At 34.3% G+C, this 72,089-nt stretch overlaps 1 protein-coding gene across 5 annotated transcripts; it reads right to left on the reverse strand.

Moving 5' to 3' along the window:
* Positions 1-12,100: 12,100 nt before the first annotated feature.
* LOC131626073 (transcription factor SRM1-like) lies at positions 12,101-15,217 on the reverse strand. 5 transcript variants are annotated; one of them, XM_058896889.1, is made up of 3 exons: positions 15,144-15,217; positions 14,443-14,804; positions 12,101-13,082 (listed from the first exon to the last, which is right to left on the reverse strand). In XM_058896889.1, the coding sequence occupies exons 2-3, from the start codon at positions 14,787-14,789 to the stop codon at positions 12,416-12,418; spliced, it is 1,014 nt and encodes a 337-aa protein (XP_058752872.1). In that variant the 5' UTR covers positions 14,790-14,804; positions 15,144-15,217; the 3' UTR covers positions 12,101-12,415. The 5 variants fall into 5 exon arrangements, with proteins under 5 accessions (XP_058752872.1, XP_058752874.1, XP_058752876.1 ...); XM_058896891.1 differs by having other exon boundaries at positions 15,108-15,211; XM_058896893.1 differs by having other exon boundaries at positions 15,089-15,151.
* Between the last annotated feature and the right edge of the window lie 56,872 nt (positions 15,218-72,089).

The following is a 72,089-nucleotide window of genomic DNA, read 5'->3' on the forward strand; positions in this document are numbered from 1 at the left end:
ATAATTTGTTTTTTTTTTCTTTTAAAAAATATAAATTTATTTAATATCAAACTAATTAACCTTTGGCTTAAAAGTTTAAAGTTTGATCTTCAGTTCAACTTATAAAACATTCTATTTTATTAAAGAAAAAATTAAATAATTAAATTTTAATAAAAATAATTAGTATTAGAGAATAATATTCATACATTGTCATTTTTTACACACTCAACCAATAGAAAATTAACAATTTGTTATGTCATTAAAAAAATTTAAAATAAAAGCGGGATATAATTGAATACATGGTTATGATTGGTTGACAGTGTAAAGTTATTTTACAGTGTCCGTGCATCACTTCTTTTCTCTTAGTATTATACAAATAATTATCAAAAGAATTTTTTTTTTTACTAAAGGAGCTTAAATGGTTTAATTGATTTTTCTTACGATAAAAATAATATTACATTATATGATATAATAGTAATAATTAATTTACGAGTATTTGAAGAAGACATCATATATCTACTACGTATTTTAACTGATTTTGACATCAAATTTTATTTTAAATTAATTTAAATTTACCTATTAGATTTACAAGGAAAAATTAGACCCATGTTTTTCTAACAACTTAATTTTCAATCCAATCATATATTGATTTTTTTTTCTTCAAATTTTAAGATATTAAATTAAATTTTAAAAATTTTGACCGTGAAAATAAACGCTACTCACGGTTGCATTTGAACATTACTTAGTATATTTATTGTTATTAACATGGTGGCTGTTGTTACTAACGTGGCTAGAATATGTGAATTAATTAAACTCACCTATTTGCTTTTCAATCTTTTCATTTTTTTTAAAATTTGTCCAACTTATAATAATATACTAAAACTAATTATTTAGAATATACTAAAACTAATTAATATAAATTTATCTTCATCTTTATTATTTAAAATCACTTGCTATCTTAGTCAAATATTAATCAATTATTGTGAATATGAAAACTAGTATTGTATTTAGTAGTGTTTTCTGTTATTTGATTTAATATTTCTCAATTTTCCCACTCAGTAATTAGTGAAAAAATCATCCATTGACATACTCCCTCCGTTTTTTATTATAAGTCGTTTTGGAAAAAAAAATTGTGTTTTATTATAAGTCGTTTTACAATTTCAATGAATCATTATTACTATTTTTTCAATTATACCCTTAAGCATTTATTATTCTCTTTTTTAAAATTATTTTAATTTGTCTTTCCCATACAATTAATGAAGGACAATATAGTAAAATCTTTTATAATTTCTCTATTTCATACAACAATAATTATTTTTCTTAATATGTGTGAAAATGTCAAAACGACTTATAATAAAAGATGGATGGAGTATCACTTTTCATGACTATGAGTGAAGTGGATAATGAGGGAAGTGGATAATAGTTGTGAACTTGGGTTCTATCACATATCTATGCAATATAAATATGTTACCTCGTAAATGCCTAATCTAAGGATAATGAAGTTTGTTGGTTATAAAAAAAATGATGAATTAAACTAAAGATATATTATTATTATTTATTATTATTTTTATTATTATTATTATTATTATTATTATTATTATTATTATTATTAAAATTTGTTAAAGTTCATCAAATAAAGTAAAATTGATTTCTTCAAATTATTTTAGAAAGTTGTTACACAATAGTAGGGGGAGGGCATACAATTAAACATGCTACACAATGGCGCCTTCTTAGATGACTCGTACTCCTAAAGTTTATAGAATGGCGTCATCCCAAATGGCGTATACTTTTGGGTGTCCTACCAAACCTAAACATTTTGATAAATTCCCTAAAACATGATTTTTTTTTTAATAATTTTTTTATAATATGATTATTTTAATTTTGTTTTCGTGAATTGTCACGCAAGTTAAATGAATATGTTTACATCACTCATAAATTAAATATAACTGGAACAACTTTTAGATTATATAGTTTTAGAGTTGAAATACATATTCAATGATAAAAAAAATTGAAAAAACAAATATGGGTGTATGCAATTTTTTCAATAAAATTTGCATGCATAAAATCAAATATTATAATTTTGGATCTAAAAATAAGTTAATTATAAATAAAAAACAAGAATCAATAAATAAACATGAATACTTTCAAACATGCGAATCAAAGGAATATATAGAATGTAATTGGAACAACTTTTCAATCCTATAATTTTAATATCTAAATACATTTTTAACGATCAAAAATTTTCAAAAACCAAATATATGTGTATGCAATTTCTTTCATTAAAATTTGCAAGGACAAAATTAAATACTATAATCTATCCAAAATTAAGTTAATCATAAATAAGAAAACAAACATGAAACTCAATTGGACATATTTAGATAATTCATTAACTAAATAATATAGTTGGAACAACTTTTAAATCATCTGATTTTAGAGTTTAAAAACTGAATGGATATATCAACTATTACAATTTTTATCTAAAAATAAGTTAAATTGTAAAGAAAAAAAGAAGAAAAAATTTAGAGTAACAATAGTTGTAGACTTGTTGCACATGAGATTAACTAGAAGCAGAAGTAACATTTTAGTTTCAAAAAAGAAAATTACAATGTAAAAACAAAGTCATTGCATAAAAAACCTAAAGTTTTAAGTTTTTTAGATAAATTAGAATTTTTATAGAAATAGATTGAAATTTAATTTCATCAGTATAATAGTTATATTTTAGTATCTCTCATCTCCCAAAAAAAATCTAAATTTAAAAAACAAAATATCACTCTATAAGAAATATCAATCCCAACTTTTCTCTCACCAAAAATTGAACAAAATACTTTTCATTTAAAATATTTAATTTTCTCTGGCCAAAAACTCTCGGGCAATGAAAACACTTCAGGAATATTTTCACACATTTCAAAGGACTATATTTAGATCACTCATTAATGCAAGAATATAGTTGTAACTAGGGGTGGAAATAGGCTGGGCCGAGCTAGGCTTTGCCAAGCCTAAGCCTGGCCTGTCAAAAAAACTGAAGCCTAAGCCTGGCCTGTAGCCTGTCGTAGGCTTAATTTTTAGGCCTGAGTCTGGCCTTTTCGAAGGCCTGGTTAGCCTGTTAGCCTACATAAAAGCCTATTTGTTTTAGACATATGTAAATAAGCAATTAAAATAATATTTAAATAGACTAACTAACTAAAAGAACTTATGAGAACAATGTTCATAATGTGTTTTCATCTTATTTTCACAAGTTCTTCAACATAACCAAGTTTTATTTAATGTATTTTAATTCAAAGTACAGAACATAATATAATGATAATAAAAATAGTATTAATATTTATTTAAATAGGCCGGCCTGATAGGCTTAAAAGGCTTTTTTTAGGGCCTGAGGCCTAGCCTTTTTAACTAAATAGGCTTATAAAAAAGCCTAGGCCTTTACTATTTAAAAATAATGTATGGCCTGGCTTGAGCCTATATAGGCTAGCCTGTAGGCCCCTGTTATCGGCCTGGCCTACTTCCACCCCTAGTTGTAACAACTTTAAAATCATGTAATTTTAGAGTCAAATACATTTTTAATGACCAAAAATTTTGAAAAATCAAATATGTATGTATGCAATTTCTTGCAACGAAACTTGTGTGGAAAAAATTAAATATTATAATTTTTTTTTATAAATAAGTTAATTTTAAGTAAAAATAAACCTGAATAATTAAACATGCGTATTGTGACACATGCGAGTCAAATAAATATATTTAGATCACTCATAAATTATAGAATATAGTTGAAACAACTTTTAGATTATATAATTTTAGAGTCGAAATACATTTTTAATGATAAAAAATTTTGAAAAATCAAATATGTGTTAATGAAATTTCTTATGATAAAATTTGCATGGATAAAATCAAATATTATAGTTTTGATCTAAAATTAAGTTAATTGTAATTAAAAACAAGAATGAATAAATAAGCATGAATATTTTCAAACATACTAGTTAAATAAATACATTAAAATCATTTAGTAATTAGAGAATGTAATTGGAACAACTTTTCAATCATATAATTTTAAAATCTAAACACATTTTTGATCCAAAGTTTTCAAAAACCAAATATATGTGTATGCAATTTCATTCAATAAAATTTGCATGGAAAAAATCAAATATTATAATCTATCCAAAAAAAAGCTAATCATAAATAAAAAAACAAGCATGAAGATTTTCACATATACAATTTAATTGGAGCAACTTTTAAAACATTAAATTATAGAGTCTAAATACATTTTTAATGATTAAAAGTAGAGCTTTTAAAATGGGTTAGCTCATATGGGTCGGTCCATCAAGTTTGAAAAATCATAAGGTTTGGGTCTTAAAATGAGAGTCCGTATTTTTCAGGTTTTTTTAGCCCACCCCTAAAAAAATCTGCTATCCATTAGAGCCAGACCATATGAGCCAGACCCGCATAATTATAAATTTTTTAAATAAATATTAATATTTATATTGTGTTACTCGAAAATAGCACATTGATTCTTTTTACCTCACTTAATTTTATGTCTATTCTATTCAATCTTTCTCTTTTAAATATTATGCGTTAATATAATCAATATTCTTTAATTGTATTATATTAGTTTTTCTCTTATCTTAAATATTCAAGAATTATTTTATACAATTTTATATATTGTATTTAAAAATACATTATAGTATTTGTAAGAGATAATAAAGTACTTAAAAATGTATTATGTTGAAAATAATATAATTTTTAACTTTATTTATAATGAATTTATGGAATTTTTATTTTAATTATTTAAATAAAAAAACTCGTTTAGAGTCGAATAGTCCGAAATCCATCTAGAACCGGACTCAAATAGTGATTCTCAAGTCCATACTATGCAGGGTCTTTTTGACCCAACCCTAAAAAATTTAAAGCCAATCTATTTAGAGCGGGATAACTTATTTTAACAAATCTAATCAAAAATTTTGAAAAATCAAATATGTGTGGATGAATTTTCTTTCGATAAAAATTGAATGGATAAATCAAATATTACAATTTTTATTCAAAAATAAGTTGAATATATATATATATATATATATATATATATATATATATATATATATATATATATATATATATATATATATATATATATATATATATATATATATATATATATATATATATATATATATATATATATATATATATATATTATGTGTCATAATTGCGTTTTCATAAAGTGTTCTATTAGATTTTTTTATTGTCTAAATAGTATAATAGATAACTTAATCTAGAAGTAATTTTGCTTTTTTTTTTTGTAATTTAAAACAGTAAAGAAAGTGTGACGTAGAGCATATCAGTTTGAAGGGGATGTACAAAGAAAGACAAAAGAAACTACATCCCAATACCGTGCATCTAAAATTTCAGCTTTGTTTTAGGCAATATCTTTGATCTTCTTACTCTCCATATATGAGGATATTTCATTTTATACTATGTTTTGAAATTGGAACCGTTAGAGATGAGATTCTATGAAATTCGTTCTTAAAAAAAACATATTTTTTATGTATTGAATAAAACTAGATTACGAGTATGTTTGGTAAAGCCATAAAAAGAGTTTTTAACTTTTAGTTTTTAGCTTTTCAGTTTATATAAATAAAAAAATTCTGTTTAATAACTCTTTTTAACTTTTAGTTTTTTTTATTAGCTTCTGTCTTTTTCTTAAAAGCTATTTGAAGTAGCTTTTGAGCTTGTAACTTTTATCTTGTGACTTTTTCTTCCATTTATACGCTTATTATTTTAACAAAAATCTATTTTTACTCTTCAATATATATTATGATTCAATGTTTAATGTTTTTTTTAATCTTTAATGTTTTTAATAACATCTAAAGTATACAATAAATTTTGAAATAGAGTTGATAATTCTCAAGTTAGTGAAACGTAATCGAAGAATCAATGAGATTAACCGAGATGAAGAAAATTAAAATTTTTGTTATATTTTAATGGTATAATATTAAATAATAAACTTATTTTTATCATTAATTTTGACTAATTTAACTGAATTCAAATTTCATATATTTCGTTAAATTTATTTATATAATTTATATACAAATTTAAAATATTTTGATGTTTCTTAAATTTTTCACATATATTAAAATTGCTTTGTAAGTTTGTATTAATGTATTTATTTTTATCAAATATAAATTAATTTAATAATAATATAATAATATAATATGATAAGATAAATAAATCACAAATTTCTTAATCAGAATGTCCTTTTGTGTCATTTTGTATTTATCAGCTAGTATAACAGCTAATTTACCAAACACTCAAATTAACTTACCAGTAGGGATGGAAATAGGCCAGGCCGATAACAGGGGCCTACTGGCTAGCCTATATAGGCTCAGGCCAGGCCACACATTATTTTTAAATAGAAAAGGCCTAGGCTTTTTTATAAGCCTATTTAGTTAAAAAGGCTAGGCCTCAGGCCTTAAAAGAAGCCTTTTAAGCCTATCAGGCCGGCATATTTAAATAAATATGAATACCTTTTTTTATTATCATTATGTTATGTTTTATACTTTGAATTAAAATACATAAAAAAAATTTGGTTATCTTGAAGAACTTGTAAAAATAAGATGAAAACATCTGATGAACATTGTTTTCATAAGTTCTCTTAAACAAATAGTCTTGTAAAAATTATGCTAAGAGATAAGTTAAAATAAGTCAATGCAAACAAATTTTTAGTCTCTTGATCTTTTAGTTAGTTAATCTATTTAAAAATTATTTTAATTGCTTATATACATATGTCTAAAAAAATAGGCTTTTATATAGGCTAACCAGGCCTTCGAAAAGGCCAGGCTCAGGCCTAAAAAATAAGCCTACGACAGGCCATAGGCCAGGCTTAGGCTTCAGTTTTTTTGACAGGGCAGGCTTAGGCTTGGCAAAGCCTAGCTCGGCCCAGCCTATTTCCACCCCTACTTATCAGCTATCAGTCACCAACTATCAGCTATCAGTCATCAGCTACCAGTCACCAGCTATCAGCTACTAGCTACCAGCTAGTTTTACCAAACAGAGCCGAGTTACCGACTTACCATGATATTTTAGCTTGAAATGTACCCAAACCAAATTTTCTTTTCCCAAGAGTAATAAGGAACTTCTTCAGCTTCCACTTTAGAACTACAAAGATATAAGAATAATTTTCATATTAATCATTTATTATCTTTTTTACAACTTTTATTAATAACACAAGATGAATTAACTAATTTCATTTACCCCAAAAATAAGTTGTTCCGTTTATCCAAAAATATCAGGATTGAATTGAGTGACTTTATTATTTTGGTAACTTTGTGACTTTAGGAAAAATTGGAGGTGAATGAATGATTAAAATAGATTATTTATTGAGAGAGAAAAAATGATTTAGAGAGAGATAGAGAGAAAGTTACCAAAGTCACAAAGTCCAAAATTGTTCCATTTACCCAAAAAAAAAATCTAAAGCAACTGTAAGACGATCATACCCGATTTCATAAGTTGTTTCACGGTGGCCGGCCATTACTGTTGCTTTCTCTCTTACTGGTTCAGTTTTGATCGCAAGATAACCTTCAGTTTGGGAACCCGAAAGAAGAACAGTAAGTTTGTCTTTGGGAAGTAGAAGTACTTTTTGATGTTGATGTTTTTCCCAAAGCGAGCGGTTGAACTTCTTATATGGCCATTTAAGTTATTTAATTTAAATTGGGCCATATTGATGTAGGGTCTGATTTAACTTGGATTATATAATGTGATTTATATAATTTGATTTATATAATGTGATTCAATGATAGTATATCATATAATATGATTCATAGTGATTAACTTGGGTTAATTTAGGTGGTCCACTTCAATTAATAAAAAACGGACAGCTCATATCAACTTAGGTAAAAACGTTGATCTCATGCACAAATGTGATCATTTTGTCACTAAAGGTATCAACCACTGATTTATGTCAGACGGTTGATGGTATACTTCTTCAACGCATAGCCCTACACCTAATTCTACCCTTTCATTTTCTTGGTCACTTTATGAATTGATTTCCAGATTTTTTTTTGTTCTGAAACCCTATATTCCCAAATTTTCTCATTTCTTCTTCACAGTAACTTTCAAACTCTATTCGTTTCACTTATCCATTCAATTATGTCTTCTTCATCTATTGCAAACTCAAAGGCGTCCCAAATCCCTAAATGTAGTTGCAATAAACCAATGAGGTTGTTTATATCCAACTCAACAGATAACCATAAAAGGAGATATTGGAAATGTGCAAAAAGGGAGGTGAATTTGATTGGAAAATTTGTTATACGATTTAATTTTTTATGAGTTGTAATATACCATGGACTTGGTTAATTTATTATTAAATGAGGTTATGGTTAATTATATTGTTTTTTAGGCATGGTGATGTTGTGGTTTGTTCATTTAGGATGATGAGATTGATGGTCAACCTCCATATGATCGGAAAATAGGACATGAACCAAGTAATTTGATGTTGGATTTGAACGGCGCAGTAACACACAGTGGGACAATCTGTTGCAACTACTCAGAGCTTTTGAAGGATTTGCATTGCATTGTTAAAGAACTTCAATACAGTAAAGGAGAGTAGATGAAGATGAAACTGCAAAATGAAAGGAAAATCTCCAAGATTTTTAAGACTTTGTTTTTATTTTCTTGGATTATTGTCATTGCATTTTTTAAAAATCTAAAGTATTTTCTAGATTAAGGTTTATGTTACTAATGACCTAATTTATGGTTTTTAATTTCTGGGTTTATGTTACTAACGACCTAATTTATTGTTTTTTTAAGAAAAGAAAACTGATAATGCAAAAATGAATACATGTGATTGTTTTTAATAAATTTTGATTAAATAGAGAATGTTATATGCAGAAAAATCAAAGAGAAAGATCAAAAGGCATATTATGAAGCTTATTTTTGGACTGAGATTTCAAAACTTTAGTAAAATAACTATGAGCGCTGGTTAAAGATACTCCGCATACACAAGGGCGCAGGTTCGATCCATACTGAACCCCCTTTTGTGCATTTTTCAATCTTTTTAGTTGTTTTGCATTCATGCATTTTTACCAAGTTATTTTATCATTGATTTAATTGTTTGTGTTTAATAAACGAATTGGCATAACGCCCCAATGGAGATAGTGCTGGTTAAAGACACTCTACATACACAAGGGCGCGGGTTCGATCCATAATGAATCCCTTTTTTTTTTGCATTTTCCATCTTTTTTTTAGTTGTTTTGCATTCATGCATTATTACCAAGTTATATTATTATTTATTTAATTATTTGTGTTTAATAAACGAATTGGCATAGCGCCCCAGTAGAGAGAGCGCTGGTTAAAGTCACTAAGGATAAAACTTTGTTTTGCTTTCCATAATTAAATATCTAAATAGTCATTCAATAATTTAAAAATACAAATCCAAAAAATAATTGATTCATTTTATTATAGATTAAACAATTAAATAAAGCACAAAATTATAAAAATAATAAAATTTTCACGTGTAGACACTCCAACTCTAATGGAATACTATGGGACATAAAAATTTGTAAGAGAATGTGTAGGAACTTGGGATTTTGTAACCAACAGTAGTCCAAGTATCGGAGAAGTCAAAATATAAAAGCATGTTAATGTTACAGATCTCATCAAAGATTTTGCTACTTCTGTAATCTTACAGTTTTGAAACTTACAACAATAGTATATTATGAAACTCAAGATTTTATTCATTTCAACATCCATACATTTCACACTAACTGGAAATGGTCGGACTTTTTCAATATGGGCCTAAAGCCAACCCTAAACAGACAACAACAAAACATACTACCAACTACTTACCAAAACATCAAAGAAAATTACTTTCCAACTTCAACCAAGTTTCATTCTAAACATAAAATTAAACGTATTACTTCATAAAACGAACAAACATTCTTGTAGGAGGATCTGTCACGGTGCACTCAAGAGCATATATAGATGGAGGTATTCTAACCTTACCAGTCCACTGAATTTAAAAACTCTTATGTTATGACACAAAAAACGTATATAGTTGGAGGTATTCTAACCTTACCCGTGTCATACCACTAACAATCACCTCCAACACATCACTTTTCATGCATGCTCAAATTACAGCTACTTCAATGCTCATTCAAGTACCACCATTGGATGCAAGACTTATTGGATAAAATGGGTATACGGGTTGTACGTGCATTGGATGCAACCCCTGATGTACCACTGGAACCACGGTTTGAGAACATGGAATCCCACGAGAATCCCATAACTTACACTCACATTGAAGTGTGTCACCATCATACACAACCTCTATTTCATAATTGTCACGAAAATATTTATTAAGTTTATAAGTCTTAACTCCGCTACAACCAAATTTTGCCTTAACAATCAATGATCCAGCCTTCGTTATTTCATCTTTGACTTCTTTGAAAATCTCCGTAGTATAAATTTTCGCGGCATGCCTCTCAAGCAAACCCAGGTGAGTAGTCATCACAGGTTCTGTAAACTTTGATTTAAAATCGGCAGTCAGTTCATTGTTTCTATAAGATCTCAAAGCCTGCTCAAAATTGTGCATAAATTAAAAAAATGCAGCCTTTCTTCCTGACATAACTCTTGATGATTGTATTGATGGCTTCACATTGAGACGTAGTTCTTATACGTCCAAAAAACTTGTCACTTAGGTATGTAGTTGCCCATACTGACTTATTCTTGTACGTTTTCTCAACCCAAAGATTTTCTTCAAGTTCGTTTTCTTTAATTAGCTCTGACCAAAACTCTTCAAATTCATCCTTTGTAAAATTAGAGTACATGGATTTTTGAAAACCTTGCAAAAATCTCGAATTCTTTACATTCTCACCTGCATTCTTATTCAAATTACAAGCGCATAAACGATGTGTCGCATCCGGAAACACTTGTTTTATAGCTCCCCTCATTGCCCCATCTCTGTCTGTTACAATTGCTTCTGGATATTTATCTTCCATGCACTATAAAAAAACACTCCAACAACCACTTATACGTCTCTGTCGTTTCATCTGACACCAATGCAACACCAAAAATAAGTGTCTTGAGAGTGGTGGTTACACCCTGAAAATATAACCAATGATGGGTAGTTGTATTTGTTCTTCTATTAAGTCGTGTCGAATGTAACCACATCGCCAAAACAAAAAAGTCAGATCTACTACTCCCATAAGCCCAAAAAAGAGACTTCATTCGTCCATCACTGTTGACGACATATTTAGCATATAGCATGGGATCAGTAGATGACTTCGCATGTAGATAATTTAAAGCAGCGGCAACGTCACTATCTAGCACGCATTTTTTTATCAAAATAATTATACAGATCCTTCTTTGTAAACCCAACACGATCGTATCCACCCTTCTGAGCAACCATGTACCCCATTATATGACATAGTTTGTCACTTTCTATTTCCATGTTACACGGAGGAAATCTTACATTCTCATGTGAATAAGAAGTAATTGTCCATAAATTCCTTCTCCCAAACATTTTAACTCATTTGTTTTTTACTTTAAAAATTAAATTAAATACATTTTATAAATATTTCAAACAAATTAAATTATTCGCCAACCACATAGATAAAACACATAGATTGGAATAAAATTCCCAATATTAATGTTTTCGGGAATAGTATTCGTAAGATTATAGTTTTAATCCTCAAAACAAACACACCATTATATTTTCGTTGCATGTTGAGGTGTTATTTTTCTCCATTAAATAATTTCATCTCCAAAATTCAATCAATGATTGAATGATTAACTCTATAATTTTAAATCTAATTTGAGTTCTAAATTTAATTGGAATATGTTAACAATTCAATGTATGTAATTACTTAAGCTTTTATGAACAAAATGCTACTGATATTAAAACATCAAAATATATTATGTTACGAACAAGTTGAGGTAGGTTCAAAAATCAACACCCTAATTACCATAACATATTAAAACAACAAATGAAAAGAATGTGAGTCCTAATCCTAACCCTTGACATCAATGGAGTTACTTGAATTAGGAAAGCTAAATGAAAACAAAAATCAATTAAAAAATAATTCCAACTGTTTGAGATCAGCCTTCTACATTTGTAGGGACCAGAAAACCCAAATCCTTTTCAAGTTCACTATTGAAATACTTTATTTCCTAATAATAATAATAATAAAACCTTCAAAATTTAAGGTCAAAGAAACTTCCTCTAAATCACAACAAATCACTTTGTATGACTGTCTATAACAATCTATATCTCTACAACATAAACTTATTTGCATGCTATCCTATGCCAAGGATGTTAAATATTCAATCTCTTATTTGAATCATTGATTGAATAGAAAACACTAGCTTGTACATAAGGAACAATGTAGAAATAAAAGTATATAATTTGACTTCTGTTTCTATGTATGTATTTGATGTACTTCTGATCAGCTCTTCACGAGCGAGTAGATGTATGTTTCATGAGATATTTCAGAGAACTAAAGTTCATTGGTGCCTCTTGAATAGCTGTCCCAGAAACCGGCATATGACCATATGCCGTGTGACCAGAAGCAGTTTGATTCACTGGAGTGCCATCTGCAGATACAACCGGTCCTCCTACAGGTTGCCAGATCCCAGGAGCAGCACAAACTTTGGCAGGTGGGGCAGGAAGTTTATCAACAGTTCTGATTCCGGCAGGTGGGGCCGGAGGAATATCTAAAGTTCTGATTCCGGCAGGTGCGGCTGCAGCATTCATTTCAGCAGGTGGGGCTGCAGCATTCATTCCAGCAGGTGCAGGTGCAGGTGCAGGTGCAGCAATCATTTCAGTAGCTGGGCCTGGAGGAACTTGTGTGGCTGATTCTCCGGCCGAACTTGCTGCAGGATCGCTGGATTGACCAGTAATTGGTACTTGAGGTCCTGGAATGTCTACACTTTTCTCAAGGGTGATATCATGTATGCTGGATCGCCTTCTTTTGTCTTTCCTCTCATTCATTGATTTCAGACGAATTTTGTATTTCTGAGCATGGCTAGCAACTTGTGTAGGTGTTCTTGTCACCACACATCTCCTTGATATGCTCCGCCAGTCACCATCTCCATACTTCTCCAAGCCTATAAGAAATAACCTGTTCCACAATTTTGAAAATACTTAAAAACAATACTAATCATATTCAAAATTAACCATCCAAAAAAATGATCAAATGTTTAACCGAAACATGGTTTTTCTTAACCAGTATCTCTAACTTGGTCAATAAACTAATCCTGATCAGTTTTGTCAATGGCCGAATGCCAAAAGTCCACCGTATAAACATTTCTCTATATCGTGGTTGTCAAAAAATCTGGCATGCCATTAAATGATATTGATTATTGATAAAAATCGAGCTCATTAAATTTTTCTAAATCTAACAACCATCAATACGCTGTTCTACATCACTTCGCTAAAATCTCCTCACACGATTGTTTCAAAGATCTGATATAAGTAACTCTTCCAAAGATTGGAGTAAACGCGTAACGAAATCAAGCAAAACAATTTGGTGTTGTGTCAATCCTCATAGAAAGTATTCTAAGTTCTAATAAATACATTGGACCATAGACAACCACATCAGAAGAAACTAATAATTATCACAGTAACATGGTTAATAATCATGATCCCTCTTAATATGGAACTAATAGAATTCAATCTATAAATATAATTCCCCGTTAAACCCATAGGTTTTACTTACTTCATCCTCACCTAGAACCATATCTAAATTCTACACACTGGGCCACAAGCCCCAAATGTCATGGTTTCGTAAAACCGTCACCGCAGTGAAGTATCGTAACCAGACTGGAAACTTCTCTAACAAAGTTCCGCTGAAAAAATATAATGCACGGCACAGATAGCTTAGGATATACAGAGCCTACAATCAGTGTTATCAAATATCAGCCATGGCGGCGCTATGGTGGATATACATTGCGGGTTTTGAGCTTGCCGCGATGGTAAATATCGGCCGATAATGCGAGTTTTTCCGCCATAATCTGCTATACGGATGGATTTTGGCTCTCCACCATCTACCATCGATAACATTGTCTACAACCAAATTTCATCAGTGTCGTCAAATATTATAGCATAGCAGAATTTGAACAAATCGCTATGCTTTTGTGATACACTATCTAGAATAAAATGTTATCAAATAGCGGCTATAGCATGATAGCTAGTGTTATTGATTGTCAATGGGCTAAAGCCAAAAATCCAGCATTTTAAGCTGCCATACACACTAATTGACAGCGGCAATTGTCAAAAAAAATTGCCACCACAATCCACCATGGTCGATATTTGACAACAATTACTATAACATAGCAGAATTTAAACAAAACATTATTTTTTACAATCCGCAATTCCAACACTATCACATATAAGCTCCAAATACCTCAAGAAGTTTATGCAGTTAAATAAAACTAAAAAACAAAACCTGAGAGACAGAAACAATAACAAACTAAGATAACCTGTGTTCCTCTTCGGTCCAAGGAATACCCTTTCGCCGTTCTGGCTCAGGTTTTGACCCACTAGCTCCCTTCTTGACAACTCCTTTTCCACGAGCACGCTTTGTTGATCTCTCCGCCTCCGGAGGAGAATCATAACCCGGTAAAGCCACATAACCAGATTCAATGAGGCTGACATCCTCAACCAAAACCTCATAGTGACGCTTAACCTCTTCCGAAGTTTTCCCAGCTACAACCGCCGCAATTTTCGCCCATCGATCCACAGCGTCCTCAGGATAATTCGCCAACGCATTTTCAAATGCCATATCTTGCTCTTTGCTCCACTCACCGAAACCACCCAGTTCACCCATAACAGAGAAATGAATCTGAAAATTCAAATTATGATCTTGCTTCAGAATTCATAAAAAAAACGGGTTTCTTGTGAATTACGTCAATTGTAAATTTGATTCAGAATCCAAAAGTTAATACTTTTTGTGAAATTATTACATATTGATGAGGAATAAATACGAAAGGGAACAAAATCTAGTAAGAACATGTGAAATTTATCTGAGAAAAATGAATGCGAATTAGGGATATGGATATAGATTTTTTTTTTTGTAATAATTGAAAGAGAAAATTGAGGAATAAGCGAAGATGAAAAGGCGAGAACAGTGTGATGTGATAATAACGTTGGAGAGAGGAAAATCTTGGTCGGAATATCTCACTGTTGAGTTGAATGCGACTGGAAGTTGATCCTCTCGCGACTTCAATGCGACTCGAAAATCAGTGAAGTGTTGAGTTTGACTGTGATTAGGGTTTAAAAAATTAATTAGCAAATATATATATACATAGTGAATGGGCCCCTCTTGGAAAAGGATGTAGATTGGGCTTGATTATGGACTATTTTATTTATTATAATTTAAAAGAATTTACCTCCCAAAAAATTTATTTAAATATGTGTTATGTTAAAAACTAGACGTCTTTCCGTGCAATGCACCTGTTAAAGTATAAAATTGTTAAGTGTTTGAGTTATAAATTTCGGCTTGTTTATTTTATACATTCAATAGGAGTTATATGGTCAATTTTATGCAATCTAGTGGTGAATTTACTGCTCAATCTAATGGTTCTCCTAGATTACAATAAATGAAATCAAATTTTGATAAAGATTTTAATAGAATTCTAGCATATAATAAGATATGATGAGATGTAATTCTTCTATAATTCTCGAAATATTGTTTAAGCATTATCTTCCATTTTTCACGCGTAGTTCTTGAGGTATGGATTAAGTGCTGATTCTCTTGGATTTCCCTTTTCTCATTGAGGTGCTATATCTCAATAAGCTTGGGTGTGAGTTGTTCTTTAGTAATGTTGCTGTCAAACTAAATTTTTTCTTGTGAAGTGTTCAAGGGAGTATAAGAATCAAATATGGATTGGGGTCCGCGCTCTCCTTCTTTTGTATGCCGACCATCATCTCTCTCTGATGGTCGGTTGGGTCCGGTGTTCCCCGTTCCTCGGTTGTTTCCCATGGCCAAGAGTTTTATCTCATAACTAATGTAAGGTTGTGCCCTACTCATTATGCCTTTCAAACTATAAACCTCCTTAAGCCCTAGCTTCTCTTGGAACATGCAGTCCGACCTCAACCCTCTTTCGAAAATCAAACACTACAATCTTTTGTTTGTGCCTCCACATCTGCAACCACTTTAGTAAATAAGTCAATGAATATGCACAGGATATTCTTCTATCCTTGAGTAATCCCATTAAATATGGGCATAGTAGTGGGTTGACGTTTTAGGGTGGTAAAGTGAGCAGTAAAATCTTTGCAAAGGTCTCTCCATGAATCTATGCTTTCGTCGGAGAGGCTTTTATACTAGGTCGTTGCCAATCCAATTAGGGTTAGTGTTGAAAATTCTAGTAACACTCGCTCGATGTCAAACTGGATGTTATGACATCCATACTTACGCAGCACATACAGTATTAACAAAATAGCATAAAAATAGTAAAGAACACACAAAATTGTTTACCCAGTTCGGTTCAAACAACCTACTCTAGGGGCTACCAAGCCAGGGATGAAGTCCACTATCAGTAGTTTCAATTCAAAGCTAAACTCCCTCGTTTACAACTTCTTATTTAATCACTACCCAATGACCCTTCTACCTAGGTTCTACCTAGATATGGAATATCTCCATTCCACTCCCCCTCAATCACAGCAGTGATTACACATAAATAATAAACAATTATAGATAGAAGAAACTCTTCAAAAACACACCTTGATCTGCTTAAAAGCTTCAATCAAGAGACACACACTCGTGCTTAAAAGCTTAGAGTGACATTACAAAAACACAAACTAATTCCAACGCAATCATCAAGGACAATTGCATGGATCACACGAGACAGTTACAGAACAGCCATTCTTCACAATACATAATCTTCTATCTGCGTTCCAAATTAGGATTGCAGTCCTTTTTATATGCACTCTTGGGCCTTGGGCTTTTTAAGAAACACATTAGAGTTAACAAAGTTAACCTAATTCACACGCCAACTGTCTGTTACACAATATGCTGTCAGTAGGATCTTCTGGACGAAATATGCAGCACTCAATAAAAAGTTTCCTAAACTGATAAAAAGGATAAATCAGGAAACACAATTAATAAACAATAACAGCTCCTGCTGTCACACACGGATGTCATGACATCGATCCTGACATTCACTACAAAACCTGTATTAGCTTCACATATATATGGAACCTGCATATACAAAATCAACCAGGTATGTTTTACCAATAATGCAGCCAACATGGAAACACCTTCAATCTCCCCCTTTGGCAAATTTTTGGCTAAAACAACCTGTCACACCATACCAGAGAAAAACTTGCAGCGGACACAAGATAACCAAAAACACAATAATAAGCTAATACAAAGCAGACAACATACATCACCAGTATGCGCATAGTGCTTAAACAAAACCGGACAGACAACCACAAGAGTAGCACAAGCACAAACAAATCAAAAAAATAAGCAAATTAGAATTGTTGATCACACACCCACCATTCTTGTTGTTTTGGGGTGACATATATTACTTCCCCCCTGTTTGGCCACAAAAGTTGCCAAAACCAACAGAAGTGTCTTCTCCACCTTTTTTTTTTGTTGACTCTATGATTCTTCAAGGATGCAGAGTCCCAACTTGCTTCGCAAGTTCTCAAAATATGTAGCATCTAGAGTTTCTGTGAAGATGTCATTGATTTTGTTAGAAGCATTCCCGTCACTCTTGTTAGGATCATCTTTAATACGCATCATATGTACCATTCACATACTTCCATCATTCAGGGTTCCTACAGGGTTAGTCCCTTTTGTAGGAGTATGTGGAAAATGTATTGTTTCAAGAGAGATGAACCGAGATTGTTGAGGCATCTCAACATTGTGAGTTAGCTCTAAACCTGTTTCTAAGGGAAAATTGCACTCTGTGATCACACTAGGGCTATTGTGGTGGGATGTCAGCTGAGAGTCCTCCTGGATATCTATCTTGTTGGTAATATCTAGATTAGTAGTTGACTTTTGTTCGAGGTTCCATTTGTCCTCTACCTTGTTTTTGATGTAGTAACGCATAGTTACAACATTCCACTCTACATTCTGGTGAGATACACCAAGGTGTGTCCAGCTTGATTTAAACCAGTTCAACAGATTTGTAGGAATCATACCTGTCATCAGCTTAGCATCTTTAGTTATGATTACAAGAATCCTGCTCTCCTTGCTTTCTTGATCTTCCAAGTGTGGCTGTGAGTCTAGTGCTCTTTCCATCCAGAATCTTGAGACTTGGTCTATCTCTAGTGTCTTCTTTCTCAGGGGAACCTGACAGATAATGAATACCTTCCTTTGATGAAAATTCATCAATCCCGGATGCTTTGTTTGTCTCAATTTGCATAATTGAGTTCTCAGCAAATTTTGATGTTAAGACATCTGTGTTGACATTGACTTGATCTGCTGAGTGAGTTAACTCACTTCCTTCTACAATATCCTTCATAATTATTTGTTCTTGTTTATATCCATAACAGAAAAAGAAAACTGTTAAGTCAAAACCTATGAAGGAGACTTATCAAAAATCGAAACATCCTGCTGACTCTAATCTCAAAATAAACAGTTCAGGAAAAAGTTAGGGATAATAAAGTAAAAAAAGAGGTCACTACAAATCCTCGACAAAAGAAAAAATTACAAAAGGGATGACTGCCTTTTCAAATAAAATTTCGGTGCTTCAACCATCATCAAATGTCAACATTACGACTTCAAGACCTGCTAGAATTTAAATGCAAAGTTAACTGAGCATAAGATCGAAGAACATCACGAAGATTGGGATGGGTACAAATAAACTTTGAGCCTTTATCCTTTGTTTCTTAAACCGTGAACCAAGCCACGTTACAAACCCTTGAAAGTCCTAAATGAAGCATGGTTAGTTCGAAAGTGTACTGTCACAAAAAGGGTCTCCTGACTCCTTAAAGTTTACCAAAAATCCTGAGTTGATATCATGTTTTTACAAATATCACTTTCTTACATATTTTGTTTTACTAAAATTGTGTTTAAACTCCAAGACATACATATGCATTGCATTTTAATGAGTGTCATTATAAAACAATTTTGTCTACGTAATTTCAAATGTTTGGCATCAGGAAAAATCTGCATGGGGCATAATTAATGACTAAAAGTCCTCCCGAAAAATAAATTTGCAGAGACGTCTCGTATGCATGACTCGATCAGCTAAAAGCTTGTTGACACAGGGGGCACGACATATTATTATCCCATCTACTGGGGGAAAACTAGTCATGATTCATAGAACCTCTCAGAGGCACTGAAAAACCAGAGAAGTTAGTCCATCACTGGGGGCATGTCACATCAGTCAGAAATCTCAACAAATGCTATTTAGCTACTAGCATCAGATGATGTCAGTATCTGTCTCTTCTTTGAAGTTCTAATTCCAAATTCAAGTACCAAGCATACCAAGCAATTGATTCCAGGGGCAGGTATACTCTCGCAAGTGTTTTTCAACATCAAGTACTCAAAGACAAGGGGCAATGGAAAATTGAAAATCTCTGGGAACTTTCCCCACAGAGCAGTTTTCATAATATATCCCCACCTAGTACTTTAAAAAGTTATCTCCAAATAATCTCTTCCTAACAAAGACGTGGTTCCCCAACGAATTTTATATCTCCGACACTTCCGGTTCTCCGACACAATCTTTTCCTCCAACACGGTTATTCAAACTCACTATTTCCATTAAAGTTGCCGCTCAGAAATCTGGTCGGATAATATACACATCTCTCTTTTCCCCGGGATACATCGGGATCAGATCACTCAAGTCACTCTCATCCCCAAGCGAAGACCAAAAATCCCCAGCTAGATATCATCGAACGAAAGACAGGAATTCTCTTGTCATTACCTCCAACAGCACACAGAGATTTATTTTCTCAACCAACAGTTGTTATACAAGAATTATCAATACGCTCCGACTATATAATCCATCTCTGCATCATTCATAAATACATGCATAACATACAGTACTCTCGTTTATTTCGAGAATCTCAATACATGCATCATGATATTGCATAAAACTAATCTTTCTCTTTTCAGGTCACTTCATAATCAAAAGAATATTATCATCCAAGTACGGTGCAAATACAATCGTATCAACAAGTCAATCTCAACACTCATTCAACCAATACAATTCTGATACTTCCTTTCGGGTCCTTCTTTAAAGATAATTCAAAAACAATCAAAGAACCTCTCATCCTTTCTAGGAACCTTTCTAGGTAATCTTTTCTAAGATGTTTCATATCCTTTCTAGGAACCTTTCTAGGCAATCTTTTCTAAGATGTTTCATATCCTTTCTAGGAACCTTTCTAGGTAATCTTTTCTAAGATGATTCATATCCTTTCTAGGAACCTTTCTAGGTAGTCTTGTTTAAGACGTATCATATCCTTTCTAGGAGCCTTTCTAGGTAGTCTTGTTTAAGACGTATCATATCCTTTCTAGGAGCCTTTCTAGGTTAGTCTTGTTTAAGACATATCTCAACCTCTTTAGGTAATCTTCCTTTAAATATTTATCCAACATTTTCTAAGACATCTACTGCCCTTTCAAGGAGCCTCTCAGTTAATCTTCTACAAGACAGTTCTTCCCAAGCATTGGTTAAAGCCTAAACTCCTTTGCATCATCCAGGGATCTACCCTATTCAAGAACCTCTTCAGGTATTCTTCTGTAAGACATTACTTCATTTTAATGAACCTCCTTCAAATACAATCAATGCATATGATCCAGTCCGAAAAACATCTGCTTTAGACGAACAACTTTTCAAACATCTGATGGCATCTTTAAGCCCATCTTCTACAGAAAGTCCCTGCATCAGCTAGGGCAAATTCCTGGGTATTCTAGTGTTTAATCCTCTTCTACCTTCAGATTCCGACAGGCACACAAGCCAATCTACATCCTCAGGTATAAGAAGATTGAACAGGGGCAGCTGTCATACCCCAAAATTTGCCCAACATATTTATTCATATTTCAGTCCATCTGAATTTCAAATGCTCAAAGATATACCAGAAGAAAGCAAGCAGTCTCTCTCCTATACAACAGCCTCTAAATTAGGGTTTCTGATTTAATCAAAAAATTTGAACTTCTGATACCTCAAGTGGATTCCATGACCTCTCATATGATTCAAAGTACCCTCATGCCAAGTTTCAAGCGTTGATTCACAAGATTGATCAATCAACTGCTCAAATAGTCAACAGTCGATTAGTTTGAACTAAAAGTCAATTGTGGTCAAAATACAGTCAAAACTTCTGATTTTTGGTAAACATCAACATTTTAATGTTAGATTCATCATTTTATCAAAGTTTGATCACGATTCATCAAGGAAAACTCCAAAATCATCAAAAGACGAGTTTTTAAAATAGGGTTTTAACTAAAAGCCAACCCAACTTTGACAGATCATATCTCTCTCATGCTTTATCAGAAATTCCCCAACCAAAGCTCATTCTCAAGGAAATTCAATTCTATACAACTTTAATGTTGAGCCAAAGGTTAAGAATGTATTTTCAAGCTTCTCCATAATTACTTGAAGACTTAGTTTTGATGAAGACAACATATTTCAAAAAGGATGAGCAAAGATAAATGGATAGAACATCAAGACTTACAACTTTCATGAAGATTAAAGACTTGGTTTGATTGATCTTAAAATGTTGGTACAAAACTAAAACTCTTTTACATTGATATCATTTAGTGCTCAAAAGATATACTTTCATACAAATGCATTATCAAAGTTTCATACAAATGCATACCATAAAGTCTTAGCCCTTTTAAAATATGTTTTTAAACATCTTTAGTATGATGTAACCGGTTACCAAAAACATGTAACCGGTTACATTGCTGGCAGTAGCGTTTCACATTTGTTATTGATGTTTTTCAACATGATGTAACTGAAGGATAGAAAACACTTAGAAAGGGGGGGATTGAATAAGTGTGACTTTAAATCTTGAACGATAAAAATAAATTGCACAATTATTTTTATCCTGGTTCGCTGTTAACGAAGCTACTCCAGTCCACCCCCGCAGAGATGATTTACCTCAACTGAGGATTTAATCCACTAATCGCACGGATTACAATGGTTTTTCCACTTAGTCCGCAACTAAGTCTTCCAGAGTCTTCTGATCACACACTGATCACTCCGGGAACAACTGCTTAGTTCACTCCTAAGACTTTTCTAGAGTCTACTGATCAACACGATCACTCTAGGCTTAGTTCACTCCTAAGACTTTTTCTAGAGTCTACTGATCAACACGATCACTCTAGGCTTAGTTCACTCCTAAGACTTTTTCTAGAGTCTACTGATCAACACGATCACTCTAGGCTTAGTTCACTCCTAAGACTTTCTGCTCAGCCAACTGCTAAGACTTCCTAGAGTATACTGATCAACCGATCACTCTAGTTCCTTACAACTTAATGTAATCAATTCAAGAGTTTACAAATGCTTCTTAAAAGCGATAATCACAACTGTGATATTTCTCTTACAGTTTAAGCTTAATCTCACTAAGATATTACAACAGCAATGTAGTGAGTTGATGAAGATTCTGAGCTTTGATTTGAATAGCGTTTCAGCAAGTTTATTTTGAATTGTCTTTGTTCAGGATCGTTAACCTTGCTTCTCATCAGAACTTCATATTTATAGGCGTTGAGAAGATGACCGTTGAATGCATTTAATGCTTTGCGTGTTCCGTACAGCTTTGCATTTAATGTTATACGCTTTTGTCAACTACCTCGAGCCTTGTTCACGCTGTGTCTACTGACGTAGCCTTTAGTAGCTTTAACGTTCCTTTTGTCAGTCAGCGTAGTCTGCCACGTGTACTTCCTTCTGATCTGATGTTTGTGAATACGACGTTTGAATATCATCAGAGTCAAACAGCTTGGTGCATAGCATCTTCTGATCTTCTGACCTTGAAGTGCTTCTGTTGCGTGATACCATCTTCTGATCTTCAGTGCTTCTGATCTCATGTTCTTCTGATGCTTCCATAGACCCATGTTCTGATTCTGCTTCGACCATCTTCTGATGTCTTGCCAGACCATGTTCTGATGTTGCATGCTGAACCATTTTGAGACACATCTTCTGAGCGCTGAATTATGCGTACTCTTTATATATTTCCTGAAAGGGAAATTGCATTGGATTAGAGTACCATATTATCTTAAGCAAAATTCATATTATTGTTATCATCAAAACTAAGATAATTGATAAGAACAAATCTTGTTATAACAATCTCCCCCTTTTTGATGATGACAAAAACATATATAAATGATATGAATTTGCGATCAGAAAGAGTAGACGGCAAAAGACAAATTACACAGCTATAGCATAAGCATATGAATATGTCTCCCCCTGAGATTAACAATCTCCCCCTGAGATAAATAATCTCCCCCTGAAATAAATACTCGAAGAACTTTAATAAAAGACTTCCCTGATTATTTCGGTAGAGACGATCATATAAGCTTTTGTCTTCAGAGAATTCATAGCTTCTGACTTCTGCTTCCATTGGACAGCTTCAGAACTTGAATTTCTTTAGATCCTTAGAACACTCACAGCTTCTGACTTCTGCTTCCATTCAGGACAGCTTCAGAACTTGAATTTCTGGATCTTTTAGGACATTCACATCTTCTGATTTCTGCTTCCCTCGGATAGCTTCAGAACTTTGAATGTCTACCAACATCACTTCATGCTAGATTTGTATCAGAACATTGTTGAATGTACCAGAGCATCATCAGAGCATCTCTACATCCTGAAATGTTACAGAACAAAAACTAAACGACAAAAGTCAGCATGAACGAGTTAGAACATAAAATGTATATTCAAATACATGATATGTATCAGAGCCAAATGTATCAGAGCATTTAGGCTAAAATAATGTATCAGAGCAAATAATGTATCAAAGCCATAACATTATATGTATCAAAGCAAATAGAATTTTGTCAGAACAGAATAGACAATGATATTCAAATTCTATTATCAGTGCTTCTGATTGTGCTTCTTCTGATTTCTGAAGCTTGACAGCACTCAGCTTGCTTCAGTTTCCAAGAGCTTATTCCTTTTACAGAATAACGCTTCTTATGGTTTTGCTTCTAGTGTTTGCTTCTGAAGATTCACTTCACTTCTGTACCTGCAAAACACTTAAACCATATAGAACTTGCAGTTCTTGTTAGTGAATGTGTGGGAGCCTTTACCCAGCAACTGATAGATTTAATCAAATCATTTATCATTTATCTTTCTCCCCCTTTTTGTCATAACATCAAAAAGAATATTTAAAAAAATTCAGATGTATAAAACGACAAAAGAAAACATTTACTGGAATGTAAAACACAAAGAAACTTTTCATTGATAATCAAAAGATATTACAAAAGGTTCCTATGTTTAACAAGATGAAAAACATTCCTAGCAAATACAAAAAAGGATTTCCAAAGAGGAAATCACTACAAAAATTAAAAACAGAACCCTAGCTAGACACGCTCTGTGTCAACCCATCAAGAATCCCGGAGGACTTCTTGTCTTCCAGACTGAAACCTCCACTGTAGGAGAGATCCCAGAACCAAGGAGGAAGTGAGGGACAGTTCACAGACAGAGAGCTAATGTTGCAAACGGGGCTTTCCCTCAACATAGAAGTCAAGAATATCATTCTTAACCTCCTCCCATAACTCAAGAAAGTCTTCTGTCTTTGGATGAAAGTTGATAACAACATCAAAGAAGGATCTGACTTGAGAGGTATTAGAAGAGCCATCCCGAGATGCACAGAGATCTGTCGCCTTTGAGTCATGGAGCTTCAACAGGCTTAGGGTGAACGCTAGGTTTTGAGAGAAGAAATGAACAACGAGAGAGAGAGAGAGAGAGAAAAAAAAAACTTTAAGAGGAAAACAAAGAGATAGGAAACCAAAAACCGTTTTGAAGAGTATTCAAAAGAAAATAAAGTGAAACAAATGATGAAAAGCATTTAATGTTACGTGACGTGAGGAGAGATAATAAAGACAAATGAGGTGACTAGCACAGTTACCTATGGTCGGCGTCCCTTCAACTGCACGCGCGCTTATCCATGAATAGTAACGACAGGTTTACCATCCCGAGATAAAACGTAACAGCTGTTTTGCTTTAAAAGAGGTTCTGAATCAACTTAGACAATGAAACGTTAGTAATAACCGAATCATAATTTCTAAAAGAATTCAATCAGAACTTCTGATTAAAAGAAATGTTCCACATTCATTTCAGAAGATACTCATACATGAGAACTTCTCATCTTCTCATTCTGGGCATAAATCCATACTGATGTTTTTCAGAATGAACTTAAACCTATCTTCAGCCAGGGGTTTTGTAAAGATATCAGCCCATTGATGGTCTGTATCAACAAAGTTTAAAGAAATAACACCCTTCTGAACATAGTCCCTTATGAAATGATGTTTAATCTCAATATGTTTAGCTTTTGAATGAAGAATAGGATTCTTAGATAAACATATAGCAGAAGTATTATCACAGAATATAGGAATGTTACTCTCAAATATCTGATAATCTTCTAACTGACTCTTCATCCAGAGCATCTGTGTACTACAACCAGCAGCAGCGACATATTCTGCTTCTGTGGTTGATAGAGCAATAGTTGCTTGCTTCTTGCTGTACCAGGAGATCAAATGACTTCCAAGAAATTGGCAACTTCCTGAAGTACTTTTTCTTTCAATTCTGTCTCCAGCATAGTCAGCATCGCAGAATCCTACTAAGTTGTATTCTTTAGATTTTCTGTAAACTAAACCAACATTAGTAGTACCTTTCAGATACCTTAGAATTCTCTTAACAGCAGTTAAATGAGATTCTCTAGGATCTGATTGGAATCTAGCACACAAACAAACACTGAACAGAATGTCAGGTCTAGAAGCAGTCAGATATAGAAGAGATCCAATCATACCTCTGTATAACTTCTGATCTACCTTCTTACTTACCTCATCCTTACCTAGGATGCATGTTGGATGCATTGGAGTTTTGGCTTCTTTGCAGTCTAGAAGATTAAACTTCTTCAGAAGTTCCTTCACATACTTGGTTTGGTGAACGTACGCTCCTTCTGATGTTTGATTAATTTGTATTCCAAGGAAGTACTTGAGTTCTCCCATCATGCTCATTTCAAACTCAGCCTGCATAGACTTAGCAAACTCCTTTCCAAGTGTAGCATTAGATGTTCCAAAAATAATATCATCTACATATATTTGACAAATTAAAATATCCTTTTCAAAGGTTTTACAAAAGAGAGTAGTGTCCACTTTTCCTCTAGTGAAACCATTATCCAGAAGGAAAGAACTTAAGCGTTCATACCAAGCTCTGGGAGCCTGTTTCAATCCATATAATGATTTCTTAAGTTTAAAAACATGATTAGGAGACATAGAGTCTTCAAAACCAGGAGGTTGATGGACATAAACTTCTTCATCTATATAACCATTTAAGAAGGCACTCTTAACATCCATCTGATAGAGAGTGATGTTATGTTGAGTGGCAAAAGAAATTAATAAACGAATAGATTCTAACCTGGCCACTGGTGCAAAGGTTTCTGTATAATCAATCCCTTCTTGCTGACTATAACCCTGAGCCACCAGTCTGGCTTTGTTCCTTACCACTTCACCTTTCTCACTAAGCTTGTTTCTGAAGACCCATTTTGTACCAATTATATTGAATCCATCTGGTCTAGGAACAAGATCCCAAACATCATTCCTTGTAAACTGATTCAGTTCTTCTTGCATAGCAATTATCCAGTCTGGATCTTCTAGAGCATGATCAACAGAAGTTGGCTCGATCAAAGATACAAGACCTAATTGACAGTCTGCATTGTTCTTAAGGAATGCTCTTGTTCTGATTGGATCATCCTTCTTTCCAAGAATGACTTCTTCTGAATGACCGGAGATGAGTCTGGATGATCTTCTGACAGATGGTTCTTCAGAAATGCTTAGATCCTCCAGAGAAGCTGATACTTGATCTTCAGATTCTTTGCTTCTGAGAAGCTCTGCTTCTGATGCATTGCTTCTTGGCTCAACAACTTCTGATATGTCAATATCATAACCTGCAAAATTATCAAACTGCTTTGGTTTTTCAGAACCAAGCTTATCATCAAACCTGATATTGATTGATTCTTCTACAACCAATGTTTCAGTATTGTATACTCTGTAGCTTTTTGAGCGTTCAGAATATCCAAGAAGGAAACACTTTTGAGCTTTGGAATCAAACTTACCAAGATGATCTTTAGTGTTCAGAATAAAGCATACACATCCAAAAGGATGGAAATATGAAATGTTGGGCTTTCTATTCTTCCACAATTCATAGGGAGTCTTATTTAGAATAGGTCTGATAGAGATTCTATTCTGAATATAGCATGCAGTGTTTATTGCTTCTGCCCAGAAATGCTTAGCCATATTGGTTTCATTGATCATGGTTCTGGCCATTTCTTGCAGAGTCCTATTCTTTCGCTCTACAACTCCATTTTGTTGTGGAGTTCTAGGACAAGAGAAATCATGGGCAATACCATTTTCTTTGAAGAATTCTTCAAAGGATCTGTTCTCAAATTCACCACCATGATCACTTCTGACCTTTATGATTTTACACTCTTTTTCAGATTGAATCTGAATGCAGAAATCAAAGAACACTGAATGAGTCTCATCCTTGTGTTTTAAGAATTTTACCCATGTCCAGCGACTATAATCATCTACGATGACTAATCCATATTTCTTTCCTCTGACAGATGCTGTTTTGACTGGGCCAAACAGATCAATGTGCAAGAGTTCTAATGGCCTTGAGGTAGAAACAACATTCTTAGACTTGAATGCAGGTTTGGAGAACTTGCCCTTCTGACATGCTTCACAAAGAGCATCTGATTTGAATTTCAGATTAGGGAGTCCTCTGACCAGATTCAGTTTGTTAATCTGAGAAATCTTTCTCAAACTAGCATGACCTAGTCTTCTGTGCCAGACCCACTGCTCTTCAGAAACAGGCATAAGACAAGTCACCTTCTGACTCATAAGATCTTGCAGATCTGTCTTGTAAATGTTGTTCTTCCTCTTGCCTGTAAATAGGATTGAGCCATCCTTCTGATTTACAGCCTTGCAAGACTTTTGATTGAAGATTATATCATAACCATTGTCACTTAATTGACTGATAGATAAGAGGTTATGAGTTAATCCTTCTACAAGAAGTACATTAGAGATGGAAGGAGAGTTACCAGACTTTATAGTTCCAGAGCCAATTATCTTGCCCTTCTGATCTCCTCCGAACTTGACTTCTCCTCCAGACTTAAGCACCAGGTCTTGGAACATAGACCTTCTTCCTGTCATGTGTCGCGAGCATCCAGAGTCCAGGTACCATGACATGTTGTGCCTTGTCCTTTTTGCAGTCAAGGATATCTGCAATAGGAATAATCTTATCCTTAGGTACCCACATCTTTTTGGGTCCTTTCTTGTTAGATTTTCTCAAGTTCTGATTGAACTTGGGTTTAACATTGTAAGCAATAGGAGGAACAGCATGATAATTTTTAATATGAGTTTCATGATATTTCCTAGGTTGTGTCACATGCTTCTTGGTGTGTGTTATGTGAAAACTTTGTGCATGTGAAGTGTGCCTAATATCATGAGAGTGGCCATACTTGAACTGATCATACAATGGCTTGTATGTGATTTTCATTTCATCAACAGGTTCAAGTTTGTATGGGGTTTCACCCTCATAACCAATGCCAACTCTTTTGTTTCCAGACACAGCATATATCATAGAAGCTAGCTGACTTCTGCCAATACTTCTAGATAAGAACTTCCTGAAACTTAAATCATATTCTTTCAGAATATGGTTTAGACTAGGAGTGGATTTTTCTGAATTAGAAGGAGATCCAACATCATTGGATAATTTTAAAAGTTTATCTTTCAATTCAGAATTTTCCAATTCAAGCCTCTTTGTTTCAAATTCAAATAGCTTTTTCAGCTTTTTGTATTTAATACAAATCTGAGACTTGGATTCCAGAAGTTCAGTTAATCCGGAAACTAACTCATCTCTAGTAAGTTCAGAAAATACCTCTTCAGAATCTGATTCTGATGTAGATTCTGATCCGTCATCTTCTGTCGCCATCAGCGCACAGTTGGCCTGCTCATCTTCTGAATCATCTTCTGACTCATCCCAGGTTGCCATAAGACCTTTCTTCTTATGAAACTTCTTCTTGGGACTTTCCTTCTGAAGATTTGGACATTCATTCTTGTAGTGTCCAGGCTCATTGCATTCATAGCACATGACCTTCTTCTTGTCAAATCTTCTTTCATCAGAAGATTCTCCACGTTCAAATTTCCTTGAACTTCTGAAGCCTCTGAACTTCCTTTGCTTGGTCTTCCAGAGTTGATTTAGCCTTCTGGAGATCAGGGACAGTTCATCTTCTTCTTCAGATTCTGATTCTTCAGGATCTTCTTCTCTAGCCTGAAAAGCGTTAGTGCATTTCTTGATATTTGATTTTAATGCAATAGACTTACCTTTCTTTTGAGGCTCATTTGCGTCCAGCTCAATTTCATGACTTCTCAAGGCGCTGATAAGCTCTTCCAGAGAAACTTCATTCAGATTCTTCGCAATCTTGAATGCAGTCACCATCGGACCCCATCTTCTGGGTAAGCTTCTGATGATCTTCTTTACATGATCAGCCTTGGTGTATCCTTTGTCAAGAACTCTCAATCCAGCAGTCAGAGTTTGAAATCTCGAAAACATCTTTTCAATGTCTTCATCATCCTCCATCTTGAAGGCTTCATACTTCTGGATTAAGGCTAGAGCTTTTGTCTCCTTGACTTGAGCATTTCCTTCATGAGTCATTTTCAAGGACTCATATATGTCATAGGCCGTTTCCCTGTTAGATATCTTCTCATACTCAGCATGAGAGATAGCATTCAGCAAAACAGTTCTGCATTTATGATGATTCCTGAAAAGCTTCTTTTGATCATCATTCATTTCTTGCCTTGACAGCTTTGCGCCTCTGGCATTTACTGGATGTTTGTAACCATCCATCAGAAGATCCCATAGATCACCATCTAGACCCAGAAAGTAACTTTCCAGTTTATCTTTCCAGTATTCAAAGTTTTCACCATCAAATACCGGCGGTCTAGTATAACCATTGTTACCGTTGTATTGCTCAGCAGAGCCAGATGTAGATGCAGGTGTAGGTGTAGTCCTTTCACTTTCATCAACCATCTTTTAAATGAAGCGTTTTTCTCTTCCTGAATCTTTTCTAAACACGGTTAAGTGCTTGCACCTTAGAACCGGCGCTCTGATGCCAATTGAAGGATAGAAAAACACTTAGAAAGGGGGGGATTGAATAAGTGTGACTTTAAATCTTGAACGATAAAAATAAATTGCACAATTATTTTTATCCTGGTTCGCTGTTAACGAAGCTACTCCAGTCCACCCCCGCAGAGATGATTTACCTCAACTGAGGATTTAATCCACTAATCGCACGGATTACAATGGTTTTTCCACTTAGTCCGCAACTAAGTCTTCCAGAGTCTTCTGATCACACACTGATCACTCCGGGAACAACTGCTTAGTTCACTCCTAAGACTTTTCTAGAGTCTACTGATCAACACGATCACTCTAGGCTTAGTTCACTCCTAAGACTTTTTCTAGAGTCTACTGATCAACACGATCACTCTAGGCTTAGTTCACTCCTAAGACTTTTTCTAGAGTCTACTGATCAACACGATCACTCTAGGCTTAGTTCACTCCTAAGACTTTCTGCTCAGCCAACTGCTAAGACTTCCTAGAGTATACTGATCAACCGATCACTCTAGTTCCTTACAACTTAATGTAATCAATTCAAGAGTTTACAAATGCTTCTTAAAAGCGATAATCACAACTGTGATATTTCTCTTACAGTTTAAGCTTAATCTCACTAAGATATTACAACAGCAATGTAGTGAGTTGATGAAGATTCTGAGCTTTGATTTGAATAGCGTTTCAGCAAGTTTATTTTGAATTGTCTTTGTTCAGGATCGTTAACCTTGCTTCTCATCAGAACTTCATATTTATAGGCGTTGAGAAGATGACCGTTGAATGCATTTAATGCTTTGCGTGTTCCGTACAGCTTTGCATTTAATGTTATACGCTTTTGTCAACTACCTCGAGCCTTGTTCACGCTGTGTCTACTGACGTAGCCTTTAGTAGCTTTAACGTTCCTTTTGTCAGTCAGTGTAGTCTGCCACGTGTACTTCCTTCTGATCTGATGTTTGTGAATACGACGTTTGAATATCATCAGAGTCAAACAGCTTGGTGCATAGCATCTTCTGATCTTCTGACCTTGAAGTGCTTCTGTTGCGTGATACCATCTTCTGATCTTCAGTGCTTCTGATCTCATGTTCTTCTGATGCTTCCATAGACCCATGTTCTGATTCTACTTCGACCATCTTCTGATGTCTTGCCAGACCATGTTCTGATGTTGCATGCTGAACCATTTTGAGACACATCTTCTGAGCGCTGAATTATGCGTACTCTTTATATATTTCCTGAAAGGGAAATTGCATTGGATTAGAGTACCATATTATCTTAAGCAAAATTCATATTATTGTTATCATCAAAACTAAGATAATTGATAAGAACAAATCTTGTTCTAACAGTAACCGGTTACATCATTTAGGTAACCGGTTACATGGTCGTGAATTTGAATTTTTTGGGCATAACGTAACCATGTAACCGGTTACATCCTTTAGGTAACCGGTTACATCTGAACCAGTGGCACTTTTTCAGGCTGTTTTGAATCCAAACGAATTTGTCTTTCAAGCCATTAACCATTGCATTGTTCCATCAATATGCAACCATTCTAAAAGGTGTAAAGTCACCTATATATTCTATACATTTCAGATTTTATTCTTTACCTCTTTCATAATATTCACAACCTTTTTCTCACAAATATTTTCAAACAAAGTGTTCCATATTCTTCAAATTTCATTGAGAAATTTTCTGCATTGCTACATATCATTTCAGAAAAATATTCTCATACATTCATATACATTGAGCACTAACATATCCTTGTGAATTTTTTTATTTGAAAGGGAAGATCAATCCAAGATTGATATATTATTCATCATCATAAACTCTTGTATCATTCAAAATTTATTTCTCCTTACTATCCAGGATTGTTGGAAGTAAGTGTTGTGTTTGAAGAGAATTGTTCTTCATCCACATTAGTGTTGATTGATCTTAAAGGTGTTAAGAACCTTTGATCACCCTATAGGTTAGATAGTAGGCATAGGCTTGTACAATCATTCTAACTATAGTGAAATCTCTTTCGTGTTTGAAAGGGGACTGGAGTACTCTCGGATTGTGAGGGGAACCAGTATATATCGTTGTGTTCTTTATCTTTCCGCTTTTACCGCTTTCATCACCATTACCAAGAAAAAGATAAAAACCATCAAAAGCCTTCAAACACTTAACCAAAAATTAGTAAAGACATTCTCATAAAACCGATTAATTTTTGAAAACCTAATTCACCCCCCTCTTAGGCATATCTGATACTTACAAAGAAATGCTTCCGCCTAAGGGATATGTGTCAAAACATTGTAGGTCCTCCTAAAAGTCAACAAAAAGACACTTTTTCGCAAAGAGTGGTACAGGAACATGGAAGACTCAACTAAGATAAAACCAAGAGGAATGGTTAGGGGACATCTTAAGCTTTCTAGAATAATCAAGAACACTTTCATATCATCAAAAACGAGAAAGTTATGAATGGTGGAAGTTGGCTAAAACTTGAGGAATGCATAAGGGTTAACTTGAGTAATCTTGAGGTTTTTCGACTAATGGGCCCATCATTTGGTTTCTAAACAAGCCCATAATATTAGAAGAAGCCTTTAAATCCATTATCTTATTTTTATGATATTTATTCATGTTTATTTGAATTTATATTCATGTAAATATTAAGTAAATTATTAAAAATATAAAATAAATGGATAAAATCATAAAAGGAAGGTTTGAATATTTCTAGAAGCTAAAAATCAGGGCTTAGAGGACAAGGAAACGTGTGAAGTGGATTGGCAGTTTGATTGGTTTGATTGAATACCAACATAAAAAATTTCAATATCCTTGCAAAATCAAAAACACCAATATTTTGATTTGAAAAGATTTGAGCCCATATTTCTTGACCTAATTCATGATCTATATATATGCAACTCGTATCAATGCCAAAGAGAAGGATTGACTGCACCGAGTTCCCTAACAGAAGCAAAAAAAACGTGGAACAAGTTTAATTTGCAGTCGGAATTTCAGGACGATTCAGACCAAGCTAAGCATTCAAATCAATTCTCCAAGGTTTTCTGAACGAAACCCCGTCTCCAACTTCAATTAAAACGCGTCAAAACGCACCTCCATAATCACGGAAGATTCAGTGCATGCGATCTTAGCAGACGTACGGTACAACCTCAGATGGAAGCCTTCAAATTGTTCCCAGCACCAGATCCGAGGGTCTCAGTGCTGACTCCCCATGGTGCTCCCTCATAAGCCAGTTACATAGGATCCTAAGCTGAGTCTTTTTTTTCTTCTTTTTATTTCCTTTTTTATTTCTTTTTTTGTTTTTGTTTATTTTATTTATCTTCTTTTAAAAAACCAATAATTCCTTTTAACAATTTTTTTTAAAATTAGTTTGTTAATTTTTATTATTAGATTAGTTTTTATAGTAATTAGAATAATTAATTTATTTAGGTTCTAATTAATAATTTAATCAGTTAATTTAGAGTTGTTAGGTTAAATAATTAGGGTTCATAAAATTAATTTAATCAGGATTAGCCAATTTTAAAATTAATTAGGTTGAAAATCAATAATTAATTTTTAGGTTTGTTAACCTCGATTCATTTATAAACCTTAGAATCCTCAGGTAGGTGTTATTCACTAATGCATCTTTTAGCCTTACAAACCTAGCAGGTCACAATAAGTTTTCTTGAATAAACCTATTAGATTCAGGATTAGGGTTTGTAAACTTTCTAGGGTTTGTAAACTTTCTAGGGTTTGTAATCAATTAGGGTTAAGATAAGTTAATGCACTAACCTTTCTCTTTTTAATTCTTAATTTTTTCAGGGTTAATCATAGATTCTTCAGCCACGCGCCTCACCCGCCCAAAAACTTAGTTTCTAATCTTTTGCTTGTTTAATAATATTTTTATTTTTATTTTTATTTTTGCCTTATAAAAATTAGGGTTTGCTTCATTAGTTAATGAGTCTGTTTCTACACTCACCCCTATTATTTTTCTTTTAATTTTCAGGGTTGATCGAGGGTTCGAGGAAAATCAAAGCGTTCAATGATATTTAAAACTAATTATTAATCTCTCTATTTTTCCGCCATTTAGTTTCCCCCATCCCCGCAGGTGTTTATTGTAATAGCGTAGGAAATTTTATTTCTGCCTTTATTTTATTTTAATTGCGTGGTTAGTAATTTAGGGAGTGAAAACCATGAATTGAATCTAGAATCACCTAATTATAAGATAAATGTCATTGAAATTAACCACGTGATTGTTGCACCCACACACCTTTAGGGTAATCCCTCTTGTTACCTTGTTGCATGTTGCCTTTTTATTCTGAAATAGTCAAAGTCCCTCAATTCCACGATACCTAAAGCAATGTTGCCTTAAAGTTATTGGAACTCCCTCGAAGTTGCTCGGTAAAAGATGATTGTCCCTATTGCTAAGGTATCCTCGCATGATGCCTAAAAAGGTTAATGACTATTATATCCTTCCGTTAGACTACTTGCCCTCTTTATGGCATGGGACAGTCTTATGGCGAACGATAATTTCGATGACCCTTAAACATCCAATTGAAAGACTTCCTGCCCTCTTATGGTATGGATAGACCCTTTCACCCGAAAAGCTAAAAGAACGTTTTTTCAAACTTAGGGTAGGTGCTCCTGATTGCTTGCTCTATTCGAATCAAAATTCAAAATTTCAAAATCTTTTCCCACTTCTTTTCAAAGAAACTTTTCAAAGACTACGCTTATTTACAACTAAAGTTCTTATTCAAACTTATTCAAAATCTTTTCAAACAATTCAAACATTTCAAAAGTGAGCTAAGCAATTAAGAGCCCATGGATAATCATGGATGCAAAGGGTGCCTTACACCTTCCCTTTGTATAACCTACCCCCCGAACTAAAATCTTTCAAAAGGTCTTTCCTGTTCTTTTAGCCTTTCCAATTGGATAAAATAAAAGTCGGTGGCGACTCTTGCTATCCTCAACATTTCGATAAAGTCAGTTCACCGTATTACAATAATAATAATAACAATAATAATAATAATAATAATAATAATAACAATAATAACACAAGAAAAGAATTGGGGTTTAGAAAATTAAATTATGGACAAAATTACAAATAAACTGATTTGGCCAAATACGAATAACCTTGATTTGGCCAAAAGGCAAAAGACCTTTGGCCAAAAATACACTTGGGGTACCCCTTGAGGTCAAGAGATAAAGCTCCTTCCACTTGGAATTAGTAAGATTCACCTTGAATCATACTAATTTTGAACTAAACCTTCATCATTTCACTCTTTTCTTTTGTTGTTCATCATCAATTGTGGAAGATCAAAGCATTTGTGGTTTTGTTTTTTAAGTGGACTCAAAGTTTTATGAAATAAGTGGTAATTCTCTTGATCCATTCCATAATCAAATATGTGATCTATTATTGTTTATTTGTGATGCACCATTGGTGCTATATTGGTCCTATTTGGTGAAGAATTGATGGAAAATTCGTGCACATTGATATATGAGATCATAAGGTGTTTGTGTTTTTGCTTAAATAAGGTTTCATGCTTCTGTTTGCTATTTTTTGAAAACTGCATGCAAGAAATTGATTTCCTACAGAGGGAAATCAATTTCCACTCTGTTTTCTTCCCTTTTTTATTTTGATCGATGAAAGTCTTTGATACCTTGAGAATTCTTAGGGATTCTTGGTAAAGAGGAGATCGCTATCTATTTTATTTTCGTACGGTATTGCTTTCGGAAAGTGATCTATATATCACTTCTCTCGCATGCATTAGCACATAAATTGTTGATCGGACTCGTTGTAGGGTGATTTCTACATAAATCACTTGGCGATCTGCTTAACATAGCGCAACATTTCGTGTCCTGAATAAAAAGATCAAGCATGGAAGATGTTAGAACAAGATTTGTTCTGATCAATTATCTTAGTTTTGATGATAACAATAATATGAATTTTGCTTAAGATAATATGGTACTCTAATCCAATGCAATTTCCCTTTCAGGAAATATATATAAAGAGTACGCATAATTCAGCGCTCAGAAGCTTTGTCTCAAAGGGTTCAGCATGCAACATCAGAACATGGTCTGGCAAGACATCAGAAGATGGTCGAAGCAGAATCAGAACATGGGTCTATGGAAGCATCAGAAGAACATGAGATCAGAAGCACTGAAGCTCAGAAGATGGTATCACGCTCAGAAGCACTTCAAGGTCAGAAGATCAGAAGATGCTATGCACCAAGCTGTTTGACTCTGATGATATTCAAACGTTGTATTCACAAACATCAGATCAGAAGAAAGTACAAGGGGGAAGCTACGCTGACTGACAAAAGGAACGTTAAAAGCTACTAAAGGCTACGTCAGTAGACACAGCGTGAACAAGGCTCGAGGTAGTTGACAAAAGCGTATAACATTAAATGCAATGCTGTACGGAACACGCAAAGCATTAAATGCATTCAACGGTCATCTTCTCCAACGCCTATAAATATGAAGTTCTGATGAGAAGCAAGGTTAACAATTCTGAACAAAACAACGCTTATCAATCTTGCTGAAACGCTGTTCAAATCAAAACTCAGAATCTTCATCTTCATCAAAGCTCACTACATTGCTTTTGTAATATATTAGTGAGATTAAGCTTAAACGATTAAGAGAAATATCACAGTTGTGATTATCGCTTTTAAGAAGCATTTGTAATACTCTTAGAATTGATTACATTAAGTTGTAAGGAACTAGAGTGACCGTGTTGATCAGAATACTCTAGGAAGTCTTAGGAGTGAACTAAGCAGATTGTAACTAGAGTGATCGTGTTGATCAGTAGACTCTAGAAAAGTCTTAGAGGGTATCTAAGCAGTTGTTCCTGGAGTGATCAGTGTGTGATCAGAAGACTCTGGAAGACTTAGTTGCGGACTAAGTGGAAAACCATTGTAATCCGTGCGATTAGTGGATTAAATCCTCAGTTGAGGTAAATCATCTCTGCGGGGGTGGACTGGAGTAGTTTAGTTAACAACGAACCAGGATAAAAATAACTGTGCAATTTATTTTTATCTGTCAAGTTTTTAAAGCTACACTTATTCAAACCCCCCCTTTCTAAGTGTTTTTCTATCCTTCAATTGGTATCAGAGCGCCGGTTCTAAGGTGCAAGCACTTAACCGTGTTTAGAAAAGATTCAGGAAGAGAAAAACGCTTCAGTAAAAGATGGTTGATGAAAGTGAAAAGTCTACACCTACACCTGCATCTACATCTGGCTCTGCTGAGCAATACAACGGTAACAATGGTTATACTAGACCGCCGGTATTTGATGGTGAAAACTTTGAATACTGGAAAGATAAACTGGAAAGTTACTTTCTGGGTCTAGATGGTGATCTATGGGATCTTCTGATGGATGGTTACAAACATCCTGTAAATGCCAGAGGCGTAAAGCTGACAAGGCAAGAAATGGATGATGATCAGAAAAAGCTTTTCAGGAATCATCATAAATGCAGAACTGTTTTGCTGAATGCTATCTCTCATGCTGAGTATGAGAAGATATCTAACAGGGAAACGGCCTATGACATATATGAGTCCTTGAAAATGACTCATGAAGGAAACGCTCAAGTCAAGGAGACCAAAGCTCTAGCTTTAATCCAGAAGTATGAAGCCTTCAAGATGGAGGATGATGAAGACATTGAAAAGATGTTTTCAAGATTTCAAACTCTTACTGCTGGATTGAGAGTTCTTGACAAGGGATACACCAAGGCTGATCACGTAAAGAAGATCATCAGAAGCTTACCCAGAAGATGGGGTCCTATGGTGACTGCATTCAGGATTGCAAAGAATCTGAATGAAGTTTCTCTGGAAGAGCTCATAAGTGCCTTGAGAAGTCATGAAATAGAGCTGGACGCAAATGAGCCTCAAAAGAAAGGTAAGTCTATTGCATTAAAATCCAATATCAAGAAATGCACTAACGCTTTTCAGGCTAGAGAAGAAGATCCTGAAGAATCAGAATCTGAAGAAGAAGATGAACTGTCCTTAATCTCCAGAAGGCTAAATCAACTCTGGAAGACCAAGCAAAGGAAGTTCGGAGGCTTCAGAAGTTCAAAGAAATTTGAACGTGGAGAATCTTCTGATGACAGAAGATTTGACAAGAAGAAGGTCATGTGCTATGAATGCAATGAGCCTGGACACTACAAGAATGAATGTCCAAATCTTCAGAAGGAAAATCCCAAGAAGAAGTTTCATAAGAAGAAAAGTCTTATGGCAACCTGGGATGAGTCAGAAGATGATTCTGAAGACGAGCAGGCCAACTGTGCGCTGATAGCGACAGAAGATGACGGATCAGAATCTACATCAGAATCAGATTCTGAAGAGGTATTTTCTGAACTTACTAGAGATGAGTTAGTTTCCGGTCTAACTGAACTACTGGAACTCAAGTCTCAGATTAGTCTCAAATACAAAAAGCTGAAAAAGCAATTTGAATTTGAAACAAAGAAGCTTGAGTTGGAAAATTCTGAATTAAAAGAAAAACTTTTAAAATTATCCAATAATGTTGGATCTCCTTCTGATTCAGAAAAATCCACTCCTAGTCTAAACCATATTCTGAAAGAATATGATTTAAGTTTCAGGAAGTTCTTATCTAGAAGTATTGGCAGAAGTCAGCTAGCTTCTATGATATATGCTGTGTCTGGAAACAAAAGAGTAGGCATTGGCTTTGAGGGTGAAACCCCATACAAACTTGAACCTGTTGATGAAATGAAAATCACATACAAGCCATTGTATGATCAGTTCAAGTATGGCCACTCCCATGATATTAGGCACACTTCACATGCTCAAAGTTTTCACATAACACACACCAAAAAGCATGTGACACAACCTAGGAAATATCATGAAACTCACATTAAAAATTATCATGCTGTTCCTCCTATTGCTTACAATGTTAAACCCAAGTTCAATCAGAACTTGAGAAAATCTAACAAGAAAGGACCCAAGAAAATGTGGGTACCTAAGGATAAGATTATTCCTATTGCAGATATCCTTGACTGCAAAAAGGACAAAGCACAACATGTCATGGTACCTGGACTCTGGATGCTCGCGACACATGACAGGAAGAAGGTCTATGTTCCAAGACCTGGTGCTTAAGTCTGGAGGAGAAGTCAAGTTTGGAGGAGATCAGAAGGGCAAGATAATTGGCTCTGGAACTATAAAGTCTGGTAACTCTCCTTCCATTTCTAATGTACTTCTTGTGGAAGGATTAACACATAACCTCTTATCTATCAGTCAATTGAGTGACAATGGTTATGATATAATCTTTAATCAAGAGTCTTGCAAGGCTGTAAATCAGAAGGATGGCTCAATCCTATTTACAGGCAAGAGGAAGAACAACATTTATAAGACAGATCTGCAAGATCTTATGAGTCAGAAGGTGACTTGTCTTATGTCTGTTTCTGAAGAGCAGTGGGTCTGGCACAGAAGATTAGGTCATGCTAGTTTGAGAAAGATTTCTCAGATTAACAAACTGAATCTGGTCAGAGGACTCCCTAATCTGAAATTCAAATCAGACGCTCTTTGTGAAGCATGTCAGAAGGGCAAGTTCTCCAAACCTGCATTCAAGTCCAAGAATGTTGTTTCTACCTCAAGGCCATTAGAACTCTTGCACATTGATCTGTTTGGCCCAGTCAAAACAGCATCTGTCAGAGGGAAGAAATATGGATTAGTCATCGTAGATGATTATAGCCGCTGGACATGGGTAAAGTTCTTGAAACACAAGGATGAGACTCATTCAGTGTTCTTTGATTTCTGCATTCAGATTCAATCTGAAAAAGAGTGTAAAATCATAAAGGTCAGAAGTGATCATGGTGGTGAATTTGAGAACAGATCCTTTGAAGAGTTCTTCAAAGAAAATGGTATTGCCCATGATTTCTCTTGTCCTAGAACTCCACAGCAAAATGGGGTTGTAGAACGAAAGAATAGGACTCTGCAAGAAATGGCCAGAACCATGATCAATGAAACCAATATGGCTAAGCATTTCTGGGCAGAAGCAATAAACACTGCATGCTATATTCAGAATAGAATCTCTATCAGACCTATTCTAAATAAGACTCCCTATGAATTGTGGAAGAATAGAAAGCCCAACATTTCATATTTCCATCCTTTTGGATGTGTATGCTTTATTCTGAACACTAAAGATCATCTTGGTAAGTTTGATTCCAAAGCACAAAAATGTTTCCTTCTTGGATATTCTGAACGCTCAAAAGGCTACAGAGTATACAATACTGAAACATTGATTGTAGAAGAATCAATCAATATCAGGTTTGATGATAAGCTTGGTTCTGAAAAACCAAAGCAGTTTGATAATTTTGCAGATTGTGATATTGATATATCAGAAGTTGTTGAGCCAAGAAGCAACGCATCAGAAGCAGAGCTTCTCAGAAGCAAAGAATCTGAAGATCAAGTATCAGCTTCTCTGGAGGATCTAAGTATTTCTGAAGAACCATCTGTCAGAAGATCATCCAGACTCATCTCTGGTCATTCAGAAGATGTCATTCTTGGAAAGAAGGATGATCCAATCAGAACAAGAGCATTCCTTAAGAAAAATGCAGACTGTCAATTAGGTCTTGTATCTTTGATCGAGCCAACTTCTGTTGATCATGCTCTAGAAGATCCAGACTGGATAATTGCTATGCAAGAAGAACTGAATCAGTTTACAAGGAATGATGTTTGGGATCTTGTTCCTAGACCAGATGGATTCAATATAATTGGTACAAAATGGGTCTTCAGAAACAAGCTCAGTGAGAAAGGTGAAGTGGTAAGGAACAAAGCCAGACTGGTGGCTCAGGGTTATAGTCAGCAAGAAGGGATTGATTATACAGAAACCTTTGCACCAGTGGCCAGGTTAGAATCTATTCGTCTATTAATTTCATTTGCCACTCAACATAACATCACTCTTTATCAGATGGATGTCAAGAGTGCCTTCTTAAATGGTTATATAGATGAAGAAGTTTATGTCCATCAACCTCCTGGTTTTGAAGACTCTATGTCTCCTAATCATGTTTTTAAACTTAAGAAATCATTGTATGGATTGAAACAGGCTCCCAGAGCTTGGTATGAACGCTTAAGTTCTTTCCTTCTGGATAATGGTTTCACTAGAGGAAAAGTGGACACTACTCTCTTTTGTAAAACCTTTAAAAGGGATATTTTAATTTGTCAAATATATGTAGATGATATTATTTTTGGAACATCTAATGCTACACTTGGAAAGGAGTTTGCTAAGTCTATGCAGGCTGAGTTTGAAATGAGCATGATGGGAGAACTCAAGTATTTCCTTGGAATACAAATAAATCAAACATCAGAAGGAACGTATGTTCATCAAACCAAGTATGTGAAGGAACTTCTGAAGAAGTTTAATCTTCTAGACTGCAAAGAAGCCAAAACTCCTATGCATCCAACATGCATCCTAGGTAAGGATGAGGTAAGTAAGAAGGTAGATCAGAAGTTATACAGAGGTATGATTGGATCTCTTCTATATCTGACTGCTTCTAGACCTGACATTTTGTTCAGTGTTTGTTTGTGTGCTAGATTCCAATCAGATCCTAGAGAATCTCATTTAACTGCTGTTAAGAGAATTCTAAGGTATCTGAAAGGTACTACTAATGTTGGCTTAGTTTACAGAAAATCTAAAGAATACAACTTAGTAGGATTCTGCGATGCTGATTATGCTGGAGACAGAATTGAAAGAAAAAGTACTTCAGGAAGTTGCCAGTTTCTTGGAAGTCATTTGATCTCTTGGTATAGCAAGAAGCAAGCAACTATTGCTCTACCAACAACAGAAGCAGAATATGTCGCTGCTGCTGGTTGTAGTACACAGATGCTCTGGATGAAGAGTCAGTTAGAAGATTATCAGATATTTGAGAGTAACATTCCTATATTCTGTGATAATACTTCTGCTATATGTTTATCTAAGAATCCTATTCTTCATTCAAAAGCTAAACATATTGAGATTAAACATCATTTCATAAGGGACTATGTTCAGAAGGGTGTTATATCTTTAAACTTTGTTGATACAGACCATCAATGGGCTGATATCTTTACAAAACCCCTGGCTGAAGATAGGTTTAAGTTCATTCTGAAGAACATCAGTATGGATTTATGCCCAGAATGAGAAGATGAGAAGTTCTCATGTATGAGTATCTTCTGAAATGAAAATGGATTATCTTTTTATATCAGAAGTTCTGATTGAAATCTTTTAGAAATTATGATTCGGTTATTACTAACGTTTCATTGTCTAAGTTGATTCAGAACCTCTTTTAAAGCAAAACAGCTGTTACGTTTTATCTCGGGATGGTAAACCTGTCGTTACTATTCATGGATAAACGTGCGTGCAGTTGAAGGGACACCGACCATAGGTAACTGTGCTAGTCACCTCATTTGTCTTTATTATCTCTCCTCACGTCACGTAACATTAAATGCTTTTCATCATTCGTTTCATTTTATTCTCTTTTAAATACTCTTCAAACTCTTCTCTTTCCCTCTCATCTTTCTCTATCTCCTTGCATTCCTCATCAAGTTTTTTTTTCTCTCTCTCTTCCATATCAAACCCTACCTGTTCATTTTCTGCAAACCCATCATGAACTCTTCATCAAGCCCAGGAAATTCCTGCAAATGATCTATCTATGGAAGCTGCAGATCAACATGCCATTCCTGTGGTTGAAAGCGGTGAAGCTTCTTCTGGTGAATCTTCTCGTCTTGCAAGGACTCTAGAAGAAATTCAGAAGAGACAGGATGAGCAAAGCTCACTCAATGATCAGTATAGCGCTTTCATGGTGAGGCAAGAAGGACACAACAATATGGTTCAAGAGATGCTGACCAAGATCTTGTCAAGACTAGGGCCATCTTAGATTGAGTCTGTGTTGTTTCTTTCTTCTCGTTGCATCTGTCTTTGTGCATCTGATCTTTCCTATCTTCACGTACTTCTGAACCTGCTGTTTGAAACTTCAATGAAATCGTCTTCTTTCTCCGTGTGTTTCATTTTATTTGTCGTTTTATGCATCTGAATCTTTTGAAATATTCTTTTTGATGTTATGACAAAAAGGGGGAGAAAGATAAATGATAAATGATTTGATTTAATCAGTTGCTCTCACTAACAAGAACTGCAAGTTCTACATGGTTTAAGTGTTTTGCAGGTATAAAGAAGTGAAGAGAATCTTCAAAGCAAAAAGCAAACACAAGAAGCAAAACCATGGAAACTGAAGCAAGCCGAGTGCTGTCAAGCTTCAGAAATCAGAAGCAAGAAAGAAGAATGAATCAGAAGCACTGATAATAGAATTTGATCTATATTTGTCTATTTATTTTGACAAAATTCTATTTGCTCTGATACATATAATGTTATGGCTCTGATACATTATTTGCTCTGATACATTATTTCAGCCTATATGGCTCTGATACATATAATGTGTTCAAACATACATCTTATGTTCTAACTCGTTCATGCTGACTTTTGTCGTTTAGTTTTTGTTCTGTAACATTTCAGGATGTAGAGATGCTCAGATGATGCTCTGGTACATTCAACAATGTTCTGATACAAATCTAGCATGAAGTGATGTTGGTAGAAATTCAAAGCTCTGAAGCTATCCGAGGGAAGCAGAAATCAGAAGCTGCGAATGTTCTAAAGATCCAGAAAACTCAAGTTCTGAAGCTGTCCTGAATGGAAGCAGAAATCAGAAGCTGTGAATGTTCAGAAGATCAAAGAAATTCAAGTTCTGAAGCTGTCCTGAATGGAAGCAGAAATCAGAAGCTGTGAATGTTCAGAAGATCAAAGAAATTCAAGTTCTGAAGCTGTCCTAGATGGAAGCAGGAATCAGAAGCTGTGAGTGTTCTAAGGATCTAAGGAAATTCTAGTTCTGAAGCTGTCCTATGGAAGCAGAAGTCAGAAGCTATGAATTCTCTGAAGACAAGAAGCTTATATGATCGTCTCTACCGAAATAATCAGGGAAGTCTTTTATTAAAGCTCTTCGAGTATTTATTTCAGGGGGAGATTATTTATCTCAGGGGGAGATTGTTAATCTCAGGGGGAGACATATTCATATGCTTATGCTATAGCTGTGTAATTTGTCTTTTGCCTTCTATTCTTTCTGATCGCAAATTCATATCATTTATATATGTTTTTGTCATCATCAAAAAGGGGGAGATTGTTAGAACAAGATTTGTTCTGATCAATTATCTTAGTTTTGATGATAACAATAATATGAATTTTGCTTAAGATAATATGGTACTCTAATCCAATGCAATTTCCCTTTCAGGAAATATATATAAAGAGTACGCATAATTCAGCGCTCAGAAGCTTTGTCTCAAAGGGTTCAGCATGCAACATCAGAACATGGTCTGGCAAGACATCAGAAGATGGTCGAAGCAGAATCAGAACATGGGTCTATGGAAGCATCAGAAGAACATGAGATCAGAAGCACTGAAGCTCAGAAGATGGTATCACGCTCAGAAGCACTTCAAGGTCAGAAGATCAGAAGATGCTATGCACCAAGCTGTTTGACTCTGATGATATTCAAACGTTGTATTCACAAACATCAGATCAGAAGAAAGTACAAGTGGCAAGCTACGCTGACTGACAAAAGGAACGTTAAAAGCTACTAAAGGCTACGTCAGTAGACACAGCGTGAACAAGGCTCGAGGTAGTTGACAAAAGCGTATAACATTAAATGCAATGCTGTACGGAACACGCAAAGCATTAAATGCATTCAACGGTCATCTTCTCCAACGCCTATAAATATGAAGTTCTGATGAGAAGCAAGGTTAACAATTCTGAACAAAACAACGCTTATCAATCTTGCTGAAACGCTGTTCAAATCAAAACTCAGAATCTTCATCTTCATCAAAGCTCACTACATTGCTTTTGTAATATATTAGTGAGATTAAGCTTAAACGATTAAGAGAAATATCACAGTTGTGATTATCGCTTTTAAGAAGCATTTGTAATACTCTTAGAATTGATTACATTAAGTTGTAAGGAACTAGAGTGATCGTGTTGATCAGAATACTCTAGGAAGTCTTAGGAGTGAACTAAGCAGATTGTAACTAGAGTGATCGTGTTGATCAGTAGACTCTAGAAAAGTCTTAGAGGGTATCTAAGCAGTTGTTCCTGGAGTGATCAGTGTGTGATCAGAAGACTCTGGAAGACTTAGTTGCGGACTAAGTGGAAAACCATTGTAATCCGTGCGATTAGTGGATTAAATCCTCAGTTGAGGTAAATCATCTCTGCGGGGGTGGAATGGAGTAGTTTAGTTAACAACGAACCAGGATAAAAATAACTGTGCAATTTATTTTTATCTGTCAAGTTTTTAAAGCTACACTTATTCAAACCCCCCCTTTCTAAGTGTTTTTCTATCCTTCAGAAGATAATTGTATGCGGTTGATTTAAGACTTATGGAAATTTGTCGTGTAGTCGCTATGATTTTATCAAGCTTCTGACAATTTCTATTAAATTTAAGTCCGAGAACATCCTTCACGCACCATCGATCTTCATTACTAACATTTTAATGATATACTAGATAAGTTTCAAGATGGTCATCTTTGACAACTAATAATTAACTTTAATTTCCGCATTTTATTATATTGTTCTTTATATTTCTCGCTTTATGCTTTATTTTATCATTCATCATGTTTATGTTTTCGCTATTTTCTTTTTGTCCATTTGGACCATACTCTATTTTTTGTGCTAAAACATTAATAATCAACTTAAAATCTAAAAAATACTTAAGGCCCTATGGACTATTGGTTACTATCCCGAGCATTTTGGAGACTTGGACTTGTTGGACTTAGTACCTCTGGACCCTATCACTTTGTTGTTATTCTGTCTGGCATTGGATTGTTCTCTGTTTGTGTGTATATGTGTTCCAATAGCATGACCTAAGTCTCCACCAATTTAGGGAGCACTCACAATAGTTCCCCCTTGAATCAGTCTTCAGCTTGAGTGAAAATAGGAGAAGTGGGTTGGTGATACGTGCTTCTGTTATGGGCTTTGCAGCTCAGTAGGAAATAGCCTGTGATGTTCGTAACAGTTTTTGTGCCGAAGGGCACAACTTAAACACTACCCTGTCCGCGACACCCCTATTACGATCGTAACAGGTTGAGAATTTTGAGTACACTTCTGCTAAATAGCATAAGTGTGTTTTTTTTGTCAGTTTCTTTCACATTTCTTCACATAACTTCAAATATCTTCATATAAGCTCGGATGATAAATAAATACCCGAAATCAGAGAGAAATACCAACGTAAAGCAAGATAATCGGTAAACACGGATAAATAGTTCATGTAAATTAAGTCTAAAATGCGATACTTTTCGCATTATCAGTCCCTTAAGTGCATGCCGTCGTTTTGCTTTAGCTAGATTTATTTATCAACTCTTAAAATAGATGTACTAGTATTTGGGTCTGTTGTGTTTTTCCTTCTATGTTTTCATTGTACATGGGGTTGTCATAATTTATGTATGGTGTTATATCAGTATGGTTTATTTTAAGGTAAAGATCCTAGTCTCTAGTTGGTTTTGTTTGTTGCCCCATAGCAACCTGGTGTTTGAAGCCCTGCTGATTGGTATCTGGTGGTTAGCAGTTTGTATTTTTTGTGGCATTTGTTATGCCTGTAGATAAATAAAGTTTTCTTTTAGCTTTGAAAAATAAACGCAGTTGGTAATTGAAAAAGTGGATTAAGATGTGGATTACGGTCAACCGTAATATAAATCTGAATGGTTAGCAGAACTTTCACTCATAGAATCACCTGCTCAAAAAATAAATTGAGTCAACTTGTTTTATACTTTAATTTTTTTGTCTTACTATTGAGTGTTGTAGAGGACCCAGAATAAATACAAATGACATATATATATATATATATATATATATATATATATATATATATATATATATATATATATATATATATATATATATATATATATATATATATATATATATATATATATATATATTGTAATACCGTACCAGTATTCATCTAGAATCATATTAGTAAAATATTAATAAGTGGTACTGAGTACATACAAAAGTCAGAACAATGACATAAGCTGTATACATTCCAAAATCATCTCTAAGATGGATGTAATGAATATGTCTACACATTGATAAAGATACATAGCGGAAGAAAGGATCAAGCACGGTCTTCACTGTTAGAACAAGATTTGTTCTGATCAATATTCTTAGTTTTGATGATAACAAGGATATGAATTTTGTATGAGATAATGTGGTACTCTAATACTATGCAATTTCCGTTTCAGGAATTATACAAAGAGTATGCACAAAATCAGCGCAAGAAGCACTGACTCAGAAGGTTCAGCATGCAACATCAGAACATGGTCTGGCAAGACATCAGAAGATGGTCAAGCAGAATCAGAACATGGGTCTATGGAAGCATTAGAAGAACTTGAGTTCAGAAGCAGAAGCACTGAAGTTCTCATGGTATCATGCTCAGAAGCACTTCAAGGTCAGAAGACAAGAAGATGCTCTGCACCAAGCTGTTTGACTCTGATGATATTCAAACGATGTTTACACAAACATCAGATCAGAAGCAAGTACTAGATGGCAGGCTACGCTGACTGACAAAAGGAGCGTTACAACTATTAAAGGCAACGTCAGTAGACACAGCGGAAACAAGGCTCGAGGTAGTTGACAAAAGAGTGAAACATTGAATGCAATGCTGTACGGATTACGCAAAGCATTAAATTCTCCCAACGGTTATCTTCTCAAAGTGCCTATAAATATGAAGTTCTGATGAGAAGCTAAATACGATACTTGTGCATAATACAGAAACACTGTCAAAATCAAAAAGCTCTCAAACTTCATCATCAAGCTCACTACATTGCTGTTGTAATATATTAGTGAGATTAAGCTTAAACTTTAAGAGAAATATCACAGTTGTGATTATAGCTTTTCTGAAGCATTGTAATACTCTTAGAATTTGTTTACATTAATTTGTAAAGGACTAGAGTGATCAGGGTGTTGATCAGTATACTCTAGCAAGTTCTAGAAGTTGTCTAAGCAGATTATTCCTAGAGTGATCAGGTTGTGATCAGGATACTCTAGAATACTTAGAGAGTCTCTAAGTGGAAAACCATTGTAATCAAGTGTGATTAGTGGATTAAATCCTCAGGTGAGGTAAATCACTCCAAGGGGGTGGACTGGAGTAGTTTAGTTAACAACGAACCAGGATAAAAATCATTGTGCAAATTGTTTTTATTTTACAAGTTTTTAAAGCTACACTTATTCAAACCCCCCTTTCTAAGTGTTTTTCTATCCTTCAATCGACTTCCGATCAAAAGCTTTTGATCCAAGCATCTAGCAAAACTCGATCTTGCACGGTACCTGAAAAATAATAAGATAAGTAGGGTGAGATTACTAAATCTCAGTGAGTTCCCCTATCTTATGGGTCCTCTTGGCTCTATAGGGTACAACATCATCTATGGATCCATCTCAAATCCCAAGGTGTCTTGACCATCCAGTACAGGAAAGTCTATCAATTTGTAGCACCACGATTGAGTGTCCACTGACCACCCAATTAGATACTCTAAGAACATATCACATGTTCAGGTATTAGGTACATGTTTCCTCTAGATCAGGTCTTGTGGATTTACCTGCTAGGCTTTTGTTGGGAGCTACCCTCAAGGTTTGGTCTTCCGAGATTACCTGCATATCTGCTCTCGAAAACAATACCCAAAAATTATACATTTTCAATACACATGGTAAGTAACTCATATGATCTATATAGAACCATGGAATCGACATTGAATCGCCACTATGATTCAACTCCTCCAATATCCCAGGGCCCGAGTCATAAGCGAAATAATAGCTCCTGAACTACGGAGAACAACCCATTCTAGAGACTCATGCTCGAGAAATAACCTGCATATATATGGCACAGGGGCATCCTTGGAATCACCTAGCAATAAGTAGCCAATATATATATATATATATATATATATATATATATATATATATACATATATATATGTGTAACACGCCTCACTCTCAGATCAACCAGGATCAGTGAGCAGTTACTATCCTTCTGTCTGTTCTATAACCCCTCGTCCCATACTTACTACACCATTAGATTGTAGGATCTTGGAAGGATCCGCTTAAAGGGAAAAAGGGAAAAGCAGACAACTTCCAACCATTACTCTTACTTAGGCTTCCTAAGGTTCATTTTTCCAAGTAGTTATCTTTATTAATCAAGATACAAGAATATACACATGGATTTTTGTAATAATTAAGAGTATGCTAAATTTATGGAAGCTTAGGCATCTCATATCCCTTTTCGTTGTCTTTCCAATGCCTTCGACGGCGCCTAATTCCGAGTTACGGAACTGTGGTTAAGATTAAAAAAGGAATGATTTTCTTTCAGGTGCAATCGATTTGCACTAGTGTGCAATTGATTGATCACTGAACCAGAAGTGCAGAAAGACAATTTTTCACAGTGCAATCAATTGCTTGACCACTGCAATCAATTTCTCACTTAACCAGAGCCAAAAATGACATTTTTCCTGCATAAGATCTGTTCTAAGACATTCTAATCCATCCAAATCCAAGCCATAACATGTAGCAACAATTCAATACATGTATTATCATTTCAAGAACACATTTCATAGCATAGAATTGCATCAAAAAACACATATTCTACCATTTTATCAAGCATGCAACATGTAATCACATTCTAACCCATGATCAAACAATTTCCCCCAATTCCTACCCAAGTTTCTAACTAATGGAACTCACCTTGAGAGAAGATTTTGAATTCCAAACTTAGAAGAAGATGATGATGAAGACTAATTCAGAATTGAGAGATGAAGGAGATGATGATGCACTTGATCATGGTTCTTCTTCCAAAATCACCCAACTCCTCATACATGCATCCATGGAGAATGAATTTGATGCCTTTTCTTCCTTTCCCTTCCTTTCACGTTTTCTCTCTATCTTTCCCCCAAAATTCTGATTTTGCTAAGGCAAGAATGACTCATTTCCACTAAACAAGTCTTTAAGTTCCTATTTAAGGAGTGTAATGACCACATTACCCTTCAACCATGTCATATTTACCAAAGTGACATCTAGTCCAATTTTAACCAATTTCTTAATATATCTACTTGTCTTTGATTAATTGCCATAAGGTACCTTACACTTTATTCTCATGCTTAAGGATAACATCTCTATTTCCTTAAGCATGAGAATAAAGTGTAAGGTACCTTATGGCAATTAAGCAAAGACAAGTAGAGATATTAAGAAATTGGTTAAAATTGGACTAGATGTCACCTTGGTAATTATGACATGGTTGAAGGGTAATTTCCCATTAACATATGCCAAAGTTGGATTTTTAACATTTTAATTAAACTCTCTTTAAATACATGTACAAGATAAATTGATATCATTCTTTATTAATTACTTATGTTTTATATTACTTTCTCATCTTACTAGTACTTAGACCCGTGCGAGACACTTATTAAATATTTTCTAAGTAAAAATAATAATTTAAAAACACTTATAATTTACAAATTTTACTTAAAGTAAGATTACTATTGTATAGATAAAATGTTATTGTTATTAATAGTATATATAAAAAAGTTTATTTAACTAATTTTTTTGTAAATTATGAAATAATTTGAGCATTTTTAATTTATTAATCAAAATACCAAAAGGGGAAAGGGGCGCTCAGGGTTCTTAAAAGTTTGATTATTATTTTATTTATTTTTTTAAAAAGAAAACAAAAGATCAAATCCAAAACTATTATGGTCCATTTATTAATCAATAATTAAAATTTATTAATAAAATTAAATTAAATGAATAATAAATAAATAAAATAAAATTGAAACTATCCTACATAAGGGGGAATGAGCGCCCCATTCCTTCAAATCTTTTTTTTTTTGAATTTTTTAACTAAATTTTTTTAAAATTTTATTTAATGAAAACAACAAATAATCTAAAAAGGATTTAATTTTTATTTTATTTCAAAATAATGAATAACAAACTTAACCAAAAAAGGAACAAAGAATCGTCTATGGTAAAAAAGAATTATTTTGACTGATTATTGTTTAATTAATGAATATCCACAGCTAAATAAAAATCAAATTAAAATAAAACCAAAAAACAAAAACAAAAAATCTACAAAAAATAAAAGAGAGCGCTACATGACTTCAATTTTTAATTAAGATCTTGTTTAATTAGCTTAAAAATTAAATACCAAATTAAAAGCCATGTTTGTTATTTTATTAAATTCTAAAAATTTCTTATTTTTATTTTAGTTTTTATTTTTTTGTCTATAAGTATTATACTATCAAGCAGTAGGATTATTAGTATTATTGTTTGTTATTATTTACTACTCTCTCTACAAAAAAAATATACATTAATCGATAGTTGCTCAATCAGCCTAAAAAAAAAAATATTAATCCATAGTTGCTCAATCAGCCTAATTTATCAGTGTATGCGGTAATCATATTAATCAACCTAGGTAATAATGATATTACTTGTGTGTTTCTATATTTTTTTTGAAATGAAAGGAGATTGTGTGATTATATTTTGGGAAAAAAACAAAATATAAAAAAAAAACAAAATACTGATAGACATACAAAATATGTGTATTCACCAATCATAATCATCTCAAATTTTTTTCTTCATAAATTAATAAAATAAATCATACTTAATTGACTGAATCAATTTTCATAGAAACAAAATGATATTGTCACCTTCAAATTTAATTTCACCATTTATAAAACTATGGTATTGTTTTTTTCTTCTTCATATTAAAATACAACATAAAATATTAATTTGTCTTGTTTATAACTTAAACTCATTAGCACTTTTAGGTCTTTTACAATTAATATATTTATTTTATAGTAAAACAGCACAATTTTAAAAAATATACTCTATTTTATTTGATTTGCATATGCCTAAAATTAAAATAAAATATATCATAAATATTAAATAATTTATTTTAATTTTTTACAAATAAGGCAATTAATTCTAATACATATAAAATATACACTCTCTTATCTTATAATAATTATTCATAATATTTAACATATTTTTTAAAAAATAAATATATTTTTTTGTACTTTTTAAGTCTTTTATCAATAATAATATAGTTATTTTATAATCAACAATACAATTATTTATTAAAAATATATTTATTTTAAAAGCATGTTGTCTAATTATTTATTAAAGAATAGAATTTGTTATTTTTTTTGTAATTTACCAAAAAAAATCATTTAGTCTTTAAATATATAATATCAATTAAGAAATTAAAAAATCATTTAGTCTTTAAATATATAATATCAATTAAGAAATTAAAACGAAAATCTTTTTTAAAGTTGCTCGACATGAAATAAATAAATAAGATCTCATTTTAAACATAACCTTCATTTCTGAGAAACAATCAATATGAAATTAATTTTTTTAATTTAGAAAACTAATATATTTATATTTTTTGTGAGTAAAATGATAAAGATTAGAACCCAATCAAAGAAATTATAGAAATTAAAAGTTTAAATATTTATAGTATGTTATGATGGGAGGAGATTTTAGTTTTTGAAAAACGACTTAGTTTTATTATTCCATGTTTGGAATAATTTATAAGATTTAAAATGTCAAATAAAAACGTTTTAAGTAATTTAAAATTAGTTTGTTAAAATAATGATTTTTTTAAAAAAGTTTTTTTAGAACCCTAGATTAGTTGTGGTTATTATCTATTACAAAAGTGTATTGATATAATTTTAAATGAATTTCAGTTTTTCTATCATCAATTTTCATGTTAGAATTTAATAAAACAATTATGATTTTTTGTGGTAAAAATAAATGCATTAATTTTTTTAAAGCAAAAGTTCTAGAAATTTTCCTATTTAGTTTGAAAAAATTAATGTTTTTTATTTGGCGCTCTTATTATTATAATGATTGAATATGTAGTTAAATTATTAATTTTCTACATATATTTGTTATTTTATTTTTAATTATTATTTTCTATAAGAGATCAATCTGATTGTGTCTTTAGTTAAATAAAATTCTATATATGATCTATTATATTCTAATCAATTGATGATTTTATTATATAATTATTAGTCTTGATATTCTAATCAATTGACGATTTTATTATATATTAATTATTATTAGTTTTGATGTGTAATATTCATATTGAAGGACATGAATTGGTTTATTACAACAATCAATTAATAGATTTATTATAAATGCTCTGATTTTTTGTGAGTATCAAATGTTATTGAAATTCTTGTATGTCAGATTTCAGATGTCGTACGAAGTGTTGAGACATTTGATATGAACAGAACACATCTGCAAGATATACACAATTTCACGCTGTACTGAAAAGTAAATAACACAAGTGATTGTTAACCCAGTTCGGAGTAACTCTCCTACTCTGGGGACATACCAAGCCAGAAATGAGATTCACTATCAGTAGTATCAATTCGAAGTTAAACTCCCCCATTTACTGTAACACCCCCAATTCTATACTAAACAAATAGGCATATATTTGCATAAATCAGAGTAAAGAAGCATGCATCTCACGAGGGCGTTACACATATTTCAAAATAAAACAACATTTTATCTTTAACATGCAATGGTGATTTCCAAATAATACGGGATTTAAAACAACATGCAAAACCCCAGCGGAATAATCATCTTATCAAATAAATGGTAAAATCGGATGATTCCCACACATCATCCACCATGTCTCGACATCTCGGCTCAAGGCCACTCATCCACAAAATATACGGAATACAATATGAGTAAACAAATATCTCATAACATCGAGTCATAAAAATATAAACCCAAATCCCATGTGTTACATATGACCAGAGCACAAATGACTACTTAGTCGCGACACTCTACAAGAGATCTAAATCTCTAAGCTAAGCCTCCTTCGAAGCAACACTATCCTCGAAAACCTGCGTGTTACCAACAAAGGATAACATTCAAACAAAAGGGTGAGAATTCAAGTTATTATAGATAAACATAATATGGGAAATGTAAAACACGACAAGAATATATTTCAAGAATTCATCACTCTTCACATAAACATACATCATATGCAATTGATCAAGATTCACATGTTCATGTCATACAACCTAGCTCATTCAATTCCACATAATCAAACATGATTACTAAACAATGTACATAATTATATTTCACCAACATACAGATTCTAAGTACATATAATTTCACATTTACATCACATATGTTATAATCACATATATCACAATCATAACGCAACAATCATTCATATCAAATGAATCACCAAATTCACTTATCACATCTCATACACACATAACAATCACATAATTGCATATATTCCAACATCACATAACACCAATGTGACTCAATGCAAGACATGTGACTCTATGCATGTGGTACCCAATGTGAACCCAATATTTCACCGCTTTCCGATTCAATATCTAGAATCCAAGCCACACTTTTGATCCGGAAAAGATCAAAGCCAATACGCCTATCTCCAATTAAGAATCACGTCTTCTACACCTGTTTCCATTCAAGGATCAACGTCTCTTACCATGTGAACCCAAGTTTCACCGCTTCCACCATAAAGCCGACCATGCTATGAATGTATGTACAATTACCAACAATTTATGCAATTAAGATTATCTCATCAATCTTAACTTACCGCATACCATAATAATCCAACTCTATGAATTATCCACCAATTGTACACAACATTCACAACACAATTAACAATTACAACAAAATACTATCACGATCATATATCCAATCACAATCATCATGAATATATTACCACACATCGCACCAATAGTTGTTATTCATCACATACCAAAACGTAACGTACATAACAGCATTTACATATATTCAAGTCTAGAATTATAATTATTCAATCCACATCTCAATACATACACATTTAAATGATCATTATCTACAAGACACATTTCAAATAGTATATATATATATAGAGAGAGAGAGAGATTCATCCCAACATATCATGGATATCACATTCACTTAACACATCTATGAATATTAGTCACAAGTCATTAATTCATAATACACGCATAAGAAATCACATGCTATCCATATATTATCATCAAAATTAAACCACTAAACATCAACCAACTCTATCCTATCATATAGATAATCTCATTAGCTTCCTAACGCTTTAAACAGCGCATAGAACGGAGTTACGGATCAAAAGTTATGGTCTTTACAAAATCTGCCAAAAATGGAAATTTTCAGGTCGAAGCAAGGGATTCATAGGTCGACGCATGAATGTTTTCCACCTCTCCTGGGTTAGCTCAGGTCGACACATTATTCGACGCAAAGAATTCTATAGGTCGACTCACAGCATTCATAGGTCGACGCATGCTGAAGGAAAATGGATTTTCTGCCGTTTTGGGCTGCTCAGGTCGACTCATGCTTCTTTGTAGGTTGACCTACACTGCGTAAAACTTAGAAAATCACCATTTTTCTTTCCCATTCCCCTCATACAACAACCACTAACCCAAACACAATCCATACATCAATTGAAAGCAAATTTAGCACACATATAATGTTCCTAAACATGTTTCTAACCATGGGTCATTCATACAACACATTAAACATGAACAAATCACAAAATCCAATTGATTTCACAAAAAATGTTAGGGTTCATACATTTTCATGGGATTTCAAAGATTGAAGATAATCACACAAACACATAAATTACCCAATCATATAAACTATAAGAACTTGGATTCTAACCAAATTATTACCCAATACCTTATTCCACTAATTAGACCCAACAACTTATTATTTCATTAATAGCTCTATTAACCAAATAACACAAATACACATATAATTAAATACTCAATTAATCATTATACCATATAATAATTAATTAGAACAAATAATTAATTAAAACACCAATTAACCAAAATATAACAAATAATCAATAAATTACCAAATAAGCCAAATAAATAAATAGCTAATAAAAATCGGGATGTTACATTTACAACTTCTCACTTAATCCCTACCCAATGCAATCTCTACCTAGATCCTTCTTCAATCACAACCAGTGATAATCAACACTATCAATCAATTGTAGAAGACACACTTCCATGACAATACCTAGCCAAGACTCTTGACTAAGACTAATAACTTAGAGTTGCTTCAAAGCTTCCTCCAAGAACAATACACCTCTTACTTACAGGCTTCAAGGTGGACAGTACTTCTCTTACTTCACAGCTTCGAGAATAACATGGTGATCTTCCCATAACCCAGGAGATTCACATTGACAAACCCTAGACTTCTACACCTGAGTCATACACAACTAGGTTACAAATCCTTCTATTTATAACCTATAACCAACTGGATTTGGGCTTTTAAACACAACTAATACACAGTTGCAAATCAGTAGTAACTTCTACTACAAACAAGGTCTTTAATTCCTTAGTTTCCAAAAATATCTCCATATTTAGAAACTATATATATTCTTCAAATATTATGATTGAGTCTTCTGACCTGTTAAAAGTACCTCCATATATGATTGCATCATATCCCTGAATATTTTGCAGTCATTAAATCATAACAAATTTGAATGCTACATAGGACATCTCACACGACATGTTGTTCCAGATGTTGAATCCCTTTCAACACAACATGTATTAACATGAGATAGGACATCTTTCTCAACATGTTCCTGTCAGCAAGTTAAATCAGCCTATCTAACATATTGTAGCTTTATTTGTTTTACAAAAATTAATGTCAATCCTAACACTAGAGAACTAACAATCTCCCCCTTTGGCAATTATTTGGGCTAAAATAAATGAATTACAAATTATAATTTAGCAGTCAACAGCCACCAGTCGACCTAGAGCATAAGAGGAAACTTAAGAAGTATCCACATGCTACCCTGGGTAACTCAGAACACAGGTCACAGTTGTGTTCATAACTCAGATCACAAGTCACAAATGCATTTCCTTCCAGATCAAACATAGGACACGGCTGCTTCCTCTTTGACATGTATGTTCAGCAATTTGAGAAGCCCAGTACCAGACTCATTTGAGTTAACCCTTTGATCTCCCCCTTTTTGGCCAAAAATTTACAAAGAAATCCCTCACATAACCAAACGCAGACGCAACTCACCCACACATAAACAAAACCAATGTTGACTATGGTAATCGACACTCACATGATGATAAAGGTGATAAGAGACCTCTATAATAGCTGGATCTATTCTTTGATATTAACGATCCTTGAATGGTTCAACTGTTCTTGGTCAAAATGAAACATTATTCTAGGAAAAACTCTTATCAATTCAATATGCACTAGTTAATAGCAGCTTTGGCCACCTTTGTTAGCTCCTGACTGTTTATGCTAAAAAAGAATTAGTCCTGATACATGCACATATACAATTAATTCACATCTCTGCACTCCTGTTTGTCACGTGCGTGAACTCACTATCCAATATGTTCTTCTGTTAGTCACTCAGGAAACACGTCATGTATAATGTCCCGATGTAATACGGTGAACTGACTTTATTTGAAATATGCGGATATCAAGAGTCGCCACCGACTTTTATTTTATCAAATTAGGAAAGGCTAAAAGAACAGAAAAAACCTTTTAAAGAAATTTTGAGTTCGGGGGGTAAGTTATACAAAGGGAAGGTGTAAGGCACCCTTTGCATCCATGGTTTTCCATGGGCTCTTAATTGCTTAGCTCACTTGTTTGTTTGAATTGTTTGAAAAAGTAGGGTGTGAATAGAAAAACTTCGTTTAAGGACTTTAGCTTGTAAATAAGCGTAGCCTTGTTTTGAATTGATTTGGAAAAGAGGTGTGAAAAGTAATTTGATTTTTAGAGCAAGCAATTAGTAGCAACTACCCTAAGTTTTAAAATTCGTTCTTTTAGCTTTTCAGGCGAAAAGGTCTATCCATACCATGAGAGGGCAAGAAGTCTTTCAATTGGATGTTTAAGGGTCATCGAAATTATCGTTCGCCATAAGACTGTCCCATGCCATAAAGAGGGCAGGTAGTCTAAGGGAAGGATATAATAGTCATTAATTTTTTAGGCATCATGCGAGGATACCTTAGCAATAGGACAATCATCTTATTTTTCGGAGGCAACATCGAGGGACTAGGTGATTTTCAATCTTTTTTAGGCAGCCTTGCTTTAGGTATCCTCGGAATCGAGGGGCTTGACTATTTAGTACAATTAAAGGCAACAAATAGAAAGGCAACAGATAGCAACAAGAGAGGTTACCCCAAAGGTGTGTGGGTGCATCAATCACGTGAGTTCAATTCAGTTATTTATCTTGTAATTATTGGAGATTCTATGTTCAATTCAAGGCTTACACTCCCTAGGATTACTAACCACGTAGTTTAAAATGAGCAGAAATTAAAGGCAGAAATTAAAGGTTCCTACACTATTACAATAAACACATGTGGGCAGAAAAATAAAAAGGCAAAAAGTAAACCCTAATTAAACTATTACATCCTGTGAGCAGTTACATAATATGGCAAAAATTTGCGAAAAAATTAAAAGAAATAATTAAGTAGATAATGCGCCAAGACTATAAATAATAAGGAATAATAATGAAGGCAAATAAATTAAATAAATTAAAATAAAGGCAAATAAATTAAAAAGGCATGCGACAGTCACAGAGCATGAGGTGAGAAGAGAAATCGCGCTTTTGAAAGAAAATTCAATTTGATTACAAAAGGGTAAAATCCTAGTGTCATACCCTAATTTTTGACCCCCCTGAGATGACAAATCTTCAGGATTTTCATCAAGTCAAAGTAAGTACCCAGGGCAGTCTGGCATTCAATCGAGGGTGTTCAAAGACAAGAAAACTCAGGCAAAGGATCAATCAATAGTGGGATTAGTCTCTAATACAATCATAAGACTCAAAAGCCTCATTATTACACCTATGATTGATTAAGACACCCAGTTATCTAAGTACAGGATTACTCAGATCAACAGACTAAGGTTTAGAGCCTATCAAGGACTAAAATCAGGGATCACCTTTGGGAAACCCTAAAAAGCCCTAAGGGACCATTCAAAGACATCAATCATCTTCAAACAACTCATATGACAAGATCCACTGGACATTACACCTCAGTTCAAAGTCTACAGTCATCATTGTCCTCTGGTCGACAATTAGGGTTTTTGACCTAATTCACCAAGATAGTTGACTTTTAATCAGGGCATGGATCCAAAACTCAAGACATGATTCAAGAATCTCTATTACCTCAATATAATCCATTTACACCATTCATTTGAGGAAAAGATCTTGTTTCTACACAAAAGCCCAAAAATTCACTTTGTCAGGAAAAGTCAACTGTGTGGGATCATCATTGACTTTTAAGGTTTTTGGTCAAAAAATGACTTTCAAAGATCAATATCATCAATATATGGATGTCAAAGTCATTTGACCAAAGAAATTCAAAGAAATTCATCAAGGAGCAAAAAGTCGGGAATTAGGGTTTTTGAGGGCATGGTGAGAACTCAAAATTTCACCTACACAACTCAAAAAACTTCCAACATGAAAGTTGTAGATCTTGCAAAATAAAACAACATCTTACAAAGGAACTTTTTTCAAAAGATCAACCATTTATGAAGTTTTGGAAATTTTGAAGTTTAGGTCATAAACACTTAGAAATTTTTCTAAGTGTTTTAACCTAGTTTTCATCCAACTTTGGGCTCATTTTTCACAAATTTCCCAAATGATTCTGAAGAAGACATAAACTAATGATTTGGAGTAGATGTTTAGGGCTTTCCAAATTGTGTTCAACCTTCTCCAAATTCAATTTGAGCTAAGAGTTATGCTTGTTCAAAGTTGGCCTCATAAAGTAAAATTATAGGTCATGGACACTTTTGGACTTTGCAAATTTTGTGCAAATAACCTCTCTTATGGATGATACACGACCCATAACATGTCTGAAACCATGCCATGCATTCATTTTCACCATGCCATAAGAATTGAAGAAGATTCTAAAAACAAGAACATGTGATTATGTAATGATTGCATTTGTGAATTTATGGCAAATTGATGAATCACCCAAGGAATCTTCTCACCAACCAATTAGAGCTCATTTCTGGCTCAGAATTGTCCCCTAAGATTAAACAAAATCGAGGGCTAGGGGATTGATCAAATGGAATCAAAATTTTCATCATTGCATAAGAGATACTTGCAAACTTCCTTCATGGCTAAGAAAGCAAATCAACTTCACTAAGGAAGCTCACTCCTCTGCAGCTATACTGATCCATTTGCCTATAAATACAGATGCATTCCTCATTCAAAAACACACCAAAGCAACCATATTACTTGCTTTCTCTTTCTCTTCTCTTGTTCATTGTTTTTCAAAGTTCTTTGGCAAGAAGAATCGATTTCTTCAAACCAGAGCTTATCTTTGGGAAGTGAGCATTCTAACATCTCAAGGGAGGTCATTTGAGGTGATCCAAGCACCTGGATCACTTCTGTAAGTGGAGGAACACCATTGTTGCTCTCACTTTGGAGCATTTGCAGTTGGAGGTCCATGGAGTGATTCAGGAGGTTCTGAGCCAAGCCAATCATCCAGGCACATTCCTCAGGTCATAGTGAAGCTAACCAGATGGCTGCAGCTCACCTGTAACTCAAGAATCAACACCCTCCATGTTCACTTGAAGCTGAAATCGAGGGAGGACCATAGAACAATTCAGGAGGATTCAAGCTCCAACAAGCATTCAGTTAGCATCATTGAGTCTCAGGGAAGCTATTGAGATCATTCATTCAAGCCCAGGTGCTCTCCATCATCCTCACGACCTCCATTTTCAGAGGTAAGTTTCTGAACTCCACCTCTTTAATTTAAGCCCTCTTTGTGGTAAAGCTCGATTCTATCTTGTTCAGCATCATCAGAGGATTGAAAACCCTCTATCATCATTCATTTATTCATCTTGTGCATCATTTAATTTTAAAATTAGGGTTTATGTGTTCTTCGTGTTCATAATGAAATTCGTTAGTTACACTTAGAATAAATGAATTCTGAGCCCATAATCATATTCCTTGTCCAAAAACGAGTGAGATTGATGTTTACATCATGCCATTTAGTTGAGAAACCAGAGAGTTAGGAATTTGAAAATCTGAAGCTCGAGGAAGAAGATGAACATGGCGCGCGTAAAATTTGAATTTCCTGGCTTATCTGAAAATATAATATATTGAGTGTATATAGTTAACAAGCTGCGCGCGCAGCTCAGTTGGTTAAGTTTTGAAATGTGATCATGAAGGGCGTGGGTTCGAACCTCTCTAGGGCCAAACCAATTTTTTTAGCATCCATTTTCATTCTTTTTTTTATACAAACTTCACACAATTAATAAACTTATCAAATTAAATCATTTTCATTTCATTTTTCACACACTTGCTATTTAATATACCTACTTTGTGAATAATAAAAAAAATCATAAAAATATTATTTATTTCATGTGTTTTAATTAGGTTTAAAATAGTATGTTTTATATATTTTCTTAATTACTTTAAAATATATATTTTCATTTTGTTTTAACCTAATTACTTTGTGAATAATTTTATGATAAAACCCTAATTATTTAGGTCTTAATTGGGTATAGATTTCACCTTTGCCTTAATTAAGTTGACTTTTGTCAATATTCAAAACTATTTTCAATCTCTAATTAAACGGATGATTAAGGTTTTCAAACAACAAAACCTTGCATCATTCCAAATCTTTTTTTTCAAATTGCTTTTATAACCAGTACTGTAAAGTACTGGGCCTCTAATAGAGTGTAAGTCCCAAAAACCTTCTCTTCTTAGCTTGTTTTCAAAACTGTATTTTCAAAATCTTCTTTCTGTTTTCAAAACATTCTTCTGGTATTTGAAGGGCATTATTCCCGGTGAAACTCTTCAGATACCTATGTGACCTTTGTCCATCTTCACTTCTTCTGTTTTCAAAAACCATTAACTGTTTATCATATATATATATTCAACTGTTATCAACAAAACAACAAAAATTACTGTTGAGGCTCTGTACATACTTCTTCAATGGCCTCCACTCCATCCAGGTTAGGCTTTACAAGCTTTCAATTTACAGTCTTTATTTAAATTACTGTCAAATATAAACTGTGCATATATTAGTTTAGAACTGCGTTTGAGTATAAACCTTAGGACAGTTAAACTATATATATATATTAGGAATATGGCCTAGGATTGAGAATGTCTTCCCGGTGAAGGCTCTTTCCTAATTAGAGATCTGTAGTTCAAACCCCCAAGATGAATTATTCCCGGTGAAACATCTTGGCAAAAACCTTAGAATCCAAATAATAGGACACATCCACCCAAAGAGGAATTATTCCCGGTGAAACCTCTTACCCATTTGCTTAGAGCCAAAATAAGTTCAAAACTACATAGCTTTCTCTTGTGCTATAACAAGGACCCTCGATTAGCCTCCTCTTGGGCTTTGTACAAGGACCCACAGGCTTCTTAAAAGCATTTCCAGCTTCCTCTTGAGCTTGTATACAAGGACCCATCAGGTTTCTTATAAACATAGGAACAGGTCTTTAGTCACCTTTTAGCCTACCCTGGTGAGTTTCTTCCAATTTAAACCAGACTTTAAACAAGCTAAGTTTGTCTCAATTTTGCATTGAGCACACCTTTTGGAATGAGAGACATGGACAGTCTCTGTCACCCTTATCTTCATCAATCCTCCTTAGTAGAGTCTAGGATCTATGTTTTGGTCATCCTCAGCATTGAGTCAGCCTTCATCTTGGGCTTTAAACAAGAAGTCTCCACTAGATAATCTTTCTGCCAATCTTTTCATCCTTTAATAATTAATGGAGTGCTACCCAAATCAATCACTTTAAACAAAATCCCTGGAAAGGGTTAGCCTCCAACACATTCTTTCATTTTCAATAAAACCCCTGGAAAGGGTTAGCCTCCAACATCTGTCTAAAATGTCAAAATCCCTGGAAAGGGTTAGCTTCCACACATTCCTTCATTTTAATAAAAATCCCTGGAAAGGGTTAGCCTCCAAAGTCAATAAATAAAGATTCACTTCTCTTAGGAGATAATTTCCCCAAAAGAGTCAAAACCCCTGGAAAGGGTCAGCCTCCAAAAAACATGATAAAGTCAGTCTTTTACCAGACAAATTCACCAGCTGAGTCAAAATCCCTGGAAAGGGTTAGCTTCCAAAGAAAAACAGTCTTTCAATAAATAAAACCTCCTCAGTAGAGTCAAAACCAACAAAAACAGTTAGCCTCAACCTTGGGCTTCATACAAGGCACCCAAACAATAAAACTCCCCTGTCAAGAGTCAGCCTCAACCTTGGGCATTGTACAAGGCAGATAATAGAGTCTCCCCAGTGAGTTCTTCATCATTCAGTAGCCACAACCTTGGGCTTTGTACAAGGCAGATAAACCATATTTTTCATGTGTCAAAGATTCCTAACACTTAGGATCTTCCCCCATATAGTCATCCATACTTAATTCATTTAAGAGTCCGCCACAACCTTGGGCTTTGTACAAGGCAGAAAATAATGTTTTCCCTAGCAACAGTCAGCCACAACCTTGGGCTTTGTACAAGGCACATAAAATAGAGTTATTCATTCAATTATCCTCAACAGTCAGCCACAACCTTGGGCTTTGTACAAGGCACACAAATAGAGTCTCCCTAAGTAGAGTCAGCCTCAATTCTGGGCTTTGTACAGAACACAAAAATACCCTGTAATTAATCCCCAGTGGAGTCATCTCCCAGAGTCAATAACATTAATTAATCAATCAAAAGCCTCAAGCTTGGGCCTCATACAAGCCAGCTAAAGTCAAATCTTTTATACAGTAGATAGACATAGCTTATCTCTATAGAGAGATATTTTTACTACTCTACCACATTCAAACAAACATTTCCATTTCATTTCAATTTTAATCAAGTCTCCCATTTAGGATTTTGAAAGGCATGAGCTGGCAGTAAAACCCAGACATGTGGTAACTTTCCCTAATTTGGATGAGCATCCTTCTTTCATTTAAGAGGCATTTGACTGGTATACTTGCACATACACAAGTAAGGTCCCCCTCTTGAATGAAATGAATTCAGTTATTCTGTCACTCCTTTAAATGTTTGTGGTAGAATAGTACAAATACCTCTCTGTAGAGATAATTTCATGTCTCTTTACTGTAAACAGAGATTTAATTCCAAGCTTCAACCTTGAGCTTCAAGCAAGGCACCAAAAATAATTAATTTCCCTAGTTAGTTCCCCGAACTACATTAAGCTCTGACTTCCACTAGGGATATGTAGGCATGAGGTTCACAAGGAATCTCAGCGAGCTAATAAAATACCAAAAATAGTCAGTTTGTCTGTCTGTCTGTCTTTTCAAATCAATTCAATTCCTTCTCCTAATACAAAGGAGAAACTTTCCCAATCATTAGCAATAAACACAATCACAATGACACAGAGAAGGTTCCTGTAGAGTACTACAGATATGTAGGGTGTTTAAACACTTCCCTATGTATAACCGAAAATTCATCCCACCACGGGCGCATTCTCCTTCCAAATTTCGCGTGAAGGGTTTAGCATGCCGTCCTCCCAAGTGAAACGGGGAGGTAAAGAAAACGACCACCACACCTAGTTGACGGACAACACCTACCAAATATGTGATTTAGGGTTAGGGGGAGTAGTGATTAATAGTCGTGATGAAAATCGCTAGCAAAAATAAAATCAGGATTTACAACCCTAAAATTAACTAGTTAGCCTAATTCACTAATTAAATTGTTCCTAAATTAAATCAATTTAGTTTTTTAGCTAAACTAATTACTAAATTAAAAATAATTATTAGCTAATCAAATTAATTATTATAAAAATCTAAATTCTAATTAAAATTAATTAACTTAAATGAATTAACTAACCTAAAATAAAAAAACAAAAAGTTTAATCAAAAGGTTTTAGTTAAAAAAAATTAAAAAGAAAACAAAAACAAACAAAGAAAACAAAACAAAACAAAACAATAAAAATAAATAAATAAGTGGAACCTAGAAGTCAGAATCAGGTGTTGCATGTTGATGAGGGCGCACCATGGTTCTTCACGTCCTGTGTGCGTTGGATTGGAATGGAAGCGGATCTGATGGTTTATAACTGAGGGTACACCATGGTCTCTTTCAGGTAGCGGACACGTGATCCTGCAGTTTAATTCAAAAAAAAACATTGTAGGGACTGGGGATCGATCCCACACCCTTTTAGTTACATGAGAGTCTGCTTGCCATCTAAGCCATTCGGTTGATTCATAAATCAAATGGTTAAAAGTAATTAAATATAAAAGGGGAAGGAATGAATGGACCAGTCAACATGTGGGCCCAGTATCCTTCGCGTGAACCAATGGCGTTGGGAGAGAGGCAGCAATTTATGTTGACTGGCCACTAACGTCACAGGATTCGGTCACGCGTGCAGTCAAACATTCAGCTTTACTGTTCATTATCCCTACCAAGATTACCCGCAGATTTACTTATGCATCTAGCTGCGAACTTTCCTGCAATTTATTCCTTCGGATTCCTGCAAGATCAAAAAAATACACGTTACATGGTTAGTAAAAGCGCCCAGAACCCCTAAATCAATCCTCACGAATCCGATGGCATAGGTTTTAAATCCTGGAAACGTCTGCAACTAAGAGCTTCGAAGAATAAAGCTTCTAAGCCCTAGCCATGGCACCTCCTAATTCTTGCATGATAAATCCTGTACGAAGAGTCAAATCTGTTCTAAACAATGATTTAAATGAGTCTGTAACGTTAGAACGAATTAAATCATGCATGAATGAAAAAGCAAAATTGAAAAAGTTTTAGCAAACCGAAGCAAATCAGTTAGTGCGTTCTGGAACTCCTCGAGCCTGATTAATGGCATGAATCAATCCATGGAAGCTTTGAGGTAACTATGAAACACCTGAAAGTGATTTAGAACCTGCTGAAATCGGTTTTTGATCTTGCCCTAGTTTTAAAGAATTTTGAGAGTTTGACTAGGGTTTCTTGTGCTAAGTTCTTCGTCCCCCTTCTCTTGGCTGCAAGTTTTGATTATATATGAGTGAAAAAATTAGGTTAAGAGTCGACTTGGATCCCATGTATTTGGAGAGAAAAAATTTGATTGAAAAATCATGTAATTCTTTCTTTTTTTGGCCAAATAGAATCTTAATCTTTAGCAAACTTGGGGGCCACGAAATTCCCTCAAATATATGGCCTAATGATGATTGGATCTGATTTGAAGAAGTGATCTTTGATTTGAAACCATTTATTTCATATTTTATATGATTTATTAATGTTTAAATGAATAAAAATTCATATAAATAAAAATAAATACCATAAAAATAAAATAAAAGGTTTAAGAGTTTTTATATGGGCCATGTTCACGTTTGAGATGGAAATATTAGGCCCATTTAGTCAAAAACTCAAAATTCATCACTTTGCCTTTTATGCATTTTCTCAAAATCGCCCAACTTGCGCAAGCCATAACTCTCTCAATTTTTTTCATATGGGGATGTTCTAGGACTTTTTTGAAATCCCAAGATGTATTCTTCAATCCACTTTGGAACATATTTTCCATTTGGAGATTTTATTTTGATGATATTGCCCCTGACAAAAAACAGCTTTTTGCGAGCTTCTAGAAGGACCTGTAATGTATTGGCTCATATCGCTTACGCGGAAGCATTTCTTGACCTCGAGCTCAACATCAAAGTTGTAGAGAATGAAGTTTACTTGAGAATAGGCTTTAGTTGAGGAATTTTTGACAAAGTATGAGGGAGATATGATCAGTCAAAGTTGGATTGACTTTTAGGTCAAAACCCTAATTTAGAGACTTAGGTCTTTGATGATTTTGGAGCCTTTCTTGATGAATAATGATCAAATATTGACCAAATAATGAATTATACTTCAAAATTAGGATGTTGGCCAAAAATCAGGAACTTCAACTATGATTTGACCATAGTTTGACTTTTAGGTCAACTAGTCGATTATTGATCGTTTGGGCCATTGAGTGAGCAATCTTATGAATCAGAGCTTGAAACTTGGCATGAGGACCCTTTGAAGCATATGAGAAGCCATGGGATCCATTTGAGGTTTTAGAACTTGATTTTACTTTGAGAAATACAAAACCCTAACTTAGAGGTTGTTGTTTAGGAGAGACTGCATGCTTCCTTCTCGTGCATCCTTGAGCATTTGAAAGTCAGATGGACTGAAATATGAATAAATATGATGGGAAAATTTTGGGGTATGACACCCGACATTCTGTCAGACATTGTCTTCTTTTACTGTCCAACAATAACAACCTATAAAGGCATGCCTTATCCATATGATACACAGTTTAAATAGAAAGGTGTGACTGCCCATTACAAAGTGCTTCTAGAGCAAGCAAATTTTCCTAGAAAACCAAGGTTGTCCATCATACTACTCATTGAAATCATGTGTGTACTAAGATTAAAAAAGCTAGCTTTATGCAGCTAGAATCACACATGCAGGTTTTGAAATCAATTCACTCGCACGCTTCTATTCTATTTTCAATTTCAAATTTAGGATTATTAACAAACTTGAGGGAGAATGACGAATACAAATAACTAATTCTCGCTAAACATATGCTTTCAAGGTAAGACCGAGCCGAGGATGTACATGCATTGTTTCAATTCCTAAACAGTGGAGATATAAGGATGTTAATCCCTCGTCACCCCCTCGAGCCAGGAGTTGGAGTTTGTTTCTACTTTTTCAAAAAACCTTGATTTCAACCAGGGGCAGGGTAGATATCGGTTAATTTAATGGTGTATTTTGGTTGTCAAGAGAATCAGTCAATCCAAGCAAAGATTTAAGCACAAAGGTTCAAGCATAAGGTTCAAGCATATCTTCTTCCTCGCATTCATCCAAGATTTAGGAAACAATGGAGGTAACATTCACAACATCTTCTTCCTCAACACATCATTCAATATCGAGGACGTATTAAAGTTGAAGCTTACAAATCAAAGTCAACATGGCAGTCACAATATTCAATATCCAAGGGTCAACATTTCAAAAGGAGGTTTAAAAAAAAACGCCCGCTAAGTCAAAATGGAAAATCCCATGAAAAAAAACAAAATGACTTAGGCAAAAATTAGGGCATCCCGATGAATCAAATTCAAAGGAATTGGTTCATGCAAAAATAAGGGGAAAACAAAGGAGAAGTACCAAGGATAATCTTGTGACTGCTGACTCATCAATGCTTGAATCTCTATAACACTTTTCATCCGTGCTTAGATCTTTACTAAGGCTTCTGCTCAACATCAAAACAGAGGCGTTTCTCTTGCAAACAAAGCACATTCATTGGATTAGGCGAATTTCTAGGATTTGGAGAACATCAAGGAGAAAGGGGTGAGATAAATAAAATTTTGAGCCTTATATCCATTGTTTCTTAAAACATGAACCAGACCAAGTTACAACATTTAAAAGTCCTAATTGAGGCAAGGTTAACTATGAAAGCATATCAAGCAGGATTTTGTTATTCTGACTCCTAGGTTTGTTAAAACTATCCCTAAATCACTACGCTTCTTCAAGCATTCATTTCTAAAACATCCAGTCCTAATTCATAACGGACTTCGATTTCAAAATTTGCATACGCATCGCATTGGAGTTACTTCTCAAAGGGTGCAACGTCATCAACGAATATATACTTAGCATCGAGGAGATCTCGAAATGGGTAATCAACGGCGATCATTCCCAATAAAGACTCTGGAATGGGGGGAACCACATCTAGGGGGTTCTCCTAAACAGGGGAAAAATTGCAAGGGTTACAGGGGCATACAAGCGAAGATCCTATTTACTAGGGGCATTCTTCCTAAGGTTCAATCGACTTGGGGCACATCTCGAAGCAACAATAAGTTGGGGCATGTCGAACATGGGAAGAATTCAAATTCAAAAGGGTAGAACACTATGGATAGCCCTCCATATCCTGGAGATCAAGGGCATACCTTTCAATCTAAACATCGAAGCATATGACAAGGTTATTTCTCGGGGCACCCCCTTCATGACTTGGAGATCATAGGCATCCTTTTCCATTAAGCATTGGGGCATTGGATATCAAATCCATAAGGTAAACAATTCAAAAGGTTAAAAGCGTGGAGTAATTTAAAGGGTCAAACTGGGGCAAGACACACAACATAAGGAAAAGGCGTTCTCACACTTTACAACGTCGAACAAAACTTTCTCCTAACTACGATCTTCAAAACTCAAGAAAACAGGGATTGGGAAGTCGCGCTAACATCACACCCCACCTCATCCAACAACCTTACAACTCCAGCGAGCTATATACGCTTTGGTTATCAACAACCTATCATTGGAGCATCATGCAAATACATATAAATCATGCATTACACTCATTGGTCGATACATTACACTGCACCTTTTTAGATAGTCTTCTTTAAGACATTCTTTTTCTAAGAGCCTTTCTAGGTAGTATTTTCTAAGACATTCATTGTCCCTTCCAAGAACCTTTTTAGGTAGTCTTTTTAAGACATTCTTTCAGCCTTTTCAGGTAATCTTCTTTAAGACAAATCTCACGACCCTTTCTAGGAGCTTCCTCAAGAAGTCTTATTCAAGGCAAATTGTCATCCTTTCTAGGAACCTCTTTAGGTAGTCTTCTTTAAGAAAATTGGTCATCCTTTCCAAGAACCTCTTTAGGTAGTCTTCTTTAAGACAATTTGTCATCCTTCTCAGGAACCTCTTCAGGTGGTCTTCTTTAAGACATTCTACGAACCTTTCTAGGTGGTCTTTTCTAAGACATTCATCGTCCTTTCTAAGAACCTTTTTTAGGTAGCCTTTTTTAAGACATCTTTCAACCTTTGTAGGTAGTCTTTTTAAGACATTTTTCAGCCTCTCCAAGTGGTCTTGTTTAAGACAAATTTCTGTCCTTGCTAAGAACCTTTTAGGTAGTCCTTCTTAAAGACATCTTTCAGCCTTTTCAGGTGGTCTTCTTTAAGACAAATTTCTATCCATTCTAAGAACCTTTCTAGGTAGTCTTCTTTAAGACAAATTTTATCCTTTCTAGGAACCTCTTCAGGTAGTCTTCTTTAAAGACGATTTTTCATATCCATTCCAGAAACCTTTCCAGGTAGTCTTAAATAAGACATTATTTCATTCCTCTTGTTACCTCAATCAACATATGCATGAGCATAAGCGTTATCCACATACATGAACATTACAAAGCCAACATAAGCATAGTCGTGGTGTAGGTGCAAATATGGTCTAAACAAATTCAATAAGGAGATAAAATCATGGGATTGACATCAGCATCAGCACATATACACACGCATTCCCATATACATATCATCTAGTGCATTCGCATACTACAAAAGTCCAGCTTCCGACCCACGTGTCGTGATTTTCCAACCCTCGTGTTGTGATAGGTGTATTTTCTGACCCACGTGTCGTGAGTTTCCAACCCTCGTGTTGTGATAGGTGTGTTTTCCGACCCTCGAGTCGTGAATATTTGACATGCTATTTTATCTGACCCTCGAGTCGTGAGTCTCCAAACAGGTGAATCTTTTTCATGCAGGTAAGTTTGCTAGAACTATAGCAAATGATTCCTCTTATGAAGGTATGCTTGTCAGAACCATGGCAGGTAATTCCTTTGGTGCAGGTGAACTTGTCAGAACTATGACAATCGATCTTAATGGTGCAGGTGAGTTTGTGATAACCCTCGCAAATAATCCTAATGGTGCAGGTGAGTTTTCTATAACCCTAGAAAATAATCCTAATGGTGCAGGTAAGTTTGCGATAACCCTCGAAATAGATCCTATTGGTGCTGGTGAGTTTGTGATAACCCTCGCAAACGATCCTAATGGTGCAGGTGAGTTTGCGATAACCCTCGCAAATGATCCCATTGGTGCAGGTGAGTTTGCGGTAACCCTCGCAAATGATCCTATTGGTGCAGGTGAGTTTGCGATAACTCTCTCAAATGATCCTATTGGTGCAGGTAAGCTTGTTAGAATCATAACAAGTAATCCCTCTTACAAGTCCTCGCTATGTAAGACTCAGGCTTTAGCAGGACGATTCTTTTCTCTCACACTCGAGCAAAGGGTTCTACAACAAAATTTTCAAAGGTTTCTTCAATTGGGTTTATCACGTGAGTCCCTCGGCAGTGATATTCTCCAAAACATCATCAATAAAACACAAAGGTTTTATCTTTCTTTTCAGAATTACTAACATACTTCAATTGACATAACTAACAATCATGCATCATTCAACTTACATACCTCATTCATACATAATGCATATCCATACATCGCCCTCATTTATTTTGAGAGGCTCGCTGCATCATACATGCATGCATCATAGCATCGCATAAAATTCAGGTTACCTTTTAGGCCGTGCTACAATCAAAATCACCTGGTTCCTTCCAAAAGGTGTTTGCTTCACACTCTGAAAAATGGTATTTACCTCGGGTGGCATCTTTAAGCCCATCTCCTACATAATTTCTTCCCATGCAAATTTCAGGGTATTTCAGTGTCCAATCATCTTCTACCTTTAGATCACGACAGGCAGACGTGCCTATCTGACTCTTCAGGTTTAAGAAGATTGAACAGGGGCAGCTGTCATACCCCAAAATTTTCCCGATCAAATCCGCGTCTTTTAATTCATCAAGGGCCGAAATTAAGAGTCATGGGGTTTGACATTCCTATTGTCAAACTCACCCTCTTATAAAATACCCTGAGTTAAGATGAGGGTTAAGGTTAGAAGGTTCTTGAGCCCAGTCATTTAACCCATCTGTTCCATTTTCGAGATTCTTAGTCCGTTTCACAATTGATCATATGGCTTATGATTTTTTTGTTGGATTATTAATTTTAATATTTGGTTTAAATCATTTTATTATTATTAACTATTCTAATTTATAAATATTACTATTGTTAGGATTAATATTATTAGGATTATTGGTATTGA

Source organism: Vicia villosa, unplaced genomic scaffold (genome assembly GCF_029867415.1).
Source record: "Vicia villosa cultivar HV-30 ecotype Madison, WI unplaced genomic scaffold, Vvil1.0 ctg.000256F_1_1, whole genome shotgun sequence".
Classification (NCBI taxonomy): domain Eukaryota; kingdom Viridiplantae; phylum Streptophyta; class Magnoliopsida; order Fabales; family Fabaceae; genus Vicia; species Vicia villosa.

Bases quoted from the DNA above. Each gene is read 5' to 3' on its own strand.
- LOC131626073 (XM_058896889.1), bottom strand. From the start codon at position 14,789: ATGGGTGAACTGGGTGGTTTCGGTGAGTGGAGCAAAGAGCAAGATATG. The intron at 13,083-14,442 runs GTTATCTTAGTT...ATTGTGGAACAG, and splicing joins TGGACCGAAGAGGAACACAG to GTTATTTCTTATAGGCTTGG.